Consider the following 72,089-nt stretch of genomic DNA (forward strand, 5'->3'; position numbering starts at 1 on the left):
AACATAATCCCCAGGGAATAAAAGTTGACTCTCATTTCAAAGGTCAGACAGACAATGCTGAGGAAACATTGTATGGTTTCCAAAGATAAACACAAACGACTTCTGCTTCATCCTTGGGAATCAATTCCCTTTGTGATTTTCTATCTGGGACAATCACTCACAGAGGACTGGGAAAACTTTAGCAAAAGCAAAACTCAACACCTCAGCAGATGACTTAGCAACCTGAATGTTTTTAGCTGAGTCTACTTTCCTGTCCCATTTGGAATATGGTTTTGAAATTGAGGCTATATTTTTCTTCCAGGTGTGGGCATGATTTGTCATAGTATGGCATATTTGAAAATAAGCCATGTAAGAAAATAGTAACTAATATGAATTTTATAAGTCATTTATTTTCAATAAGAAAATATAAAGTTTCCTAAGTAACTTTTTTTAAAATTCATACCAGTAATCCAAAATAATGGATCCATGTAGTATTTAAACAATAGGTGACAATTCATTGCACCAATTGTGCTGACTACATGTATATATGTAGCTGTGGATTAAATTTTCTTAATTTTTTTGAGTCCTGGGACTTAAACTCAGGGCCTACACTCTATCCCTGAGCTTCTTCTGAAGGCTAGCACTCTACCACTTGAACCACAGAACCATTTCTGGTTCTTTTTGGTTATGTGGTACTGAGGAATCAAACTTAGGGCTTCATGCATGCTACGTAAGCACTGTACCACTAAGCCACATTCCCAACCCTTGTAAATTATACTTGAAGTTAGCTTTTATGTTTATGTGAAATGGAGGTGTGGCTCAATTGGTAGAGCTTCAGTGTTGGGCAAAAATCCTAGCTAGAACATGGAAGCATGAGTTTAAGCTCCAGTACTGGCACAAAAATAAAAGAAATTTATGCTGGATACCAGTAGCCCATACTCATATTCCTTGCTATTCAGGAGGCTGAGAATTGAGTATTGCAGTTCAAAGCCAGCCTGGCAGGCAAATTTGAGAGACTCTTATCTGTAAATAACTCTTGAAATGTTGGATAAAATCATGCTAGCTTTTAACAAAACATGTTGAGCAAGAGCAGAGACAATAGAAAATTATGAGTTATATGATTGGCATTTAAGAAGATTATAACAAGCCTACTTTTAAGCAGCATTTGCTCAGGAGCACAGTCCAGAAATATGACTCAGTGACTCAGGCCAGTCAAATAGCAACAAGTCAAGAAATGTCAACTCAGCAATACATTTTACAAGAATAGGCACAAAAATCATATCTTTTTAAAATATTTTAGTAAAAACATCCCAAGTATAAAACTCAACAAATTTTCAAATATGCAAACTTGGATCAACACAGAATATATTTCCAGAAAGCTGTCCTTTGCCCTCTCCTAGTTAGTACACTCTGGGAGGTAACTTCAACTTTAAATTTTACTGTTATAGAAACTTTTTCATTGGTTTTTTAACATCCTAGAAAAGAAATTCCCTCACAGCTGTCCATCTTGTCAATTTGGCTGTCTATCAACCCTCTACCTATATCCACAATAGATTGACTCTAAGACCCTGTGAAGATACTACAATGCTCATCTGCTTATAGAATCAATATATTCAGAATTAAGTGTTCAATCTCATATTTATTTTAGAATTATACAAAAAAGATTTAAAATCAAGCTAAATGATCCTCAATGGAAAATGGGTGAGTAATATATGGTAGATATATACAATGGAATATGATACAGTCTTTAAAAATATGGAAATCCAACCATTTATAACAATATAGATACATCTGGTAGGCATTATGCTAAAATATGCCAAGCAAAAACACATACTATAGGATGTCATTTACATATGGAATCTAATAAAATTGTATTCATAGAAGTAGAAAGTAAATGATGCTTGCAAGAATCTAAGGAATATGAAGAGGGACAGAATAAAGAAGCATTTGTCAAAGGGGACAATGTTCCATATAAATGAGGGGATGTTTATCTCTGTGTGTGTGCACATGCACTGTAATTGAAACCCAGCATTTCAATCACAATAACCAAATACTTTATCCCTGAGCCACACTTTCACAGCTATATTGTACAGTAAGATGACTGTATATTTCAAATAACTAAGACAGTACATTTCAAATATTTCACCATTAAGATGGTTGGTAAGCTGAGGATGTATATACTAGTTTGATTTAATCATTCCACATTATACAGATACATAAAAACATCCCATTGCACCCCAAAAATGTATCAAATTAGTATTGGCCAATCAAAAACATTAATACTAAAGGTAGGTTTGGGTATTTTTGGTTTTGGTTTTGGGTTTTGTTTTTGTTTGTTTGTTTATTTTGGTTTGTTTTGCTGATAACAAGACTTGAACTTAGGCCCTGAAGCTCTTGCTTCATTTTCTTGTTCATAGCAACTTGAGCCACTTCCCCATTTATGACAATGAAGATGTGTGGGGTGTGGGGGTGAGTGCAAGCACACGAATACGTGAGTGCTGGTCCTGGGGCTTGAACTCAGAGTCTAAGCACTGTTCTGAGCTTTTCTGCTCAAGGCTAGTGCTCTACCACTTGAGCCACAGCTCTACTTTCTGATTTTTTTTCTTTTGGTAGTTACTTGGAAATGAGAGTCTCACAGGCTTTCCTGCCTAGGAGCCACATTCCTCAGATCTCAGCCTCCTGAGTAGATAGGATTACAGGCATGAGCCACCAGCGCCCAGTTAATAATGAATTTTTAAAAACTTGACAGAAATAAAAAAACAGACTAATATAACAGTGTCACAAGTAGGTGTTAGGAAAGTACTGCACCTTCAAAACATTATCTCAGAACATTTCTAACCTGTTACTTTTTCTTTGAGGCTAATCTTGCAGTTCAGAGCCTGATGTCCTTTACAAGCAGAGATGCACATGGTAATACTGACTAATTCAGCTACATCTCAAAAGTGTCAAATGTTAGAATACTTCAAGGATTAATAGTTTAAGATTAAATTTCATAAGGCAAATCCAGTGGCCTTTGACACATAATTGTGTCATAATTTTCATCTGAATATGCATGCATAATTGTATATGGATTATTTATGCTTATCAAGATGAATGTAAATATTATAGAACTGTTTAGTGATGTGCTACAATAAGTAAATATCTAAAAAGCCCTTGATAGTTCATTAAGCCTCACAATCATTGGTGGCATGTAAATGACGACTCTCTACATTTCTGAAAGCAAGAGACATAGTTTAAGGTCAACTTGAGACCTAAGAGAAAGAGGGACTTGTGCTTTGCCTACCGATCAGCTGGTTGGGGTCTTTCTGCTCTACTTGGATAGGCGTTTAGCTAGGTGAGGAATAAAGCACTTTCTGGGCTCTTCAGTGCTCCAAACTCTGGGAGCCAAGGGCGTATTGATCCATACTTCAGAAGCTTGGACTTACGGCTTTAGGCACTCATGTTGGCGGCTTATTGCTTTGGGCTTTAACCATCTTGGCTCACACACTTGGCAGCTTTTATAATCCTCAGCTTTTTGGCAGCAGTAAGTAGTGGCAGCAGATACCAATAAGCAGCAGTTGGTGATGCCTTCTGGAGTTACAACTCTTGTATAGGCCTTAGGTACGGAGACTCTTAACCCTACAGCAATAAGTGTTACAGCACTCAGGATGAAGGTGTCAAAATCCTCTTCCCTTGATAACAGCTAGTGTTATAGTTCTTGAGCCTAGCATATCTAGGGTACCTTAAAAACCTTGGCCCTTAAATCTCAGTAGCTCTCTGGAAATCTTCCAGTGATCAGACCAATTCTGGCCCTTCATTGCCTTCTCTCTTTCTTTAGCTCCAGTTCTCTTCCCTTCTCTCTCTCTCTCTCTCCCCCTCCCTCTCTCTCTCTCTCTCCCTTTCTCCTTCTTTGTCCTTATCACCTTGGCAACCTGTAGTTCTATCCTACCTGGCCTCTGGAACTCTTCATCTATCTCATTGCTACTGCAGCTCCACCACTGATGTCACTGCTGTCCCTTTGGACCTTCACTACTATTGCCTTGCTGCTGCTCCTGTTTTCCTCTTCTCATGTTACCAACACAGCCTACTCTACTAATGGCGAAAAATAGACAAAAAAGATCTTGCAACAAAAGGCTTAATGCTACCATGCCAAGCAGCAGAGGATGCTCCCTAACGAGGTAAGCCTGTGAGTCAAATAACCTACTTACAAGATCAGAAAGAAGGGTGTGGCAAGGCTGTTTGTACCAATCTTGGCAGATGCTCACGCAGACGAAAGATTATGTTTGCACCAATTACAGGCCTTCTACCAGGACACGTGGTAATCCCCCTCTAGTCTAGATGGAAATGGCTGCTGTTGGAGGTCTGCAAGATTGTTAAATGCAATATAAAACACACAAAAAAATCAATTTTTTTTGGCGGCACTAGGGTTTAAACCCCAAGCCTAACATTTTCTAGGCAGGTACTCTATCATTTAAGCCATGCTTCTACCACTTTTTGCTCTGGTGCTTTTTGTGATAAGATCTTATATGTATGTCCAGAATAACCTGGGCCAAGATTCTCCTATGCACACTCCTGGGATAACAGTAACGCCTCTGAACTCAGCCTTTTCATGACTTGTCAATGTTTGCCCAGGCTGGTGTTGAACTCAAATCCTCTCCATTGAAGTTTCTTGAGTGGTTAGGAACATAAACATCAGACACCACCACACCTGGCTCATTAATCAAATTCTTGTACATTAATAGAAGACATGAAGAAAGTGATACTAAAATTAAATTATATACTATTATTCCATAGTTAAAAACTATAAATTTAATGAATTTACAGATATGCACAATGCTTATATGCCAACATTTCAAAATACTTATGAAATTAACTAAAATATATAAATGCTGATAAATATCATGCTCATAAATTAGATGACTTAATTTTTTAATTCGCAATTTGATGTGTAGTTTTAGTATATTGCTTCAAAAATCTTACAAATGTTTATATAATAAATTCACTCTAAAATTTATCTGGGAAAATTTGTTCCTCAAATAACTTCAAAAAATCTTAAAGGGATATATTAATATTGGGTGAATCACTCTATTGATATTAAATCTTAATATATAGCTACCAGAATCAAGAAATTATAGTAAAGTTGGGAGACTCAGTAGAGGAAAACTAGGAATTAATATGTGTATATTTCCTTGGTGATTTTTCTTTTTTAATGGAAAATAAATGATAAGTATATTGATAATAATGGGCTTGAACCTATACTTAACAATCAAGCTACCTAATGGCACCATGGTTAAGACTATCATCTGCTTTTTCAAGCCATCATTTTATAATTTATTAAGTAAACAGGAGTCAAATGTCTCTTATCCACTTGATGTAGTCTTTTTATACACACACAACTAGTAAGTCCCACTTAGAACAGCTGAAAATCTTTCAGCAAAAGGGTTAAAGATGAGCTCATAAATTCAGTTTAGATTTCCTTAGTTAAATTAGGTCAAATGGAAGGACCACCAGTGAGAGATTGCCTAATCAGAGCCCATTATTTTTAAGTCATCTGCGCATTCCAACCATCCCCCAACTATAAAACTCTACTTTCACTCAATTATTGAAAACTTACATATAACAAAGTAGATAGGCTAATTTAAATTCCTCAAATCTCTCAATCACATTCTCAATGAAAAGTCTATGGAGAGAATTCTTACCAAAACCAGTCTGGAAAATTAAGCCCACAGAATTATCAGCACTTACATCAATAGGTTTTGTATATATTCTAGAATAGAGCAGGACAAAATTTAGAATATAAAATACTTAAGAAACAGATTCCTTACTAGAGAATTTGCAGAGTATGAGAAAAAATTAAATTCGCCTGGCGCTGGTGGCTCACGCTTGTAATCCTAGCTACTCAGGAGGCTGAGATCTGAGGATCGCCATTCAAAGCCAGCCCGGGCAGGAGAGACCGTGAGACTCCTATCTCCAATAAACCACCAGAAAACCGGAAGTGGCACTGTAGCTCAAGTGGTAGAGCGCTCGCCTTGAGCTGAAGAGTTGAGGGACAGCGCCCAGGCCCAGAGTTCAAGCCGTATGACCGACAAAAAAAAAATTAAATTCAAGTCTTCCATCACTATTATGAAATAAAACTCTCTCTCCATATATAATTTTTTTTAAAAAATTGTGGATATTCTGCATTAGTAACCTGTGAATTTCAAGTCTTTTGGGCCATTATTAAGCTAATAAACTACAAATCATTCAAACCATGTTAAAGCAGAACAAATAATAAAAGTCCCTAACACTTGGGCTTTATCTTCAAGATATAAACCTGGGAAAGCTAATTGAGGAGACAAAAAGCTTCCCTTTACACACTGTTGTATAATGCTGAGGCTTTTAGTTATGGTTTGATGACTTGGAGTTTAAGTCCATTTTACACAGCTCACTGGCATTGTTGATACTTTGCTTTTAATACTATAAGAAAGTAAGGAATTCTGCTGGCATATTTACTGAATTCTGGCTAGCCTGGTTCCTGGCCATTTTTCTGGTTCTAGACAAGATGGATCTTTCCATCTGTCATCTTCACTGAGTTCAAGTCTTCCTCCACAGCCTCCCAATTCAAGTTCGCTTATTGATGAGAGTGAATTTCGCTTCTTTCAGAATTGACTCTTCAAGGGGGACTACTTTTACCTCATATTATTCTGTCAGCCATAATCCTCTTGCTACTTTCTTTCTGACTACCTTGTTAGCATGGAACTCTTGGAGGTAACAGCTTAGGCAGTTTGAAGTCCAAGCTGGTCAATACATTTGATTTCACAGTTTGGGTGACCGAGTTGGTTAAGAGTCAGCTATTGCACCTATAAGGCTATCTTATGAGATATGCCAAACCAACTCCTACTTGAACACCAAAAGCCCCACCAACAGCAAAAGCCAGCAGCACATTTTTGATGCTGCCTTCTAGGTCCTCTACATGGTAGAATTTCACAAGCCCACCCCAGCCTCTTTGTTTGACTAACCACTACCATTTTGACCTTACAAGAACATCTGTGATACCATAATGGTTCAATGCAACGTTTTTGGTCTCTACTCTTCAAGTGTTTGGCCACAAAGGCACCAAAAGAAATGAGAGTTACAATCCCACCCCAGGCTGTTACATGGTCACTGAAAACATGGATCATCACTTGAGGTAAGGATTTGACATGGTCTTCGTGTATGTGTGTGTGTGTGTGTGTGTGTGTGTGTGTGTGTGTGTGTGTGCTGGTCATGGGGCTTGAATGCAGGGCCTGGGAGATTTTGTGCTCAAGGCTCATGCTCTACTGCTTCAACCATAGATCCACGTCTGGCTTTTTGTTGGTTAATTGGCAACAGAGTCTCATAGATTCTCCTACACAGGCTGGCTTCAAACTGCCATCCTCAGATCTCAACATCCGAAGTAGCTAGGATTACAGGCATGAGCCACAAATGCCCAGGTTGTCTTCCTTTTCTGATGTCTAGTTAATGAAGCATGTCTTGGAAAGCTGTCGCATGGTTGCTCTGCACCCAGTCTAAGACCCACAGCGCGTCTCCAGGGTCTTCCTTGCTAGCCATCTGGGCCCCTGCCCAGTGGCTTTGCGGCCTAGGCACCTGTGGCCTGTTTCTGAAGGCAGTGACAGTTAAGAGGGAGGGGGAGGGGAGAGGGGAAGCCAGCTAGGTGATTAGCAGAAGCACAAGCCCTTAGGCCACCCTGAAGCTGGATGTCTGGAGGGTTGTCTGTCCCATGCCCATTGGCGCTGGTGTTCTGGACATCACTGTGATTCCTACAAACCTGTTACTCTTCTCACCCACTCAGCGTATGCTGGCGTCTAAGAAGATGGAGGCCAGTGCCTTTGACACCATAAGAGAAGCTAGATGGGTATGAATGAGCCAGAGCCCCTGAGGAAGTAGCTGACCAGAAGTGCATTCCCTCCCTGCTGGAGTTGGTCCACAAAAGCCAGAATTGCCCCTGCCCTGAAGGATCATTCCCTTCAAAGCTCCCCTCAGCTGAGGAGGAGGAGTTTTACCTGCAGTCCCTGGAGATTACCTGTTGCTCCCTCTGGAGATTTTTTTCTATTTAAGTCTTTTATCCATTTTTATGTACTTTTTTCTTTGCCCATTTTTAGTTATTTGTGGGATATTTTTCTAGTTGAGATGAACAAGTTCTTGATTCATTCTGGATTGTAGCCCCTTAACAAATAAACTATTTCAAAGCATCTGCTATCATTCTGTGAGGTTTTTTTGGTACTCTATTGAGGAATTTTTGACATATATATATATATATATATATATATATGAAATTTTGTATGGTTCCGTCAGCACAGTTTTTTTTTTATTATGTTAGCTATACTTTCGCTTTTTATCCAGAAAAGAATTGTGAGATCCTATGGAATTAAGTCTTCTCTTTATATTCTTTGAATACTTGTACACTTTTAGGACATACATTTGGATGTTTAATCCATTTTAAGTTAGCTCTTGTATATGGTGTAAGTAAGAGTCCAACTTCATCCTTTTACATGTGGATATCTCATTTTCCATACACCATTTGTTGATGAGATTCTCTTCTCCAGTGTTTAGTATTAACATTCTATCCATTTGTCTGCCTCCTCTGTCCCTCTGTCCGCCCTATGTCCATCAGTATAACTATCTATCTATCTACCTATCCATCTATCTACCTATCTAAGCCAATATCACATCATCTTGATTACTGTTACTTAGTAGCATGCTATGAAAACATATGAGGCTTCTCATTCTGTCATTTTCAAATTTGTGTTGGCTAAACAGTCTTTCGAGATTTCATGTGAATTTTGGAACTGTTCTTAGAATTTTTTTTGTGCTGACCTTGGGGCTGGAACTCAGAGTCTGAGCATTGTCCCTGAGTTTTTTTTGACCAAGGCTAGCACTCTACAACTTGAGCCACAGCTCCAATTTCAGCTTTTCTGGGGGTTAATTGGAGATAAGAGTCTCATAGACTTTTCTGCCCAGGCTAGTTTCAAATCTCAATCCTCAGATCTCAGCTTCCTGAGGAGCTACATTTACAGGTATGAATCACCTGAATGTGGATGTTTATACATTTTTTAAATAAAGTGATACCACGAATCATTCTTTCATATTTTCAAGAGGAAACATTTCAAAAAATGTTGACTTAATTAATGGTAAACCCTTCAGGGATAAAATCTGATATAGTCATCCAGTGTTGATTCTGCTATACTATACCTGAGATTATTTGTCTTTCTCAAATATTATGCCATTTTAACTGTCCCATTACAATTATACATATTTATTGAGTACAACGTAGTATTTCCATACAGGAATAATTGTGAAATAATCAAGATGTGAAGTGATTTCACTCATCCATCTTTATCTTTATAGTTCCTAATAATCAACAAATATATATTTTACAATGTTAATTATTAAACTAATCCCATATTGATTATGTTAATTCCTTGATAGTAAAATATACCTGAATGGGGGACTTAAAAATTGTGCTTCAGGTACTTATGAAAGGAAGTACACAACATATGAGGAACACACAGAATTCGAACTCAATACCTAGGGTGAAAAGAGGTAAAGTAATCCAAATAACTTTGCACACTGTTGTTCAAATAGGGGACAATGTTGAACGTATCAGTTGCAATTATGATAATGTCAGTTTCTAGCTATCAGTCCTAAGAATAAACTTATAAGAGAGAAACTATTTCTATCTCCATCTTTCAAATAAAAGATCTCAATACTAAAGTCACACTGATATTGAATGATAAAATCAAAATTTTAACCAGATTTTTATGTCAAAAATAATATAACCATAAAGAACGTGTTTCAAAAGGTATTGCAACAGTAATTGTGAAAAATGTATTTTTGAAAATAAAAAGGTTTTGTGATGATCAATAAATAAACTTTTCTTATTAAGGATACAAATCTAAAGATAACATAATTCCCTTATTATTTATTCCAATTCAGAATTTTAGCAAAATAAATATAGGCTATGGTCTGTCTACAGAAATTACCAAGTTCTGAGAGCTGTTCTTCCACCAAGAGCTTCTGTGTGAGCATCTGGGTTAATCTATGAACCCATGGGTCTGTCTTCTCTCTGAAAAATGTATTTCTTGTGCCTCCAACCTTTGTGTAACTTCATTGTGGCCATTCTTGTCAACAGTGATAAATGTAACACTAAACTCATTCACCTGAAAATAGAAACTCTATTGAGACTATTTAAATCCTATTTTATAGATAGGTATGTAGCTAGAAACTTGCTAGAGTTTTTATTTTAGCTACCCTTGTAAGCTTTATGTCACTTACCTATTGTGCTTACTGCTATAATTAAAACCAGGTAATGTAATAACTTAACATATGAACCCAGCACAATTCCTGTGTGTTTGAAATCACATTTTCCAAAGTATCAGTTTTGATTGAAAGTTCCCCATAGTGTTCTTGGTAGCACTAAAAGTTAGTGTATTAATGGAAAATCTCAACAAGCTCCTTGACATAAGATCTTATATATCTTAGTGTCAGTACTACAAGTTGTGACTTTATTTGGAAGTAGAGTGGAACAGGAAAAGAATGTAATCAAACATAACATGTCTTTTTTATAATTTGCTTGTATTTTATTGTAAAGGTGATACAGAGGGGTTAGTTACATAAGGAAGGTAATAAGTACATTTCTTATCAAATATTGTTACCCCCCTCCCTCATTTTTCTCCTACTTTTCTCCCTCCCTGGCTCTGCCCAAGTTATGAAGTTCATTTCCAACATAGTGTCTTGTGAATATCACTGTTGCATTGTCCTTATATGCTAGAATTATGCCTTTCTTTTTTTTTAGAATTATGCCTTTCTCAAATAGTAAATGTCAAAGTAGTTGAAACCTACAAGTTCAAAGGACTATGCAACTCCTTAGCTAAAATGTGGCCTGATGAAGATAGTTAGCAAATAATCTCAGTAAATTGTATGATATTACATAGGCCCCCATGTACATCAACAGGGCTATGTATTGTGGTGTGTGTGTGTGTGTGTGTGTGTGTTCAACAAGATGTCTGTGAAGCCCAAACTGGCCTCAAGTTCATAATCCTCTTTTCTCAGCCTGGTGAAATTTCAGGTGAGTGTCACCATGCCTACCTCATAACTGGCATTGAGCCTAAATTTTTAACCTCCTAGGTGTGCAAGTATGATTTCCATCTTTTGCTATTTTTAATGAGTGTCCACCCAAATTCATATGGTGAAATCCTATTCTCCAAAGTTATGGTATTAGAAGGCAAGACCATTAGGAGGACATTATGACATGCACACCAAGATCACAGGAATGGAATTAGTGCACTTATAAAAGAGAAGCTTCTCACTTCTTCCATAATGTACGGACACACAAAAGGTAAATAATGGTATGTGGATGTAGGGGCTGAGGTGGTATATCTTTGTATGGTAAACACAGTGAAGTATTTGAATTCACTCTACCTGAAAGATGCATCTTTGTTTTACTTTTATGTCTTCTCTGTTGTATTGGAGTAAATGAGGCAGGTTACAAAAATCTTCCATCTTCCACTAAAAATGCATATAAAATGTGCAAAGTTTAGAAGAAAAATATTATTTTTCTATTGTTCATCATGGTACCCAGGATATTTCTTTTGCTTATTTTCTTACTATTCCTCAAAATATAATGGTAGGACATCTGAAGTACTTTTAGAATCAAATAATTGCTATTGTCAAGCTCAGACAATCTTATTTTTTATGTTTTCTTTTTCAGTTGCTCCTTTCCTGTCAAATTTGGCTACTATACTCTGTATACAAGTAATATAATGAATAAAGGATAGCTAGTCTACATTGGCTTTAAAGGAATTGAATGATCCATTTATTGGATCTGAATTCTTAGAGTCAATGAAATAATCATTCAGACTTCCATCATGTGGGGTGCCATGTCTAAAATCAAATTTTTCTTTTTTTTTTTTATAAAATTTTAGAACACGTTTTAGTGTACTGACGTGTATTTTTTTGGGGGGGTCCGGCCGTGGGGCCTGAACTCTGGACCTGGGCGCTGTCCCTCAGCTCTTCAGCTCAAGGCTAGCGCTCTACCACTTGAGCCACAGCGCCACTTCCGGCTTTTTTCTTTTTGCTTATGTGGTGCTGAGGAATCGAACCCAGGGCCTCAGACATGCAAGGCAAGTGCTCTACCACTGAGCCACCTTCCCAGCCCTAAAATCAAATTTTTCTATGATGCTTCTAACACTGATAGTCATTCAGAGAAACTTCTTTCAAGTAACGGTATGATAGGTTTATAGATACTTATGATCTCCATGAGATTGAAGAACTGCCGCTGTCATTTAAAGCAATTAGCTATTATCATTCCATATGAATGTGTACCAATGATGAGTAAATCTCAGAAAGATAAATCCATTCCTATGATGCAGTTAGTGTATCATTCAAGAAGCTTTTATTTGTGGCACCACAAAGTCAGAAATATTAATATTGTGGTGGCCCATCCTATGTAAAGAATTGTGCTTCAAATCATACATACATTGTATGTGCACCCACTTATGAAGCTATATGGATATATACAAATTTGATTTTATTCACAACTATTTTATACAATCCTTAAGATTGTGGATAAGACTCAGTAATTTGAACAGTATTTTGACTATGGAGGCATCATAAGTTTAAATATAGTATGAAGTAAATTATGCCTCACAGGAAAAAAATTCATACGTTGAAATCCTAATTCCAGTACCTCAGACTGTAACTTTATTTGGAAGTAGGGCATTGCAGATATAACCAGTTAGATGAAAACATACGGGACAGGAGAGGCAAGGATATGACTCATGGCCTTATTTTTAAAAATTCTGTGTGGACCCAGGTACAGTGGTTCACACATGCAATCTCAGTGAGAAAAATAATCACGAAGGCTCCAACTTAAATAATTGGCATAGTGGCATGTCCTTATCAGGTAAATGCAAGGCTAAAATAAGGGATCAGAGTGGAGGTTAGCCACCACCACCTCCCCCCAAAATAGAAGAATATTCCTAGAAATTATCTAAAACACAAATGGCTGAGTCATGGTTCAAATGCTAGAGCTCCTGATAGGAATGTGCAAGGCCCTGAATTCAGCCCTCAGCTATACCAATAATTAAAACAAAATAAAAAAGTATATGCTATGTGAAGCAACAGAAATGCATGCCCATAAAATACCACGAAAATATTGAAATGATGTTAACACAAGCCAAGTGATTTAACAGGAGCTAGGAAAGAAATCTGGAGGAGATCCTCTCCTTGGATCTTCAAAGGGTATATGGCGCTACTGACATCTTGATCTCAGATTCCAGCTTCCAGAATTACAAGATAATACATTTCTGCTGTGTGAGTCACTCCATGATACTTGGCTACTGTAGCCCTACCTGCAGTAAGTATTTTCCCCCATTTTAATTTGAACTGGTACTGATATGAATGTAATTATAGCTAAATGGCTATTCACCTCTCCAATTACCTTATTTTATGAAATATACTTCATTACAATATTGTTTACATACAGTATATGCAATAATTTTAGGGGCAAAATTAAAGCATTTTGGAGAATACATCCCAGTTTGATAAGCCTTCTCTAATCAAAGTATAAAAATTTTTTTATTGGGGCTGGGAAGGTGGCTCAGTGGTAGAGCGCTTGCCTTGCATGCATGAGGCCCTGGGTTTGATTCCTCAGCACCACATAAGCAAAAAGAAAAAAGCCAGAAGTGGCGCTGTGGCTCAAGTGGTAGAGCGCTAGCCTTGAGCTGAAGAGCTGAGGGACAGCGCACAGGCCCAGAGTTCAGGCCCCAGGACTGGACCCAAAAAAATATAAAATTTTTTATTACCCAGAAAGTTCATTCACACTCATGATAATGAAAGCTTGTTCCTTGAACTTGATACCAATTCACAAATAACAAGAATTGAGTTTGGATGAGAAGGAAGTAAAGATGTGTTCAGGCTACAATGCTTGATAAGAAATGTACTCATTATCTTGCCCATGTAATTGTAATCCCTCTGTACAGTATTTTCACAATAAAAAATAAATAAAAATTAAAAAAATAAAAGGACTGTATGCAGCAAATTAATATCTTCCAAATTACAGTCCTCTTCTCAAGTGGAAGGATCCATTTTAAAAGAAAATCCCACTTTAAGGGGAATTCCAGGTCTACTAATCTAGTTGACTGGTCCAGTCTCTGCATATCTTGTTACAAAAATTTTCAAGTCACCTTCCCGTGTCCCAATGATAGGGATGGCCTGGCAGGTGGCTGAATGTTAATCTCAAATTCCACAGCATGGGAGAATAAAATGGGAGGTGAAAGAAAAAGAAGAAAGAAAAGAAAGAAATATTAAACTTGAGCTCTGAGGAAAGCAGGCTGGCTAGTGAAAAGATTTAATTACTGATAGATGGCAGCTAATCATGAGCAATGGGGAAATACAAAGGAAACCTAAAATGGAGGATGAGATCACAAGGTCTCAGAGAATATACTGTAATTAAACTTCTTAATTCACAAGGGACCTCATCCCTGTATGCGGGACCTAGGAACAGGAATTTCTCAAATGAAATCTCAGTAGGTTCTCAAGACTCAAAGGTTTAATGCTGTTGTTCTCAACCCTACAGACAACCCACTCACAGTCTACTGACTATATACAGCGTATTTGTAACTTGTACTTAAACTGTATTTGGTGCCAAGGATTACTAAAAACGAGAGAAGCCTGGTATCTCTTTCTCCATTTTGTACTTGTATTTCTCTTTGCTCTAAGCTATTTTCTCTATAGTCACTTTGCAATCACCTTGGTTTCCAGGATTCCAGGAAAGACGGCACAGATCAATAGCATATTTATGGCAAGGAACTGAATCTATGCCTAAGGAACAGCAGAGTCTTACAAGACAAGTCATCCCCAAGTGAGGACAATTGACTGTAATAATCAGGCTACATCCAGGAGCCAGAGATATCATCTCTTAGAAACTAGATTGCTCCATCAAGGGATGACCGTGATTACAACTCTGGAATGCAAGAGAGCCAGAACTGAGGTAATGACTAACGAGGCCATACCTGCAACCAGAAATCTTGAACTATGCATAACTTTGTCCTGGTCCCTAATTCTTCTATTTAAACCTAACACTCAGGTCTCTACTCTGAAGATGGCTGAAGATGAACTTGTCAGCTTTCTGTGGCATCATGCCATGTAAAAAAAAAACTTCTATTGTGTTTCATTCTGATTAAATTTCCTATCACTGTGAGTACATTTCACATTTTGTCTGAATTCTTTTCTCACTGGATTGCAGAGCCTGAGGTAGATAGCTGGGCTGACTTTCTAATAACCATTACTGGGCTAATACTATAGCTGTGAGCATATTTAGGCATCTGTTCCTGTTACCTTCTCTGCAATAAAGAAAACATGTGTTTTGATTTCTATAACTATATGTGATTTCTATAACTATATATTAAATATATATGCTAGCTTCTTTCAATGAATGTGTTTTTAAAATCTACTCATGTTACATATCAGTAGTTAATTTCTTTATTTGCTGAATAATTTTTCATTATATGAGTATCTTGCCTATTATCTTTATCCCCAAACCCCAAATATAAAGGCCAGAGAAAGGCAGTTTAATTAACATGTCATGAGTATGCTTCAGGAAGAGGAAGGCTATGCACTTCATCATGTCTTTCCCATACAGACAATTGCGTTAGTGTAAATACAGGAATAATCAAGGACAGGGAAGAGAAATATACGTGACTAGGAAATATTCCAATCACACATGTATCCCATTAGTCATAAGTAGTGATCGAAGATGTTCCCGTTGCTTGTTATCTCAGGATAGTTCAGGTGGGGCCTTGTTACACTAACGGTCATTGCTGACTGAGATGTGGGGGGTAGGTAACTTTCTGTTTAACCTTTGGTTCTGACCTTTTTGGATTCTACCATAGCTGTAAAGCAACTGCTGGAGAGAATGGTTCAGAGCAAAGTACACAGATCTGAAGTAGAAGCAGAGACGCCAAGCTTTGAGCTACCTTTTGGATATTTGCCAGTCCATGTGAGAAGACTCAGTGCTTTTCTTTGTTTTAAGTAAAGCACCTTGAAATTGCCTGTTACAATTAGAAAATGAAGAGAAAAAAATAAATCTCTACAGTTGATCTCAAAAGACTTGTTTTAGGATCTTCATGTCATTTAAACTGATTAAGAAGAGGTCTGCAGTTGTGGGTAAGCCTTTAGTGATTTTATCATCTCTCACCTGTTGATGTAAAGATAGAGACAAACAAAGGAAAATTTCCTTTACATTTATAAATGTATATTTCAACCTCCAGCCTTGTTTTTAGAGATCCTCCCATATCTATAGTTAATCAAAATAACCAACTCAAATTAATCTTTAATCTTACATAGTTGGGGTGGTATATTCTGATCTTCTACAGTCATATTTTGAAATGGCAGTGCATACCGACTCTATCAAAGCCAACCTGAAAAGGGTACATACTGTATGCATCCAATTTCTTGGAAATTAAAATGATTAGGGGCCTGAAGGCAGAGAGGACTGGACTGAATAGGTAAATATGCAAATTCATAAAAATGCTTCATATTTTAAAACCAGTATGCTACTGGCACAAAAACAAACATGAAGACCAATAAACATATGAAGAAATGCTCAACATCCCAGGTCATGAAGGAGATCCAAATTAAAACAACACTGAGATTCTATCTCACCTCAGTAAGAATAAAATTATCAGGAATATAAACAACAACAAATGTTGACCAGGATGAGCGTTAAAGAAAAACCTTTATCCACCGTTGGTGGGAATGTAAGCCAGTACAATCCCTACAGAAATCAGTGTAGACATTCCCCTCAAATAAAAGTAGAGGTATCATACTATCCATCATTACCAGTCTTGGCCACTTATCCAAAGGAATCTGAGTCAGGATATTGATACCTGAACACTCATGTTCATTGCACTACTATGCTCAATAGCCAAACTATATAAACAGCTCAGATGCCGTACAACTGATGAACAGATTAAGAAAATGTGGTATATCTGCATATATCTATCACATTTAATTTTATATACAGTTAATGTACAGTGCATTAAGGTATATTGTATGCATGCGTGAAACATTATAGTGAATCCCCTTTGAACAAGTAACATGTACTTTAACAAAATAAATGTTAGAAAGTTGAAACACATCCTATTTTGGGAGTCTGTACTTGGAAGGAGGGAAAATGGAGGAGGGAGAGAGGGTTAATATGGTTATGATACTTTATATTCATGTTTGAAAATGGACCAATAAAGCTTATTGAGATTATTGGGGAAAGGGAAAGAAGAGAAGGGAATGAGTTTGAACAAGATACATTGTATGCATACATAGACAGGTCAAATGAAACCATCTTGCACATGTAATGATAATAAATACACTTTCTTTTTTGGGTCTGGTTGTGGGGCCTGAACTCTGGGCCTGGGTGCTGTCCCTCAGCTCTTCAGCTCAAGGCTAGCGCTCTACCACTTGAGCCACAGCGCCACTTCTGGCTTTTTTCTTTTTGCTTATGTGGTGCTGAGGAATCGAACCCAGGGCCTCAGGCATGCAAGGCAAGCGCTCTACCATTGAGCCACCTTCTCAGACCCAATATAAATACATTTTAAATGTGTGATTACTGAAAATTTTTAGAAAAATATTTTTAGTCATTAATAAACTTTGAGCAAATATAGACCAAGTATAAGCTATTCCACCAAGGAACTCAAAATGCTGTAGAATAAAAATATATCTGTATGATGATCTAACAATCCAAAATATAATCAGAATTGATATCAGAAAAATATAAATGATACAGAGTGTATGAATGGAATTCAGGCTGAAGAATGCTGCCCAGAGAAGAAAAGGAGTTTGTTCCTGTGCTTCAGATTAATTGTATTCTGAAGACATGAGTGAATTTTTATTTGTATGTATGTATATGTATGTTTAGATAAGCATGCATATATATATATATATGCAATATGAGTTTGTGTATTGATAGAACGGAGGTTGTGTTTGACTAAGGAATTAAAATATTCAGCTCAACAATGTGCTTGCTTTAAAGAAGTTGCTACAAAATGCATAGCACATTACCATCCTCATCATGTATGTAAGTTTGTGGCTATTACCAATAATATGGTCTGAACCACGCTCTGCTAACTACTTCTCCCTCTTCGTAGAAGTTGTACCTGAATAATCCACTAAGAGATGTCAACAGAGTAGAACAAAATGTCACTCTGGTTTTATGGATCTGTAAATCATCTTTCCCTATATAGCAGGCCAAAACAGCATTCTTCATACTCATCAATGATTGAGCATTAAAATAACTGTTGAGAGGAATTAGATAGAAATCAGGACTAATTGTATTTGGCATGGAAACTTGATAATTTTTATATATTTATTGTTTTAATGATTTCTAGGAAGATAAATTTCTTAAATATGGACTCATAACCTCAGTACTGAGAGAATGAAACTAGGATATTGCTAGATCCATCTATCTAGTATTTGTTTTTCACTTGAGAAATGTGTATTAAGAACATTTGTGTTTAGACAAAATTATAAAAGATTCTCTCATTCCCCACCATTGAAGAAGCACTGATAAAAGTATAAAATCTTAAAAATTGGGGAAAAAAAGGAGTATGCACACAGGCTTGTTTCAGGAACATCTGGTCTTAAAGCCTGGCTCTGGGTCCAAAGGCTTGGCAGCATTCAGATAAAACAATTGAATATAAAAAGAAATGAGAAAATGAGTTGATTTGCAGTTTTAACTAAAACCGGGAGAAAGAAATTCTCAGTCTCCACCTTGCCCATAACAATGTCATAGCTCATAGAAAAGACAAGCAAAAGTCAGGAATTATGCAAAAGAAAGAGACTTTCTTTTGGCTTCAGGTTTCCTACAGGTGGCCTGTCCTCACTCCCAGTGGGAAATTTTCTAGAAGAATCCTAATCCCTAGGGTCCTTGTTTATAGGCTCACCAGCATATGCCATCTGTTTTTGTGAAAGTTCTTTCTGACTGTGGGGATGATATTTTTTCCCTTCTACACAGCAGGCACACTTCGTTCTTAGAAATAATATTGTTTAGAATGTCATTGTCAAGTGTAACTATCTCCATGATTAAACAGCATTATTCTTCCTTGGATTTTAAATGTTTGCAGGTGTCTTGTTGGCTGTGACCATTCTGTTTGGTTTCAGTTCTTTATGTTAATTGTATTGATACTTAAAGAGCTAGTGCAGCTGTTTCATTCCTTGCTTGCCTCTGAGAGAGGAAGGCTTCATCTGTGGATATTGATTTGCCAAAGGACCCCAGGGTAATGCAATTCTATGCCTCATTGAAGTATCGTTTAGATTTTGCTTCTAAAATATGGATCCATCCACATTGCCAATTCTGTTTTTCATCAGATCATACAAAGGTACAAGATGCCAAAGGCAATTTTAGACTGATACTCTGAATTAATATTGCTGGTCTGGTTTTTATATTGTTTGTAAGCATCTGTAGACAGGGATAGAATACGCTGATAAAAGCAAGAGTGCAGTTTTCACAACTTTCTCCTTTACCACGCATTCAACTATACTTACATATTCAATAGAAAGATTAAATAACTCCAGAGTGGCAAATAGGAAACTAAAAACAATCCCATATGTTTTGCAAACATGATTATGGTTCCTATTCTATCCATTCTCTCATTAATATACCAAATTCAATCGGCAATCAGAACCAGCATACATATAAACCAGGGCTCAATCATGTGATCGGTGATATTATAAATACTTTCATTTTGTTTTCACCAATTCAATTTTCTCAAACCTGTTTAGATATCCTTTATTACAAGAGGGTAAAAATAAGCACAGAAAAATCTCTAGATCTTTGGAAGGCTTTTATACATATACGATTTGAGACTGTGTCTGATGACATGGTTTGAACCTTACCAAAATAAAATCAGAGGCTTATTGAAGCTAAAATGAAAACCAAAATATTAAGATATTATTTAAATTAGGATAAATAAGATTTAAATTATGGATTAATTTAACATCAGCTAACGTGATAACTTTTAAACTACATGCCAATTTTTCTCCTAGGGAGATTCAATTCCAATGTATGAAACAGATTATTGGTGGAAATGCAAACTGAAATCACCTAATAGCACCAATGATGGTTGAGTATGAAGTATGTAACTAAAAAGATAAAAGTGTGACTTCTGAAAAGCTTAAATTGGAATAGCCACTGGACATTAGTTCGATGATCTTTGGTAGGTAAGTTAAACATCCTACCATGTCTTGGTTTTCATATCTGAAAACTATAATCAGTAGCCAGGAGCTGGTGGATGACAACTGTAATACTAGCTATTCAGGAGGCTGTGATCTGGAGGATTGTAGTCCAAAACCAGCCTACACAAAAAAGTCCCCCAAGACTCCATTTTCAAAATAGCTACTAAAAAGCAGAGCTGGAGGTGTGTGACTCAAGGGGTAGACTAACAATTGCACAAGCAAAACCCCAATAACAGTTTAAAAAATCAATATGGCCTAACATCTATCATGTTACATGTCTAGAGGATTAAATGAGTCATTACATGTAAAGAATTTGCAGCCTTTAAAATGTCCTAGATTTTTTTTTACTACTTTGGTGGTGTCAATACTGTGCCCACTAAAATTCAAACAAATTTTGAGATGACTTTCAAATTCCCACTGTGATATATATTTCTGATTTTTAATGTTAAAAGGAACATAAAAGACGAGATAAAATAATCATGCTAGGCAATCTTAAGGAAAATTTTGTCTGAAAATTGCTTTGAGATCCAATGAGTTATGAAAAGAAATAAAATGTAGACATTTATTCACAGATTTGTTTGTAAGTGGGACAGACTACACAAATGAGGTAAGTAATAATACTGCCTTACTAATACCTGAGCATGAAAAAATTTACTTGTACTGATTGTTCATTCACCTTAACAAAATTACCATTTCTTTCTTAATTCTGTACTGATTTGCTACTTCCATTGCTAAATGTCCACCCTACCAGTAGTAAGAACAAATACTGAAAATCCAACATAGCATTATTTTGAGAGAGATGCCAATGTAATCCATAAGAATCGTGATTTGTCTTCATAAGGATACACTGCATACACATTTTCTTTTCTTATTCAGATGCTTATGTCAGTACCATTATTTAGGAACTCAAAAAATTCCCTTATTCATCATCACAGAACACACACACACACACACACACACACACACACACACACACACACACACACACACACATTTCAAAATCCTGTCTTGCAGCAAGAGAAATCTCTCCTGCTCACTAGATTTACTGGTCTTACTATTTACCATAGCAAAAAAAAATGGGCTAGTTAAATTTTTAAAATATCCCAATGAAGATCCAGTTTATAGTATCATTGCATGATAACATACTGTGAGCCTGAGACTCTTAGCTGAAAAGGTATGTTCCAAACCAATGAGTAATACAGGGTGCCATCTGTTTCTGTTTGATAGAATACACAAGGTAATAAACGAAAGAGTGGAAATGGAAGTGCCCATGCTAATTACCACAAATGGTAACACATGTATAGTGTTTTGTTTCTAGGCCCAGTGACTTTAGGCTGTTCTGGTTCAGAGTGTCAGTAGCAAAAGAGAAATATTTCCACCAGAACCATAGTCCTTATGCCAATGATGTGAACACTGAAATTTCCAAAGGATCCATTTATATTCAACATACCAATTAACTAACAGACACAATATTACTCTATTTTCTTTGTTAGGCAATAGTGATTACCAAGATAAAGTAAGGTGATTGCTTCACTTTGAGATCAAGATGGCTGACTATACATTGGGTAGGGAATTCAAATGATTTCTTAGAGGACTTTTTTTTGTCAGTTGTGGGGCTTGAACTCTGGGCCTGGGCGCTGTCCCTGCACTCTTCAGCTCAAGGCTAGTGCTCTACCACTTGAGCCACAGTGCCACTTCTGGCTTTTCTCTTTATGTGGTGCTGAGGAATTGAACCCAGGGCCTCATGCATATGAGGCAAGCAATCTACCACTGAGCCACCTTCCCAGCCCTGACCCCCTCCTGAGGACTATCTTTTTATTTACTACTTAACTAAGTAGTAAAAATTGATGGAAGTCTAGGCACTATTCATTTATATATGTAATTCAAGCTACTTAGGAAGCAGATCTGAGGCTCAAGTTTTGAAGCCAGCACAGATAGGAAAGTCTGAGAGACTCTAACCCCAGCTAAGGAGGAAAATGTTGGACTGGAGGCATGGCTCAACTATAGAGCACTAGCAATGAACAACAAAAAAAAACCCACAAAACACCAAAAAAAAAGCAAAAAAAACAAGGTGTGAAGCCCTGAGTTTGCATTTCAGTACTGGGCACAAAAAATATTTTTTGATGGAATGTATAGCAATCCAATGCAGACAGTTAAGGACTCAGAGATATTAACATAAAGGTAACTCAATGATGTTCAGAAACTGGCTAGGCAGTGGAGGAATTATGGCATTATGACCATATTATGTAGAATGAACATCTGAAATTTGAAGCACTTTCTCATTTTGTCATATATTTGTCTATATTAACCAATTTATGTTCCCATCTACTCAAAGAGGTTAATTGTATAATTTAATTTGAATATTATAAAGCATCAAAAGGTTAGGACTAAGAAAAAAGGAAATAAATATGATTTAAAAATGCAGAAAGGAGTGTTGGGAGTTTTGAGTTATATTTTGGGCTAGAAAGTAAGGGTGCCTAATTTATATCATAGATAGATCCATCCTGTCTGGTGAAAGCAGAGTTTTATCCCTCTATTTGTCATTTGACAGTTAAATACTGGCAAAAGGGTGTGGCTCAATTGTGAGTCATCACAGGTATAGAATGTGTAATATTGTGTCAAACTAACATAAAATGGGCCTTGATTTATATTCATTTCTAAATCACAGTGGAGAAGATTTAGAACTGTATTTTTGAGATTCCAGTGCAAACAGAATTCTGGGTTTGATTTTGCCAACAAAAAAAGACCTACATTAGATTTTTAAATGTCAGCGTGAACTAGAAGCTCTTATTATCTAAGAGCACTATGGACATGCTCTTGGGAAATTGCAAGCATGAGTTTGCAGCAGAGGTAGAGCCCAAGCTACTTGCTTTACAAGTACAAGCAGCTGAGGTGGTCACTGGTGGCTGGGCTTGATTGGTGTACTTCCAGATTTTCTGAAAAGCAGCATGTTATTTCTCTGAGTTTTATAATACTTTCGATCTTTGTTTAATACTCTAACTCTCTATATTAAATTCCTTTGTACTTGAGATGTTCAGAGAGAAAATCTGATGGGCTGATTTCTGTTGGGTTCATGGATTCATATTAATATGTGAAATAACAAATGTTTGGAAAGTTGGGAACACAAGTCAATATGTACTGTACAAATGAAGCTTGAAAAGTCCAAAGGAAAAGAATACATTCACACTATGCCTGGCTTTGCCAACTAGCTTTAGACACCTTATTATATGAAAAACATATATTTAAACAGTAGAATTACATAAAAATAGGTTTTTATGGCAGATGCTCTTGAGAGGACCAGCCAAATGTATAGCAGATTCACAGTTCCTATGTTATTTTCCCTCTTGAATTGATGTTCACTGCAATGATAGAATGAATTTCACATTGTTTGAAGATGTATATTCTGTTTCCTAATTCTCAACTTTTGTTTATTCTTTATTAAATATTTTCCAAAAAATACTTTAGAGTCCTACCTTCCACACAGCTTCTTTACAACCTTTTAGTTTTTGAGACAGAATTTTAAGAACCCTTATAAAGCCAAGAAGTATTTATTACTCCTCAGTGCACCCAAAACCAGTGTTGATTTCAATTCCTTCTATAGCCTTTGCTTCTCCCTATAATTTTGTCTTCTGGCTCAGTGATAAAGTGGCTGTGGAGACTCATATTAGGGGATAATTTGTGGAGGGGAAGGGAAAAAACAAATCATTTAACTAGGGATACAGGTGGACCTATTGCAACAATGAGATGTACAAGTCATTATGTCAAAAAAATGAACTTTACAACTTTGGTGGGGGGTGGAGGGAGGATCCGGTGGGGGGAGGGGAGGAGTATGGGAAGGGATGGGAAGGGGAAACAAAGAGGAAGCAACAATGCTTGATAAGAAATGTACTCGTTATCTAGTCCATGTAATTGTAACTCCTCTGTATGGTATTCTCAAAATAAAAAAAAAGAAAAGGATAAAAATAAAAGGAGGAAACAAAGGGTAAGTCTGGGCACATGGATGCAGAAAAGAGTGAGGAACACCACCTCCACATTCCTGTATTTTTTCTTTTAAAAAGAAACAACAAGAACAAAAAAAAAGGCAAGGGTATGTTTAGTTGGAAGAATAGAGAAAAAAACCCTAGAACCTGCCCATGTAATTGTAACCCCTCTGTACAGTATGTTCACAAATAAAATTTTAAAAAAGTTGAGCCAATGTGAAATTCTGTTATTTGATCTTACAAACCTCATTGTCAGTGCTTAACAAAGTCTCATAATCTGAATTTTACTGTTTATGTTCACACATATATATGTTGAGGAAACTATTGTTCAGATTTTGTTAGCTTTCTTTAAAAATTAAAAGCAATAATTTATTGTGGTTGAAAAAAAAAAAGAACTATTCTATAAGCTCCAGAGGTGGATGTTGGGAACAGTCCCTAGGGAGGCTATGGGGGTTTGGGGGAGGGGACGGAGCAGGGAAGGTCAGGGCAGTGCTTGAAGCATCAAGTTCCTCCAGACTTTCTGTCAACCCACAGCCTATAGTCACCCCACAGCCCACCACATCCACATTCACCAGCAGCTTGATGACTTCAAGGCCCACAGCTTACTTGAGGGAGTCTGTGAAGACGACACCGTTCTATGCCTCTAGTAATGAACCATTGATGCAGTCAGAGAGCTTGATGTCACAGATGATGGAGTTCAGGTCCCAGGACTTGATGATGGTGTGGGTCTGGTTAAAGCGCTCACACTGGTATTCCAGTGGGTGCTGCTTGTCAGAGAAGACATCACCCTGCAGAGCATTCTCGTACTGGCAATATTTCACCCGAACCTGCAGTCTGATGTCACACAGCTGCTTTTTGTTCCCCCCTTGGGATCTGACATCAGTCACAGACTTCCTGTATTTTCTAGGGCTCTTAAGTATAGCTCTCCCTGCCTTGCTGCTTACTACACATCTGAATACCAGAAGTGGGAGAGCACACTACAGGATATTGGAGAAGCATTGTTTTAAAGGGTTGGGGAGACATCAGTTCTGGATTGCTGAGGGCTGTAGGGGTCATGTAAGTTGATGTCTCCTCCAGCTACTTGTCTACAATATCATGGCACACTGTGGGGGAAAGAGTCAGTCAAGAAAAAAATATACCCCTTCTCCCAAAGGGTCTCATAACTTATTCTCCTAGGTACTCACCAAGGTCAGAGCCTCCTCCCTCTGAGACTCTTATGCTGCTCATTCCTGCCTCTCACAACTCTTTGCCAATTCAATTCTCCAGCCCCCAATAAACCCTCACCAGCTTGCCTCCTCTTAAAGAGTGACATAGACCCACCATACTGAGAGCTGAGGGACAAAATGTTTTCCAGAATCCCTACTCAGCAGCTGCAATCCCCAGGGTATCTCTGCTGAAGGGCTTGGCACTTCCATGTTGGATCCATCTTTGCAGATCTCTTGGGCTCCAGACTCTGCCACAGCCCCAGCCCCAGCCCCAACCACAGCTGCAGCGTGGGGCTCTATTACTTTCTCTTAAAAATATGAGTTGATTTTAACATGATTTATGTCCACTAAGTTCCTTTTCTATTTATCCACATGAATCAGGATGTCAGTATGAGCATAGTAAAACCTAGACCTTAAAAAATTCAAGTCTTCGGAGGATAAAATCTAATTTTTATTATCTTTAAGTAATTGTAAAAGGAGTTGCCATTCAACAAAGCAGTTTTGAATACATTGCATCTTGATCAATGTCCTGTGTCATCATTCTCTCCTATCCCTCCCAACCCTACCCATTCACTCAAGTTTCTTATTTTTGTAGGATATACATTAAATTATATGAGTGCATTCTCCCCCGTATTCCTCTCTTCAGTTTTCTACGTCCCTTCCCTTTGTTCTACCCACCCCCCTTTCAAGTACTCATTTACTGATGCTTATTTTATTGTAGTTTCTTTAAAGTTTAATTTAATTTAATTGTAAGGGTGATGTACAGACGGGTTACAGTTACATACATAAGGTAATGAGTACAATTCTTGTTCAACATTGTTACTGGCTCCATTTTCTCCCACTTTCGCTCCCCCCCCCCAGTTTTAAAGTTCTCTATTGCTTGGTTCACCTTTTGTCCTTTGTCTCACCATTTTTGTTATTCCCCTTCCTTTCTCCAAATCAGATAAATGTATATACAAGACACGGGGCACCCAAATCAAAAACAGTTACAACAGGGGACATGATGTTTATTTTGTTGTAGGGTGAGCTAGCCTACAATGTGTCTTTTATTCTCAGCCTGAAAATTACATTCAAGAAACAAATGATCCAACATTTGTTTTAAGTAAATCAACAATAGAACTATATATGAGATGTGGAATGCTTGATGAGTAAGTAATTTTTAAACCACAGGGATATAATTTAAAGAGCCAACTGTTTCTTACTATTTTCTTTACATTTGTACCACAGACTCAATATCCCATGTAAGAATGAAGAATTCAGAATTTTCCCTTCTTGGAAATTAGTAAATTGATCTGTTTAGAAAACACAAAATTCCTGTTTGAGAGATAAATGAAATTATTGGTAAACATAAGCCGCATTGTAAGCATCAAAATATTTTAATCCTTTGGCATTGTCCCAGATTTCACAAGAACAAAAGATGGGCCTGGAATGTTTTTAAAAATAGTGTGAAGGAAGTGATAGTAGGAGCAAAAGGAAATGTTCTCATTATCTGACTTATGTAACTGTGACCCCTCTGTACAGCATCTTTTTAATAAAATAATTTTTTAAAAAAATAGTGTGACTGAAGTTCAGAAGAGCTCAGTTATTATATTATGTAATTTAATAGGCTGTAAACAGTCTGAAGCTTTGGTTCAGAGGAAGATATGGTGTTTATTGTATTGTATGATAAGTGAATCTGTTTTTTTTTGTCTCACAGAGTGATACAAACTTTATTTTCCAAAGCTATTGATCATGCATACATTTTGAAAGCATCACTGAAAACAAACACACTTAGAGTTTGCTCATCCACGGTACAAAAACATGAAAGACCCAATGAAAAATTAATTCCTATGAGACTTTCTTAAAAATCTACAGTTGATCTGTTCATTTTGATGTATTTTTCTACCCCTACCTTCCTATCTTCTGGGGAAATGTAATACAGTATTTCCTAGAGTGTTTTGAACTTGGAGGTTTTATGTCTAGCAGGAAGCACAGAAGGAAAGAGACACCTTGTTTGAAATAATGTGAACTCTCACGTAATAAATACAATAAGCACTAATTCTGATATTCACTACACTGACACTAAACTGAAATGGAGTAAATATATAAAGATTCGCCTTCTCCTGAGAGACAAAACCAAAAATTCTCCTTGGACTAAAAATGCAGGTTATAGCCTGTAAAATAGCTCAATCTCAAGGACAACCTCTGTTTCTTGATAAGTAAAGTTGGGTTGAGAAAGAGACTACTTTCTAATTTCAACCAGGTTTAGAAATAAAATAAAAAAGAAATAAAATGGAAGAAATGTGTTCTTGTTTTTCACAGAACTGCAAGCTGTCTTAGTGTTCCAGCTGAGCCTAACATCCCAGGTATTCACAGGAAGCAGACATCTTAGATGTCCCCAGCCACTAGGTAGCTGTAACAGCAAGAGATGTCTCAAATTGAACCAGTAAAAGAACTAAGCCCAGTCAGACTACAGAACTGAGAATTATTAAAATGATCTTCTCTTAAGCCACTAAACTTTATAATGATTTGTTATGCCATTATAGATGACCAAAACAGAGATTAAAATGCTCTATCAAATTTTACTTGTAGTCCATCTGGCCCTAGTATTATTCTGTAGCAAGCAATATATATTAAAAAGCTTCATTATCATATCCTCATAAATAAATGATATATTAGCATCCATAATTCCCGCATTGTAGTACTGTGATTAACATTTTTATCTTACCCATGCTCAACTCTCTTTATATTTTCTATCTGGAACTTTTGAGACAAGAATGTCTAACATGAGGGGAGTTGGCATATATGGCTTCAGTAGTTTCAATGTTTTTCCTACAATTTTTGAAAACATTTTATATGTGAAATACAATTTTCTGGTTTTTGCCTTATAAGAAAGCCAAGATTCTCCAAAAGAAAAAAAGAGACTGACAAATCTGAGTGCCAATAGCACATGCCAGTACTCTTAGCTACTGAGAATAGGAAGATGGAAAGTTGAGGCTAAGACTGGCAAAAACGTTTGTGAGATTCCTCACCTCACAGCTAGGTGTATACCTGTCATCTAAAGGTAGGTGAAAGACTGACATTGGAAGTATCACTGCTATAGGCAAGCCCAGGTAGAAGAGTCCATGAGACTCCATCTCCACACAAGGGAAGCTGGACATTGTGGCACCTGCCAGTGATCCCACCAATGACAAAAAGACTACAGTAGGCAGATCTCAGCTCAGGCTGCCTCTGGTGAGTGGGGGGCAAGATCCTAATTTAAAAATGACCAGTGAAAACTAGTGCTGGATGTGTAGCTCAGTGATATCATGCCAATCTTGCATGCACAAAACCTTGAGTTCAAACCCTCAGTACTGCCACTAAAAAAGAGAATGATTAACAGACTATTAAATGATGTATCTACATAGCATGTCACTAAAATCTATCGTAATTTGCATGTGAAGCCTGAGCTTTGGAGAACTACTGGTGTAGTTTCCTGGTCTGAAGACCAGGAATGTGAATAGCATAAGATGGACATCTCAGCTCAGTTGTCAGGCAGAGGGAGTTCATATGCAGTCGATTTATTCTCTTTAGATCTTCAGAGGATTAGATGATACCACCCACATTTGGGATGACCATTTGTTTCCCTCTATCTGGTCATTTAATTGATAATCACTTCCCAAAACACCCTCACAGACACACACAGAAATAATGTTTAACCAGCTCTCTGAGCACTCTGACTAAACCAAGTGGGCAGATAAAATTAACCATCTCAATAGTTATGCTCCGTGAGTACAGGTAAGGTGCACCAGGGAAGAATGAAGAGAGGGGTAACAAGATCCATTGTGTTTATTCTGAACCTGAAATGGTTTGAGTTCAGGGAAGTTAGCAATGAAAACTGGTCTACATGCACAAGTGAACCCTTGAGGAGGGCGGAGGAGGCCAGAAACCTGTAATGCAGCCAGGGAATGAATGAATGAATGAAGAAGAAGAAGAAGAAGAAGAAGAAGAAGAAGAAGAAGAAGAAGAAGAAGAAGAAGAAGAAGAAGAAGAAGAAGAAGAAGAAGAAGAAGAAGGAAGAGGAGGAGGAGGAGGAGGAGGAGGAAGAAGAAGAAGAAGAAGAAAAGAAGCAGTGAGTCAAACACTAAATCTGTCTCTGTTTAGATGTTGGTGAGTGAATGATAAAGGAACAGTCCATGATCAAAGGTGGAGGCCTTGAGATCAGTGAAAACCAAAAGGAGGAAATAAACCTCCCATATGGTAATTTAAATCAAAAGAAAATACTCTTAGTTGCAAAGCAAGTGCTTTTAGGAATACTCGCCTGTGGCGCGGGGAGGGGGAGGGGTAATACTATCCCTTTAAAGGACTACTAAAGCTCTTCTTCAAAGTGTTTTCTGTTGTTCTTTGTTTCAGAAAATGCTAGTTAGAAACTAAGAAGGAATGAGCCAAATTCACCATATCACTCTGGTTCACTCTTTTTAGGTGACTTAGGATAAATTTTGATCATTAGAATACTAGCTCCTCCTTCTACCATTTGTGAACATGGTGGGTCATATCAAACTGAGTGATGTTAAGTGATGTGCCTGCCTCGACATGTGTTCACATGTCTTTCCTATATGTGTGTCTTCCATTGAGCTGTGGCTCAAGTGACAGGGCATTAACCTTGAGCACAAAATCTCAGGGACAGCATCCAGGCCCTGAGTACAAGTCCTAGGACAACACACACACACACACACACACACACACACACACACATTCACCCAAAGCAATGGAGAATACTGCTAGCAGATAAAGTACTATAGCACTGTCATGGACTCACTTGCTCTCCCTGCTCAGACTCAATGCAAGAAACTAACGTATGTTCATTCAAAAGAAAGAATATATACTTCATACTCCATCCACAGTGAAAACTAAATCAGAGCAGGAAAGCATCACTCCATCATCCAGGGCATGTTCTATGATCAGGGCTCAATACACTCCTTTCAAAAAATGAGAAATCTACATTTTTATCAACTGAGGTCAGTGTGGTGAGGAGAACTTTTCTTAGTCTTTAGCACACAGCTTGGTTGAAAAACTAAATTTCTCCAAGGAGCCGCACATGTGGAAGAAGGGAATACATATATAATGTGTTTGAAGTGAGTTTAGATGGTTACTATGACAACTTCTAGTCAAAAGAAATATTCAATATTCTGTGGTATGGGCAAGGAAATGTAATTAAACACCACAAGAATGCAGTTATCTCAGTCATATGGCTGAGTGGACCTAAAGCAACTTGAGTTCATTTATTTCAATTGCAAAACTCGTTTATCTCAGTCTTCCAATTACTGTCAAAAGCACCGAGCCCACTGGCAGTTACTATACAAATCCTTGTGCAGGAAATCTTATCTTATTTTTCTTCCAGCTGCAGATAAACATGTAAAGTATGGTTTTGTGGAAATCAGAATAATTAGGAGAAAATATATAACGTATTAGTTCAAAACCATCTCCCATTTCTCCCTCAAAAGTATTTTGGCCCAACATTCTGTCATTTCCTTCTTAAGGAACGCTTTGAGAATCATGTTTCTGTGCCACTGCCTTGCTTAACAAAGAGTAAACAGTCAAAGTTTATTCAGATATTGAAGTGAAGGAGGGAAGGAGGAAGGGAGATGGGGAAGGAGAGAAAGAGAGGGAGATAGGAAGAAGAGAGGAAGAGAGGAGAAAATCAATAGTATAGATGTTAAACTCTAGTGGGTGAATTAAAATTCCTTAAGTCCAATTCCCTAAAAACTCATATACAAAATATACTGTATGATAACGAATTTTGAATACTACATAGAGAGTTCACAATCATGAACGAATTATTGCTATTTTCCTGTAAGAACAGTCTTCTCTTTGGGCTTTCAAATATCTACATACTTATCCATTATATGTGCACTTGCAAATTTCACATCTCTCAGATAATTTTCTGATACTGGATACTGGTATATCCCCTGCCATTTCCCCTCTCTGTCTGTCTGTCTGTCTGTCTGTCAGTCTGTCTGTCTATCTACCTATGGGTGTGGACATTATTCATATGTTAGTTTGTGTATGTGTCTGTGTGTGGTATAATCTTTCAAAATCTTTCAGTAAAGTTTCTTTTATAATCTCTTCTGACCATTTCTTGGGTAACATACAATTTCAGCTGAGTAGAAAAATAACTAGGCATGCTTTTTGATAGATGGATCCAACATAACCTATCGAATTATCATCTCACCTCATGCATAGACTTTCCTCTACTTTATTGTAAAATAGTGAGATATTACATAATCTGGGATAGAAGTGGTAACCTTATATTGCTGTTACAATTATTACCAAAAAAAGAAGCTTGGTTCTAGAAGTATTGAAGGAGTAGTAGAAACAAGAGTGATTGATATCCTGCATGGGATGTTGAATATTTGTCAATAGACTAAACAAAAAAGTAGAGTTAAGGCTTAGAATAAGAGATGCCAGGGAAATGCAATAAATAAAAACTGGCCTTTCATGAACTCTGTAATCAGTTGACAATAGGAAGTGATAGGACTAGTAAGAAGGATATTTGTTAATAGTTAGAGAAGCTGAGTGAGAACTCACTGGCCTGTAATGGACAGAATAATTCACAAGGCTAACAGATAAGTCTAATACATAGAAACCTTTAAAGCAAAGCCAAAATCAACCAGCTGCAATCCACACTATTTTATAGTAACTACAAAGGCTGAAACACTTTAATATTAGGCTGATTGATACTAATCAAGGCAGGACGTTTTACTTCAAAAGAATGAATTACTAACAATGTGCTTTACTTGTAGATGAAAATGACATAAAAAGAGAGGGTCCTCTCTTAAATTGGTTATTTTAATTATATCTACCCATTCTGTGATTTGCAAAATTCCTTTAGTTAATTTCTACTATTCATTATAAATTTTAAACAGCTCCTGGTAAGCTTGAGTGGAAATTATAGGGAACAGAGCCAATTACAAATGGTTGATTAAGAAAACATCAGGACCTACAATGTTGTTTGAGAATTGTCTATATTATTTAATGGCCTGGTAAGTGACAATACCTATGGCATTCATTGGTCAGACACTGATTCCATTTCTCTGTAACTTCATTGTTTGCTTATGGTGCTATCCTTTAATGGATTTGAAAGATCTGAATGGATTTAAATAATTTTGTCTCTAACATCTGTATATGTAGATAATATCTTTTCATCTGAATTCTAAAACCCTTCATCATCTAACCTCAGCCTCCACTCACAATAATCATCATTAATGTTATCATTAATCACTAATATTTTTAATATTTAGTATTCATAAGATTCTTTAAATTATCTCTCTAGCCATTACAACAAACCCATAAAACAGATTACATTATTGTATTCCTTTTACCAGTAGGGTTTAATAACATTCATATAAAAATTCTTCTTCCCAAGCTCCACCCCATATAGAAGAATCGAATTCTAAAAGTCTTACTAAAAATGCATTGAAATTACATGGAAGAGCTTTCCAACACATTTCTAGTTCTAGTCACTTTTTAAAGCAATAAGAACAAAGAAAGGTCAAAGAAAATTAATCTTTAAAATGTGAAGGAAATATGTGTAACTCTATATCCTGATGTAGAATTAATCCTGCACGAGGATAGCAGGAATCTGGAAAATGAAAGAGACTTGTTTTCAAGGTCAGTAATATCAAAAAAATGCTCTTTCATGCTGTGTGTGGTCGTAATTAAAATTCTCAGAATCCCAGTGGTCTCTGATCAGCAAATTAGGTTTTCAAAAATAAATTAATTTGGGGCCTCATCTCTTTTGTGTGACATCAAGACAAATAGTCTTCACTAGCTGATAACAGATATGCCTGACAGTTCCTACCATTATATTCTCTCATCCTTGTACATTTTCTTCTCAGGTCTACCTTTCACTTGATTCTCTCTTAAAAATGATTCCTTTGTCTAAATGTACACTTTCTATCATATTGTTTATGTGTCCTCGTTACAGACACTCTCGGCCTTTTAATAGGCTTTATTCCCAGTGACAATACTTTCAGGCACTTCCTACACTTTCCATTTATAAATTTGGTGTAGAATTCCCTTCAGTTGGCCTTCTTAAGACTGGTAGCTTGAGTAAACAAAACCACAGAACTCTTTGCCCTTTAGGAATTCATAGTCATGTCCCTTTTACTTGGCTCTTTTTCTGAGCTGCTTGCTGAGTACAAAATATGCAGGCCCCCTTCTTGCCCTTTCTTCATTGGAATCAAGCTTAGAGCTCAATTTCAGTTGACATTTCTTGGGGCTGATTCCCTGAGTGCACATAAACAGGACACTTTCCATCTTCTTAAGAGTCTAAATTACGGTGTTTTGCTTAAGACTCCATGGGAGACTTCTCCTGAGAGCACACATGCAACTGCCTTCCCCATTTTGGGTCTTATTAACCAGCATATGTCACCATCCATTTCGTTTTTTCTTAAGACTGATTCTTGAATGCAATATTCAGGTCTCTTTCTGCTCTTCATTTTAGTAATTTTGAATGGGATACTCTTCTGCCATACCTTGTGTGGGCCATGATGTTTTCAATACACATGAGCTGTGTTTTAGGGATTTAGCATCAGACACTATCTTATGTGTCCTTAAAGGGTCTGATTCATTGAATGCTTGTATGTGGGCTCAAGCACTTTCTTCTTTTGAATTCTGTCCAGGACTTTATTTTACTTGGCCCCATTTGGGACTCCTTTCCCAAATATACACGTACAGGACCCTTCCTGATCTTTATTTTAAAATGCTACCTAGGGATCTCTTTATTCTCTCAGGGCTCATTTGAGAAAAAAAACGTGGCTGGGATTAATCTCTGTGGCATAGATGGAAAAGACACATACTAGGGGCTGGGAAGGTGGCTCAGTGGTAGAGCGCTTGCCTTGCATGCCTTAGGCCCTGGGTTCGATTCCTCAGCACCACATAAGCAAAAAAGAAAAAAGCTGGAAGTGCCGTTGTGGCTCAAGTGGTAGAGCACTAGCCTTGAGCTGAAGAGCTGAGGGACAGCACCCAGGCCCAAGTTCAGGCCCCACGACCGGACCCAAAAAAAAAAAGATTTAAAAAAAGACACAAACTAGAATATAATTCTTGCTCTCTTGGTTTGTAGTAAACTAGAATTAATTGCAAAGTAACTAACAGTGGCTCCTTGCACAAGGGTAAGTTAAGCTTTTTCATTCCTAATAGTAGTTTGGATTTTTTTTTGTTTTTTTGTTTTTGGGTTTTTTTTTCTCTTAGTTTGGATATTTGACAAAAAAAATGTTGTCAGTCATGGGGCTTGAGGTCTGAGCCTGGGCGCTGTCCCTCAGCTCTTCAGCTCAAGGCTAGCACTCTGCTACTTGAGTTACAGCACCACTTCTGGTTTTCTGGTGGTGAATTGGAGATAAGAGTCTCATGGACTTTCCTGCTCAGGTGGGCTTTGAACCATGATCCTCAGGTCTCAGCCTCCTCAGTACAGGCATGAGACACTAGCGCCTGGCTAAGATTATTTTTCATTCTTAAAAGCAACTCATTTTACCCACAGGGTCTTGGATCTCAAGATTTCAGGGCCGCTTCTCTTTGTTCTTTAAATGAAATACCAACTAACATCTCATACTGAGAATCTGACATGTGAATCTCCCTTTGCTTGATTAAGCACTCATCTTTTTCCTTTACCTGTCTTCTAAAACACAGAACTAGATGTCAAGAACTCCAATTCTAGGTCACATTTCTGAGTTCTAAATGATCTCCAATGTGTACATGATCAAAACAGGGGATTCTTTTGAGCATGGACAGATGTGAGAACATAGGGTTTTGTGCTATTGCTATAGAGGCTTTCATGTCCCAAGGTCAATGATTTGTAATTTGAGCTTGATTATAAATTGAATATTACATTATGTTATATTTGAATATCAGCATTGACAGTCTGTAAGTCACATTCTTATTTGTGCATAATCAAAACCTCTTGATAGTACAGCATCTTGTAATGACTATGGAAAAACACAAGTAGAAGATTTAAGAAAAAGGTAAGTAGGATACACAAATAATCATTAACTTTGACTATGTTTTCCTAGGAGATTATTGGGTCTCTACTTTTTCTAAGATATTGTCCTGGCAACCATGAGAGACAATTAAAACATGAAAGTCTGGCCTGGAAAAATGTGTGAATTACAAACTGTGGTATTTGTAAACTTAAGCCTTTTTGATTCAGGGTATTAATTTTTTTTTCTGTTCCACAATGGATTTTTGAAGCAAATAAATAGCTTGTATCAATAGGAAATGTGATCATTACTTTGCTGGCTGATGGCAATGTTCAAGGTCAGTTTGTCTTTGAGTGAAGGGAAATCAGCTTCAGTAGAGATGTGGGTGCTGCTTCAGAGGCTTCATAAGTTATGGAAGAATCACAGCCCTGTCAAGCAGACGTGCAAACTATGGAAGTGCACAACTCCATCTCTTGAGGGATAAAATTGAATCTTATTTTGTAAAGATTAATTTTCCCTTATGTAGATGACAGGCATATAAGCTTCTGAATTCTAGCTCTAAAAGGAAAAATTCTCCTCACATGCTAGGGATGTGAATAAGGTTATATAGCATTGTAATAGTCAGTTAAGCATAGCTCAGTCTCGTGATCAGCACTCTAAGACCATGTGTCCCTTCCCACACATACACCCATCACCACTCCTGGCACAATGGTGGGAGAATACTTTCTTGAATCCTGTGTGCTGTGGGACTTTCTAAGGCCTTGTAGCATAACCAGAAGTTGAGCAATTCTGCATCCATCACTGGAAGAGATCAAGTAGCTCACATTGCAGCCAGAGATTGATACCTGTGGAAAAGAGTCTAGGAAGACAATTCTCAAACATCTACTGCCCCACCAGGATGATTCACCATAAACAGAACATAGGATACTAGTTTTAACTCAGTGAAAATGGATAGGGTAGTGTACCTGTGGCTCACTGGTGCTCTAGCAATCCTACCTATTTAGGAGGCTGAGCTCTGAGGATTGTGGTTTTAAAGCCAGTCCAGGCGGGAAAGTTCATGAGACTCTTATCTCCAATTAATTAAGCACAATAATATCAGAAGTGGAGCTGTGGTTTACATGGTAGAATGCCAGACTCAAGTGCAAATGCCAAGTAAGATCATCAGGCAGAGAGGGAACTAGTGAGCAAGCGAGAAAGAGAGAGAGAGAGAGAGAGAGAGAGAGAGAGAGAGAGAGAGAGAGGAGAGAGAGAGGTTACTTTTCTTTTCCTAGCTATAATTGAGAAGAACAAAAGAGATAACAAATGGGTAAGTAGAATTGAGAAATATTCTAGAAGCAAATAGAAGTTAGCCTAAAAGCAGAAATGTGATATTGTGGTAAATAAGTGTGAAGTCATATTCTCTACTTGTATTTACTTATTTGAAATCCATAATGATCCTATTTTTACTCCTATTTTACATCTGAAGAAGCCTAGTGAAAGCAGGATTAATTTTAACAAAGAAAAAGGTATGTGTTGTTTCCAGAGACTGAGTCTAATAATTGCAGTAGCACGCTGACTGCCTTATCTATGCCAACTATTGATGAGTCTAAGGCATTTATTTTCAATGTGGAGATCTTTAGATATAAATGATCATTCATTTTTTCAAGTTGAAAAGATAATTACTTCACATCCTATTTTGTTATTGTAATTGTAAGGACAGGTGGCTAGAAGTGTATTTTTGTTCTGATCTCTTGTTCAGATGTTTCCTAGGAAACATTCTCTGGAGTGTGTGTGTGTGTGTGTGTGTGTGTGTGTGTGTGCATGCGCGTCGCATGCTACAATACAATTCTTTTTTTTGGGGGGGGGTCCGGTTGTGGGGCCTGAACTCTGGGCTTGGGCACTGTCCCTCAGCTCTTCAGCTCAAGGCTAGCGCTCTACCACTTGAGCCACAGCGCCACTTCCGGCTTTTTCCTTTTTGCTTATGTGGTGCTGAGGAATCGAACTCAGGGCCTCAGGCATGCAAGGCAAGCGCTCTACCACTGAGCCACCTTCCCAGCCCTACAATACAATTCTTATTTTCTTTGGTTTTGTTTGATTTCATAGCTAAACATTGTGTTCCATGAGGTCAAGAACTGTTTCTTCTATTTACTTTCAATCTTTTAAAATCAGGACATATTATGAATTCCATAGAAAGCACATAGCCAATATTGAGATTTTCCTATCCAATACTGATATTTTATTACCACTGATAATTATCTTCAACTTTCCTTAAAACATCTTGGTCTATTGCATGATAAGAAAGGAAATAAAAATATAATTCTTCTGCCATCAAGGAACTCATGGTATAATATAAAAAGGTATATATAAACAGATAATGTAACAAGGATCCATAGATTCATTATTAATATTGAATAAATATTTGATAAGTAAATCTAGAGTTTCAAGGTGATGGAGTGATCTAAGCCTTGTTTTTATAAGCAATACTTGACTCACCTGGAACTAAAATAAACTTGTAGAGATCATTTTGCTCTAATTCCTAATTTTATAAATGAGGAATTGACATAATGTAATACTGAGGAGTAGTTTCCACATTAGTCCAGGCTTGATAGTGAACATACACACAATTGGTAAGCAAAAAGAAAATGAAAAATAAATGTACTTATTTCCACAAGGACTTTTGTAGAAACAACCACTTCTTGAAGAAATACAGAATCAACTGTACTCTCACTACTTATCTTGCTAGCTCTGAACTGGTAGAGATCTCAAAACAGGAAAGAGTGTCATGCTTAACAGTTTTAGATCATTCAAGGTACCAAAAATAAAGGCTATTTGCTTCCCCTTCCAAGATCCCCTTCCCTCCTAAATCCAACTGGTGAAATTGATGATGAATCATATATTTTGGTCAAGTTTGCAAGGAAGGCACATGGAATCTCTTTTCCTGGTTCCTTATCTGGATGATCTGGTGCCACTGCCCAAGGATGAACGCATATAAAGTTATAGGAGTGGTAGTTTGACAAACAACCTCTGAAATTTGATGGAATAATGAACAGAAAGGCTGATCTCAGATTCATATGCAACAGATATAATTAGATCAAATCAGTGATGGATATGGGGCTGTGAAAGGAAATACTTACACACAAACATCTCTATATTCTAGACTTTCTCCCTGTACCAGACTTTGAGAAGCTGCATGGAGGAGATGGAGACAGAGGTAAAATTCCAGACCCAGACTATACCAATATATGTGCCCCCCAACTCATGCTCTCTCTCTCACTCTCTCTCTCTTTCACACACACACACACACGCACACACACACACACACACACACACACACAGCTAATAAGAACAGGAACAGATTACAATCTCTCCCATTCTAGTCTTCGGAAGTTTGGTGACATAGTGAGTAGAAAGGTTGATGCCAATTTCTGATCTAGGGCTGTCTGACAGCAGTTAAGGATAGCTCAACCACAATGATAGAAGCCAACAAGAGTTCAAGCAATCATACTAGAGTAGAGCTAGGGAAAAAAATATGGAGATAATTGTACACAATTCCAATTTTCCATACTCCTTGGAGAAAGGACATTATCCACAAAATCCAACACTCAGTACAAGATTTTTAAAATAATACACATGATATTAAAGTTTTAAACAGAACAAACTTTTAGGATAAAAATATAAATCTTTTTTTTTCATTTACCATATTACCATTTTCATTTACCATATTAGAGAACAAGACAGTGAAAATTTTGAGTTTCAAGATCATCAATAAAAGAATCACCATTTCTCATTATTTATCATCTAACCAGTGCTCAGAAGCATACATAGGAAGGAGGTGTGTGGTGAGAGGCATATGGATGCATTTTTATTCTTACCAACAAATCTTTTCACCATTGACATTGTTCAAAAATTTAAATCACATTGTGATAGTAAAAATAATACAGACCTTTATTTGCCTCTATTATTGTTTTCAATATATCTAGACACAGTGACTGGTGGCTCTAGGTACAGCCCCTACCAGAGCTCCCCATAACAGGACTGCCAAACTGAGACTCCCTCCAAAGTATCCATACTGGCTTAATGGTTTTCCCAAAGACCTATTTTCTTTTTCTAAAGGAAGACTATTTGTGAGGAAGAGAGAATTTTCAGACATTTTATCATTTCTGGCCTTCATTTAAATCATTAGTATTTTAATTTAGGGTAGTATTTGTTGTGCTTGGGTTAGTGGGGTCTTCTAGAAAGCAGCCATTCAGGCAGAGTGATGAATAAAAGAAGCTTACTGTGAGATAATTCCCAAGATAGAGAATCTCCATCTATGATACAGATCCAATTATTTCTCAGTTAATCAGAAGGGAACTGGCAGCTAAGACTGCTTCTTAGAGAACCCCCACATGAGCTCTTCCTTTACAAATGTGATAAGTGTTTTGTGTTGCCTAGGTAAATACTCATCAACCACTTTCACATAGTGAAATAGCATTTGAATAACTAGGATAGTCAATTGTTCATAAGAGCCAATTTAGTACACATACTGACTGCTATAGACATCGTGTGATGCCACTCGATTCTGAGTCACATCCCAGCTTCATTTTCTTAATAGGAAGTGTAGATTACCTGGCAACGGGGAAAATCTTCTATTATTATTTAAATAATAATAGAGTACAGAGCCTTGTAGGACATCTGGCTGTCCAGGAAGACTACAGGAAGTTGTTATGGGTAATAGAATGACAATTAAAAATAGTTTATTCTTCTCTTCTTATGTCAATATAAATAGCTTTTGTGTAATTTGCTTTTCCTGGTGATTCTGACTCTCATTTCAAAATCAATTCATTGGTTTATTTTCTTCTTTAAGAAAGAAAGAATAAAATCCATAGTTGTAGGGAATAATACAAATCAAACAATACTAAGCTAAAGAAATATTATATTTTAAAAAGTGGACCAAATGACCATTTTCTGTTACATATTTCTCCAGTGACATCTCCAGAAAAAAAACCTACTGTGCAGCATACCACAGTAATGATCAGAGGTAAGGTAGATTATAGACCTAAAGAGTCAAGAATTCATACTCTAACCATAAAATGAGTAACAGCGATTGATTCTTCAAAATAAACAATTAATTTGAGAATAGTATCAAGTTAAAATCTGGGATATAAATGTTGTGTTGCACCATAGGTACATTCAAAGGAGAAGCAAAAGGATAAGTCCATGTAAGCTGCCTTAAAACAAATCCTTGGTAACAGAAACTTGTTTTAGGAGGTAATGTTAAATTATTGGTAGAGACCATCGTTGTTATGCTTATATCTTTGTCAAGCAGTTTATCTGGAGTATAAAAATTCTGAGGAATTACTTGAACAATACACACACACACACACACACACACACACACACACACCCTCCTCTTCCATAGGTTTCTGCTCCATTTTCGTTTTCTTTCATTTCTCTATTCCTTTTTCTTTCTTCCTTCCTTTCTTTCTTTCCTTCCTTCTTTTTCTTTCTTCCCTTCTGTCTTTCTCTCTTTTTCATTTTTAAGATACGGTGTTTAATTTAATTTAATGTTTTACTGTAGTGAGGTCAGAACTTGAAGCCCCGGACTTTCTAGCTAGGCTCTCTACTGCTACGGCTCCATTTTCTGAAGGTCTGACATTAGTGGTTTCATTTTGATAGTGATAACTTTCATAATACGTTTATAAGAAGCTTGTTTCCAGGATCAGGATATGCAAATATCCTGAGAAGGACCAGCTGGAAGCTGGAAAGAAACAAAAGTGCATCAGCTATCCTCTAAGTTACAAAAATAATGGAGCAAATGCTCAGTCAGTCTATACCATTCCCTAGTGGTCACTTAGAGATTATGTCTGGTAAGTCAGGAGCCTGACATCAAACCAAAATAATGAATAAGGTCCAGTTTTTTTCAAAGGGTATGGCCTTATGTACAAAGGATGCTTGTTGGTGCTTGGAGCCAAATCATTTCCTCCTGACTTCCTACAGGTATCTGTGGAGAACTGCAAGTGGTAAAGCTCAAAGCAAAGGCTCAGGAGGACTTCTTAGAAATATCTTTGATAAACTGATTGTGATGCTCTGTTGGATAATTTTCTTGCTTCAAGCACATGATTAATGGAATTATTATTCATAATTAGGCAATGCCCAGAGAGCAAAAACATAAACAATGTTCTGACTGGCTGTCAGTAATTATCAGGCTCACATTAATAATGCCCAGTAAATGAAAAGGTTCTGGCATTTTCTTTTAATTTTATTTAGGAATACAATTTCCTAAGAGCATTTGTGTGCTGTGGGCACTGTATATCCTGTGGATTATGTCACCTTGAAGTGCCATTTCTCATGACATCCCTTGCAGAGTACACGGAGGAGGCCACTCAGGTGGCATTGTTTAATTAATTGGGGCCTTTTCTACTAGGAGCCTTTGTAAATGAGATCCTCCTACTTTCTTCTGCTTTCCCACTTCTACCTGAAATAATATGTGCTGCACCATAGGGGAGCCATTTTTCGATGTCACCAAAGAAAACTTCACAGTTGGCTACATGAGCAGCAGATCACAACGAATCACAATGAGAGTCAAACAGTGTCAGAGGATGCTGGGCCTCCAGAGTCTTGGCCTGATGGGAATAATTTCAGAGGGGAAACAATATCATAGGAAAGAAACAGAGTGGCATTAATGGCTTGAAGACTTTCACTCAAAGGACTCACTGAATTCTCTTGAGTGGATAGCTAATTAGCTTTAACTTCTCTGAGAAGTCACAATGCCCAGTACACCAAGGAGAGCATGTGATCAGTTCTAAGTGCCTCTTGACTCTCCCTGGGGCATAGATTTTTACGGAAACCAAGGCAGAATGTTCCACAGAAAGTCTTTGCACTTTCTTTAACTTCAAGACTGTGAGGCCTAGGGTGTATTTCCTTCACCGGAGAAACGATTTTGTTTTTATGTACATGCCTCTAAACTTATCACAAATGAGAGAATATGAAAATCAGTATCATTAATGACATTGGTTTATGAGTTAAATGTTATACTTCATTTCAAAATGTTCTATTCCTCTATCACCAAACATATATATATATATATATATATATATGTGTGTGTGTGTGTGTGTGTGTGTAGAGAGAGAGAGAGAGAGAGAGAGAGAGAGAAGTGTTTTTGACAAGGAGAGAAATGCATTTCCCCCTGATAATAAGCATATGATACTTCCCATACCAAACACTACCTCTCCATCTCATGCTGTGTTGTAATTCCTGATATAAAAGTGAAAACTGGACTAAAGAGAGTGATATGAAGGAACTTGCTATATGAACAGACAAAATCAAAAAAAGAATGTGGGGTCTTACCTTTGGGTAAGTGAAGTAAGTCAGGCCCAAAGAAACAAAGGTCTTATGGTTTCCCTTATTTGTAGTAACTAGTATATGTCTGGGACAAGCAGAAAAGGTCAAAAGCTATGAACATATGACTAGATAGGATGATGTTAAGCGAAATGAACCCCAAGATAGGGACACACTTTTTTTTCTTTCTTGCTATTGTTTCTAACGTATTTATAACGTACCATGTGATTTTTTTGTTTCTTTGTATGTTCCTCCCCCATGAAATAACCCTGTTCTCACCATATTTGATGTCGGTAACTTGTTCTTGGTGTTTTGCTAGTGCTTATGTTGGTATAGATAAGAGTGAGGAATAGGAAAGATCTGGTAAGTTTTATTCTGGCATTTTATCATGGCTCCTAATTCTGAGCTAGTATTCTGTCTCTAACAGAAATGTATGCTATAATAGTAGGGCGCTGGTGGCTCATACCTGTAATCCTAGCTGCTCAGGAGGCTGAGATCTGAGGATCACAGTGAGACTCTTATCTGTAAATAGCTATGAAAAAGTCACAAGTGGAGGTATGGCTCAAAGTGGTAGACCACTAGGCTTGAGCAAATAAATAGCTCAGACACAGAACCCAGATCTTGAGTTCAAGACCCAAGATACTCTGTCTGTCTTTCTGTTTGCCTGTTTACCTGTGTATTTGCCTGTCTGTCTGTCTGTCTGTCTTTCTGTTTGCCTACCTGCATGCCTGCCTGCCTGCCTGTCTGTCTGTCTGTCTATCTGTCTGTCTGCTGTCTGCTGTCTGCTGTCTCTCTCTCTCTCTCTCATACACACACACACACACACACACACACACACACACACACACACACACACATACACACCTGGGAAATCCAACAGTGGTGGCTCATGCCTGTAATCCAAACTACTCAAGAGATTAAAATTAAAATGAAAGCCAACCCAGACAGAAGAAATCTGTGAGATTTGATCTCCACTTAACCGGTAAAGAGCTGAAAGTAGAAGTGTGGTTCAGAATGCCAGCCTTGAGCAAAGAAAACCTAGTGAGAATGCAAGGCCCTGAGTTCAAGATAAAGTACTGGTATCAATCATTTAAAAACTGAACTATTGGGAATACAGAATAAAAAAACCAGTTTTTCTTCTGCAATGTAAAGTACAGCTAAGAGGGCTAGAGCTATTAAGTTTGCATGCACTGAGCATTTATTGAATATGCGCCAACTGGATGTAAAACATTTTAACACAAAAATAATATCAGCACTTGTCACATTCTATAACTCTATGTTGACATTGTCAATTACAAACACCTCCATAGAGAAATTTTAAATCCCATATATTATTCTGTGACATTAAAGATAAGCATTTCCCCAAGCTCAGTATATTAGGAAACATTGTTTTGACAGGAACCAAGTTTAATTCACTTGTCTCTGGTTCTCAGATTCCACAACTCAAATGTGAAAATATCAGGTAACATTTTCTGTATGTTTTTTCTTTCAATCTTAAATTGTGTTTTCTTATTGTTTACTGTTTACTAGATAGACAATACCTCTTAGGTTAAATATTTCTTCATATAGTCACATATGTTTAAAGAATGGAACGGGCTATTTTTTTTCTTTTTCATTTTTTTGTCAGTCCTGGGGCTTGAACCCAGGGCCTGGGTACTGTCCCTGAGCTTCTTTTGCTCAAGGATAGTACTCTACTACTTGAGCCACAGTGCCACTTCTGGCTTTTTCTGTTTATGTGGTACTTAGAAATCGAACTCAGGGCTTCATGAATGGTAGGCACGCACTCTACCACTAAGCCACATTCCCTATTTTTCTTAAAACACCAAGATGCTAGTCTTTTAAAGCATGACTAAATCCTATACAAATCACTGCTGCTATTTCGTAACATTGAAGATAAACATTCTATTGAAATGTTTACTTTCATGCTTATGATCATCAGGAGCTTAATGTGGTAGTTCACACCTCAGGAGGTGGAGGCAGGAGTATGTGAAGGTCAAGAGTAACCTGGGTTACATAGTAAAGTTATGAATTGAAAATAAGACAGCATCTGAACATATTATTTGAAGTAATAGCACTTATGAATCGCACTATTTTAAAAGTGTTGTTTTATTACTCTAATTTAAAATTAAAATTTATTAAAATAAGCCATAAAAACTAGTAAAAAGCAATGGAAGTATAATGAGCTTTCATAATCTAATAGGAAAGGAAGAATATCAAGAAACAATTACACATGCTACGGAATTGTGAGAAAGACAACAAATCTTTTCTATTGTCACACTCTACCTCAGTAAATGTTTATCTTAAGTTGAATTGAAAATAAGTTAGCATCAAGCTTCCCGTGTTAGAAATGGAATCAATGCAGCTGTCTATATTTTCAATAAAGTGGACATCTGTTTCTAGGTTTCCTAGAGACCCCATTTACTTCACTTTTCTAATGGTTGAGAAAGATTTAGTGCTTTTTATTGTTCAGGAAAGGAATAGATGAACTCTCAATAAAAATAAGTTCATAATAAGTTTACAAAAGTCTATGAGGAATCAGATGATAAGTTTCAAAGAAATGATCATTTTTGTTGCATTTTTTATTCTCAGTGGTTCAATGAATATGTATTGTTTACCATGTAGACAGAGAATGGTCATACTTTGAGACAAAACTACAGATGAAATATTTTCTCTAGAAGTCCCCGAAAAACATGAATTCTATAGATAAATAGCTGTGGAAAACTGTAATGGTAGTTGATAAAGAAGCAATTGTAAATTAATCCTTTCTAAACAGAATTTAAACTCCTCTGTTATTTGCCCACATCCTTGGAGGTCCTCCTCTGCTTTGCCCCTTCTCTCCTCTCCTCTTTCTCTCTCTCCCCACACACATTCTCTTTCTCTCTCCCCCCCTCTCATGCCTTCCCTTCCCCTCTCTCTCTTGCTTTCTGGACACAAGGTAAGCAATTTCTCTCTATTATCCACTCCCTGCCAGGATGTGCTGCTGCTCACCTAAGGCTCAAAGCAATGTTGCCAAGCAGTCACAGAATAGAACTTCCAAAACTGTGAAGCAAATTGTGGGCCAAAAAAATGCTTCATCTTTAAGCAGTTTGTTATAATATTGAAAAGCTGATTAAATACATTAGGGGATAGAGAAGTAAGAGAAGAAAGGGAAGAAACTATAGAAGGTATATTAATAAAGTAGTCATTACTATAGATCCCTGGTGAATAGAGCAATTATCACTTAGTTCACTAGAGACTGATAGTCTCCTTACCATTATTTGAGAGTTATTTCTTTTTTTAAAATTTTATTGTCAATGTGATGTACAATGGAGATACAGTAACATAAGCGAGTTAGTGAGTACATTTCTTCTTGAACTCGTTACCCACTCCCTCACTGTCCCTCACCCCCAACCCCCAAGTTGTGCAGATCATTTGCAACATATTGTCTTGTGAGTATTGCTGTTGCATTGGTTTGCCCTTTGTCCTTTATCTCACCATTTTGTTGTTCTTCTTCCCTTCCCTAATTCAGCTAAACATATATACAATACCTAGGGTACCAAAATCAAATACAGTGACAACAAGGGATAAACCATAGGGGGGGGACACAAAAGAAAAAAATCTCATAGTACATTAAAAACAACAACAACAAGGAAAAATCTCTTGTGTCCTTTTCTTAGAGTTCGTTTCACTTAGCATCATCTTATATGGTCATATGTACATAGCTATTGAGCTATTCTCTCATCTTCTTAGGATTATCCTAAATGTATACTAATTATTACAAATGAGTAAAACCATGAGACCTATGTTGCTTTGGATCTGGCTTAATTCACTTAATATGATTTTTTTCCAAGTCTTTACGTTTCTTGAAGTACTAACTCTCTTAGACACTTTACCATGCCCACTATGGAGACAAAGTACTTCAAAACTAAGCCTTCAATCCAAACATCTGTTTCCACTAAATTTGATTTTTGGTACATTAAGATAAATGATAAGGGGTAGGGTAGCAACACCATCCCAAAAGGTGTTCAAACAAAAGTTAAGAGTATGAAACCCCTGGGCATGGTGGCATATAACTATAATGCCAACACTTCAGAGGCTGAAGCAAGAGTATTGTGATTTTGTGACCAAGCTGAGCTATATAGCAAGACCTTGTTTCAAAAATTGATAAGTCTATGAAGAAACTATAGTGTATACACACACACACACACACACACACACACACACACACACAATGGAGATTTACTCATTCATATAGGATGAAATGTTTCCAGGAAAATGGATAGAACTACAGATTATCATGTTAAGCAAGATAAATCGACTCAGAAAGACAAATCCTACCTTTTCTCTCATATGTGGAAGCTAGGAAATAATAAAATAAGCCAGGCACCAGTGGTTCTTGCCTGTAATTCTCGCTACTCAGGAGGCTGAGATCTGAGGATTGTGGTTTGAAGCCAACCCATGCAGGAAAGTCCCTGACACTCTTACCTTCAATTAACCACTAAAAAGGCAGATAGAAAGCTGTGGCTCTCATAGTAAAGCATTAGAATTGAGCAAAAATGCTCAAGGACAGCATCCAGGCCTCGAGTTCAAGCCCCAGGACTGATGTGTGTGTGTACACACGTGCACACACACACACACACACACACACACACACACACATGTAAATTTTGATAAAAACCTAAATGTGACTATACTTTAGTTGTAAAATGATTGAGAAGCCAAAAACATAGTTGAAGTCAATAAATATTCAAAATATCATGCAACTGGCTAATTGCCCTTGCCTCTTCAGGGTTATATTCAAAAGTATGTTTGAATGCTGGCTTAGAGACAGGTATGTAAAGAATAATTCCCAAAGTTTCCTTTAAGGCCCAATCAAGTTTAATAGTTCTCTGTAATCAGTACACACAAACAAATGTCTATAATTTCTTTATCGTAGTTTCTCAGATTTCATTATGGATCTGAACTAAGGGTTTATTAAAATGTAGCTTCCTGAGTCCTCAATCCAGTATTTCTAATTTAGTGCTTCTGAAGCAGTGCTAAAAGTCTGAAATTCTAAAAAGTCTCCTGTAGATAATGATGCTACCAATATAGGGACTAAGTGCTGCAAGAGAGATACTGTATATACATCAAAGATATAATTTGAAGATAGATCTATGATTGTAAGAAATTCTGTTACTGAATGTCCTAATGAGACTGTTGGAAGAATGAATTTACTGTTTAGTGTGAAGACTTTCCTGGTGAGAGTTAAATTGGATTGCTAAAAAAAATCATTTCCCACTTAGCTTCTTTCAACATTTAAAAGTTAAAAAATTTAAATTGGTTTTTCATAAATAACTAGCAATGACATCATTATTCTGTATGTAATTAGATCCATCCTGTAGCAGTTTTTCTACTATATAAGCATAAATTAAACCTTTCTAGAGAACAATCTGGACAGATTAGCTGAGCTATCTTTTGACTTCTTTCTCTTATGTAAAGAAAAAAATCACTGACGTGTATTTACTTACCTTCTTTTTTTCTTAAGACAAATCAGATGCCCTCAAGCATGTCTCTGTATATCTGCTGTTAAGACTTAATGAGGCATATTTAAAATGCTGTTAGAAATAATCAACTCAAAGTAAGAATAGGCTTATTCTAGTATAGGGTTTGTCTTAAAATACAGGCTACACAGGTTATAAAATAAATGTCAAGAAAGTTGGGTAGGGATGGATTAGAGCAATATCTGGTATCTTAGCTATACATTAGAACTTTAAAAAAAACTCTAACATCCTGGCCTCAGTCCAGATCAATTAAGTCAGTCTGAGGGTGAGACTCAAGGCATGAGTGTTTTTAAAGCTCCCCATGTGATTCTTTTGAGCAGACAGATGGAGAATCAGTGGTCTATATAGAAAACAAGTCATTTTTTCCCACAAAAAGAATTATAAAGTCTGTTTCTAGCAGCACCATACTGCCATTTTCCATGAAATAAAGCAGTCTTTGACTCTTTCGGAAATAAAATGTGTTTTCATTTAAATGGAGATATTTTCACTGAATTTATTAAGACCCTTGAATATGTTGGAAATATATCTCTCAAAAATGACACTGGTGATAGAATATGATCAAAGACAATACAACATTCCAAAATAAAGAAAGGCAAATAATATCCTTCGAATGTTAAAAAGCCTCTACCCATATAAACTGGAAAGATGTTTGCATAGTTGGAATTTGGAACTGGTGAGAGGGACCCAAGTCACATATTGAGGCTTACTGAAATTGCTAGTGATTGAAGTAGAATTCCTAAGGAATGGAAAGAAGGAAGGTCAATGGAAAAGATAGATCAGTGGAGCCTTAAAGCAGAAGCAGGAAGACTCTTGAACAGTTAATTCAGTTGGAAATAAGTGACTATGTACACAACTGGATTAACTGTTCAAAGCCTTCCTGCTCTTTCTACATTGTTGAATTATAATTGAAAGTTGTGGTTGAGTCACTAACTATCCAACATGGACTCTCAAGGCATTTTGCATTTGCTGAAACCTGGAATTGAGCAAATATTTGAAGATGATCCTTTTCACAATGGCCATAGCTCCACTTAAGAACCCTCAAGCAAAAGTAGCATGCGAATGTTCATACCTTAGTTATCATGTGATCCATGCTCATATTTCTTGTTAGAAATGTTCCCATATTCTCATCAAAATCTTTCAGAAACCTATTGACCCAGAAAGATAAAATGGATTTTGACCTTAACTGAGAAATTATAGAAGAAAGTACTTAGAATCTTTACTATAGATCCCTTATGACACAGACACATGAAGGCATGCTGAGCATTCCCAGAAACCAGTAAAAATCAAAGTGCTATACTTCTTATTCATCATTTATAATCTCTCCGTATTACAAAGAAATATCTTAAGTGAATTATTATCTAGAGAATAGAAATTTCCTGAGTGAAAGAGAATAATCATTCTTTAAAAAGAAAATTCTGGTGCTAGGAGATTAAACACAGGGTCTGATGCTTGATAGGCAAGTGCTCTACAACTTGCGTATAGTATATAGTCTTCCATGACACCAGTCTATAGTTTGTTTTGTAGATAAGTGCACCCACTTACTTTATCCAAGCTGGCTAAAATCTTGATCTTGGTGTCTGTCCCTGCTTTCTGAGTAGCTAGAATTACTTATGTGTACCATCACATCTAGTCTTCAATATTTTCCTTCCTTCTTTTTAATTATTTCTTTACTTCCTTCCTCCTACCTTCCTTCCTTCCTTCATTCATTCTCTCTCTTTCTCTCTCCTCCTTTCTTTTGTTGTGCCGGTTTGAATTGAGCTCACTAGGCTTTTTCCACTCACAGTTGGCATTGCCTATAGTCTAGCTTTTTTTTTTTTTTTTTGGTTAATTGAAGATAGATTCTCAATTTTTTCTCTGCTCAAAATGGCTTTGAACCTCCATTGGTAGAGTGGCTAAGATCAAAGATGTGAGCCACCTGTGCCTGAATCAATATACTCTTAATCCAAAAGTCAAACTGTCTCCAAAACATGGGATGGCAACTGAGGAATGGCAGTGTTGGGAAATCTAGGATGTGCAGATGACTGGGGCCAGAATAGCTGCTGAGGCTGCCTAGAGGAATCTATGCAGTCCCACAGCTGGTAATGTGACTGGTTTCCAGAAATAAAGATGATTAATAGTATAAAGGACACAATTCTGTGGGAGTCCTACCATTTTAGGCAGTGCTGTGCCCTCCTCACTTTTTCTTCATAGAAAACCGTGATTCAAATAAAAAACTGTCTCTAAAGAGTACATACATTCCCATGGATGTCATAAAATTATAAATATGAGCTTGATTTGTTTAAAATCAATTCAAAAATTGTCAATGTGCATTATAAATAAATTTTGAGAGGAAAAAAGTTTCCTGAATTATATCATCACCACATAGAAAGTTGTGTGCTTTATTAAACAAACATTAGGTTTTTTTGGTTTTGGGGGTTTTATTTGTCAATCATGGGGCTTGGAGGCTGTCCCTCAGCTCTGCAGCTCAAGGCTAGCACTCTACCACTTCAGCCACAGCACCACTTCCGGCTTTTTTTGCTTATGTGGTGCTAAGGAACCGAACCCAGGGCCTCATGCAGGCAAAACAAGCACTCTACCACTGAGCCACCTTCCCAGCCCCTGTTTTATGCAATGAATCATGTCTCCATTATTTTGTGCAGAAAGTATGACAGAGAGGGCAAATAGAAAAAATGAACTTGAAAAACTAGCACAAGGTCTATTAAATACAGTAAGAGATAGAAAAAGAAGTTTTAAGGAAAACATGCATCACATTTGTACACAGCACAAGAAAAATGTACAGGCTAATATAATACTAGATCACAGAAAAATACCCCTTGTTTTCATGTAGTTTAGCATCAAGGACAATGCTATTTTTTAAGAGAAAACTCAAAAGGAAGGCTATGTGCTAAGGAGAACTCCCAGGCTATTGCTGAATCATTTCTAGGCGTAAGTTCCTAGTTAAGAGGAATATGTTCTTTTTTCAAGTTTAATGATATGCTTTAACACCGCACATTGTATATATTATTTCTGTACATAATCTAATATAAAATGTCTATAATGAGATATTTTGTGTCAAGTCTTCTGAACTCAGGGTGCACCTTATACAGAATATCTCTATTCAGAATTAGCCATGTTCACGCATCCAGTGGCTATATATGGCTAATAGCCATGCTAGTTAAGTGCAGATGGAGAGTGACCCTTGATGAGGACAAAGACAATGTCACCTCTGAGAAGAAATATATTCTTAAATGTACTGATAGTTCTTTCCCACTATAATCTCTTTGATGTGAAGTGACATCTGGATGAGCACTATGCCTTTTCTTTTCCTAATGGTCTAGACCAAATTGGTAATTTAAATAAAACTACAGATTTTAAAATAGGGAAGTCACTTCTGAAATAAAATTTGCATATAAAAGTTCACTGTACATAGTAAATAGTTTTAAAGACAGAAAGATCTGGAACTTTTCCAAAAATCTGAACACATACACATGTATTTCCAATTTTCCGTTTCGGAAAGAGAATAAATTATATGATCTAAAGTCTTAGTAGACCAATATCATTAAAGACCCAGTAGGCATTATGGGTTATTAATAGGATTTTCAGCATTGCATTTTTAAAAGAGCCCTAGTCACAAGAATCTTGCATATGTTCGTGAAAAAAAATTGTAAAAGATCAAATTTATTTGTTTTATTGAAGAATGACTAGACTAATGGAATGTAGAATATATCTAAGTTCAGTATCTAAATTGAAACATCTAGATTTCAAGAAAAATATTAGAAAGCCCTAACATGCTCCTAGGGAAAAAAAGAATAGGAAATATATAGTTAAATAATGATGTATTTAGGTGATTTTGTAACTGGTTCATTCATCCTAACTGAAATGCTAAGATTCAATTAATATATGGTAATAAACGTGTGTGAAGAAAAAAAAAACATGGCCAAGGGCTGGTGGCATATATCCCTAAATATCAACACTCAGGAAGTCAAGGCAGAAGGATCACAAATTTGAGGTCAGCATGTCCTCTGAAAACAAACAAAACAGGGCTCCAAGAAGCCACCATGAACCATGGCCTCATGCGCCCACTAGAGTCAGGCTGGAGCTGTGTCTCTTAGGAGCTGGAGGTGAAAGCAGGTGGCAGAGCCTCAGACGCACTTTGCGGCCTACTCTGAGGCACCTCCAGGGTAGGAGGGCCAAAGGTGCTCCCAGGCCACCAAGTCAACTGCCAGGATGAGGGCCACCTGGGCTGCAGCCTGGCTAGGACCTGCAGCCTGCGCTGAGCTGCAGTGGGCTCTTGACCCGCACAGCATTGGGAACTAGCCTGGGACCGCCATGATGCTGATCAGATTGATTCCCTTTGAAGCTGTAAGTATAGGGTTTCCCCTTGGGTGAAACAAGTTTCACTAAAGAAGCTCCTGACCCCCAGTGCCTGGTGAGGAGGGAGACTTGGTGTCCACAGACCTGAGGCCTGTCAGCAACATTTTCTTCTCTGAAAAAGGTTACAGCATCAAAGATGATAGTTGTACAGTTATCCCAAGACACTCAGATCTGGATCTGGGGTATGAGACTGTGGGCCTCCCCCCCACCCCACACCATACTTGAGGTGAACAGAGTCACTGCAGTCCTTACTGGATAACCAGGATTTGATCAGCCTGTTCAGGACTTTTCTGAAGTAGAAGGGCTATGCTGAACTACTGGATTTCTAGTTTGCCTGCAGTGGCTTTAGGAAGATTGAGCTCTGCGATACAAATGAGGAAAAGGGGCTAAAATTTGCCAGAGCCATCTACCAGAAGTACATCCTGGACATCAAGCTAACCCAGCCATCAAGAGCTTAATAAATGCATGTGCTATGAAGGAGTACATTGATCCTGCCATGTTTCACTAGGCCCAAATAGAAATCCAATCTGCCATGGAAGAGAACACCTATCCTTCCTTCCTCAATGCTGTCATTTATTTGGAATACACAAGGACAGGCTCACAGAGCCCAAAGGTCTACTGTGATCGGAGCTCAGGGTCAGGAACAGGAGACAGGTCCTGGAGACAGCTGCTCCAAAGTCCTCAAGTAGACACAAAAGTGAGTGCAAAGAGTTCCATGTTAACATTTTGTCTCCCGTTAAATGGAGACAATAGTCTTGTAGATATTTTTCTGCCCAGGATGGCCACAAACCACAATCCTCAGATCTCAGCCTCCTGAGTAGCTAGAAGTATAAGCATGATGCTCACTGTAGGAGCTCTAGTGTCTGTGAATGGACAGCATCAGAGCATCCATGGCCCTGTCATCTGTGAACAGACAGTATCAGAACATCCATGATGCTGTCTGTTCACGGATGACAGCACCATGGATGCTCTGATGCTCTCTGTTTGTGGATGACAGAATGATGGTGTTGTCATCCCCCAAAGGGAACAGACAGCATCAGAGCATCCATGCGCTGCCAACTGTGAATGGACAGCCTCTGAACATTCATGGCGCTGTCACCCATGAACAGACAGCATCTGAGCATCCATAATGCTGTCATTCCTGAGTGGACAGTGTCTGAGTATCCACAGTGCTGTTGTTCACGAATGGATGGTATCAGAGCATTAGTGGCGCTTTGGCCATGGATGGACAGTATGTGAATGCCGATGGCTCTGAACACTGTCTGTGAACCAACAGTGTCAGAGCATGGATGTGATGCTGTCATCCATGAACAGACGGCATCAGAGCATAGATGGTATGTTCATGAATTGACAGTATCAGAACACTGACGACACTGCCATTCCATACATGGACAGCACCAGAACACTTACTAAACACAAGGGATGACACATTATTATCCCTGCCATTTCCTATGTGTGAGTTGGGTGTTAGTAAGGTGCTTTTAAAAGTTTTCTTGTCTTGGTATGTCAGGGCCCTGGGCTATAGTACCTAAAGCTGTGGCAGAGTTTGCTTACCTAATCTCTGGGGCAGAGCCCAGCTGGGCCTTTATATAGTATGGTTGGGGTGTGTTCCTATCACTAGGTCTCAGGGATAAGAATGCTGAACCTGGGAAGGAAGCTGTGCTCATTCTCTCTGGGGCATGTTCTTGTCTGCTTATTGTGCTCTTCTTGTGGAAGGATGCAGTTTGATTCTTTGTGGTGGAATCAGCTGAATTTAGTCTTTTACCTGCTCAGGCAAGAGCTAGTCTATACAATGAGGCACCAGGAAGGGACCAGGCACAATGATGTACAGGCAATGGGCTTAGTCAGTCCCCTGGATGTACCTGCTTTCTAGCACCTCTTCTGCATATTGCTTTCATACTAACTAAACACCATCCTCACTGCTGCTCTATCAACTGCAGAAAGCTGAAGGATGCTTTTGGTCAGTAGTTTCGTGTACACAGTTGTCCCATCAGTATTGGGACTCTGGGACTGAGGTGACTGAGGACCCAGGGCCAAATGTCCTGAGGGACACAGACAGTCTATCTCTTTAAGTTCTCATAGTTACCTGCTAAGGTTAATATGTCACTCTTACCTCTAAGTGAATTAGCTTCTAAGCACCAGGGTAAGGACTTATGCCAGCCTGAGCAAGCTATGGGTCATGGTTGCTGCACACTTACAGGATCTTACTGGCAGGATACACCAATGGCAGAGCCCAGGTTGGAGCTCCTGGTAGAACAGTTTGAAGAACCTCTACTTCTTAAAATAATCATCTCCCAACATACCCAAACTAATGAGCCAGACAGCCTCCTCCTATGGGTCCTCCTCTCAGCAGGAGGACTTACTGCATTCAGAGGTGACTAGCCTGTGATCAAGTGATCACTCAGCAGCCCAATGAAAAAAGTCCCAATGCTTTCCTGGCTTTAAGCCATGCTGAGCTAGGGTTCAACATTGAGCCACACCCCAGCCCTACAGGCTGTATGTTCAGGGGGCAGGTAGTTCATGCCTGAAATCCTAGCTACTGAGGAGGCTGAAATCTGAGGATTGTCGTTTGAAGCCAGCTTATGCAGGAATGTCTGCGAGATTCTTATCTCCAGTTAGTCATCAAAAAGCTGAAGGATGAACTGTGGCTGAAGTAGTAGAGCACTAGCCTTGAGCCCAAAAACTCAGGGACAGTACCCTGGCCCTAAGTTCCAGCCACAGGACTGGAACAAACAAACAAACAAAATAAAAATTATTGTGTGTGAATTTTTCAGGATGTAGACAGTAAGTGAATGAATTTGCCAAGTATTTTCAAGGTGACTAATTTTTGTTCACTTGTGAGAGCAAGTCACATGGGAAGATCCAAATAAGGTGTGCAAAGTGGAGATGATTTTAAAAAGCCCACTATTGAATGAGTTGTGTGTACTGTTATATGTACGACTCTCACAGGGGCCAAAGCACCAGCTGATGTCTGTGCAATGGTGGGGTGGGGAAGAGGGGAGCACTGGGTGCTACTGACACTAGAGTGAGCTGCCTGGACATGTGTGCTGAATAAAAGTCATTTGTATGGGATAATAGTATGGGGTCTCTGGGTCTTGGAGGTGGTAGTGGCAGATAGAGGTTGAAAATGCCCAGTGACTATGGAGAAGATCGATTTTGAATAAAGTGTGAGATGCAGGTTGAGTTTTACTTTTTGGCCTGTGCATGTTCTAGCCCTTGAGAGCAGCACATAGTGTTATTCAACGCCATCATTAGAGAGAAGAGAACCTGCCACAGCACCCTGAGGAGAGGTAGCAGCTAGAGGTCAGTCCAGTCAGAGTAGAGGTAGATTCATGCATGATGTGGCCAAGAATGGAATTTAGAGTTATGGATTATTCAGTTTTTAGTGCTCACAGCTATTTTTGAAAAGACTTCTCTCCATTGAATTGCTTTTGCACTTTTGTCAAAAATCATTTGGAAAGAGGGTGAATACTGTTCACTCTCTCTGGAGCATGATTGCATCTATGCAAATGGAACACTGAAACCTGTTACAATTGCTTTGGGAAGTGGGGGGAGGGTGATGTGGGTGGGGGTCAGATTGACTGGAATATATTGTAAACATGTGTTGAAATGAAGCAATTAAATCCCCCTGTATAAATAATGTAATCTAATATTTAAAAAACAAACAAACAAACAAAGAGCCGGGCGCTGGTGGCTCACGCATGTAATCCTAGCTACTCAGGAGGCTGAGATCTGAGGATCAGATCGAGGTTCAAAGCCAGCCCGGGCAGGAGAGACCATGAGACTCCTATCTCCAATAAACCACCAGAAAACCGGAAATGGCGCGGTAGCTCAAGTGGTAGAGCGCTCGCCTTGAGCTGAAGACTGAGGGACAGCGCCCAGGCCCAGAGTTTAAGCCCCACGGCCGACCAAAAAAACAAAACAAAACAAAAAAAACAAAGAATCATGGCTAAACCACTTGGTGACATTTCCAGGGGCCATTGTCAGAAGTCAGAAAAGTTGTCCAAGAAACCATATCAGTGCTGGACAAGGATATGTTAAGAATCCACAGCTCCACCATTGCTCAGCTCAGTAAATCAAAGACATGTCCCACCTTATTCGACTCATATTCTTCTGCATATTCAGAAGAGTGATACCTTTGTGAGAGAGAACTGGTCTTCAAAATGGTACTGTTACTGTTACAAAGGGAAGATTGAAACATTTTTTTTTTCAGCAAGGATATAGTAGATTTTATTTGGTGTTACATCTTAAGGAAGTCAGGACCTCAGAGTTGCCATAACAACAGAGAAAAGCTGCTTAGAAATTCATTTCCTGTGTATTGATAAGCACTTCTTTCTAGTTTTAGCTGGGAAGATATCTGGTAACTTGTTATGATGTGTCTGTTATCAATACTGCTAGTTCTATTTAGATCTATATCTGATGTTTTATTTTTCATAGACCTATTTAGACCTGAATCTGACTTCTCTTTTTCTCTTCATTCTTTAAAAATAGTTAACCATATTACAGAAAATTAGGGAAAAAATAATCCATAGTCCTTGAAACCAGCATCCCTGAAATTTGTTTATTTTAATTAATAAGCTATAATTCACATAAAATAAGATCTATCATTTTAAACTTCATATATGTTTAGAGTATCTACAAGGTTGTGGAATGATCAGCAAAATCTAATTGCAGAATATTCTGACCATACCAAGGGGAAACTCCACACTAATTAGAAATGACTCCCCATTCCTAACTTCCTGTAGCTCCCTACCATTAGAATCTATTTTGGGGTCTACATATTTGTCTAGAATAGACCTTCTCATAAATGGAATCAGATTGCATGTAGTCTTTTGTGAGTGGCTTTATTTCCATTAGCAGAATGTTTTGAAGGTTCATCCATGTGTAGTACTTCATTTCTTTTAATTGCCAAACAACATGGCTATACCACATTTTGTTTATTCATGCTTGTAGCTAGTGGAAATTTGGATTCTGTTATTTATTCTGTTGTTTACTTTTCAGGGACCAATTCTGATAACACCAACAACTAGAACTTTGGCATTAGAAAAAAATCTTAGCATTTATGAGAAAAAAGTCAATTCTTGATGATGCTGATCCTTATTTTAGAAACAATTCATTTTTGATCTTATCTTTTGAGGAATAAAAAAATAAAATAAAGCTTGCAAAGAGTCTGGTGCTTACCAGCTTTCTAGCAATATTTATGTCTTCCCATACTGTTCCTGATTTTTCTGTACAATGTTGCCTCCCTTGCCCCCCCTAGTGAGCATACTGGGCAGTACATTACAAAAGTTTACTTTTAAGTAAATAATATAAAACCAATAGGAAAACAATTAGAAGCAAGTTGAAATTCTCTCCATGTCGATTACTTGAAGCCTCTCTTCCACCTCTCTGCTGTGTTAGTACTTAGGACAAAAGACATCTCTTTCTTAGGAGTCAACACATAACCTGAAAATCATAGGCTAGTCTCACTTGTGCTGTACTTAGAATCATCATTTCCCAGAAACTGTTTAGATACTTAAGAATCACATGTCTTCTGCTCTGTAATAGACCTCCTCCAAAACTCTAGAAGCTAGGATCTCTGTGTTGTCTTTTATCATATATGTGATTTCTGTCTTTAATCACATGTCTATAAAATGCAAATAATAATGAGCATTAAGCTTATAATTATAAAAAATAAGTGAAATCATATAAGAAGTATTTTGCACCACAGCAGGTAAACTGTGCGATAAAGACCTTGATCTTCAAAATAGAGCTGAAAGAAAATTTTACTAGTTTTCTTTTACTATCCATCCTTGTTTTTTCTTCAATTTGAGGCTATTTGGCTTATTTCTAGCCTACCTTATTTTCTGTAGTGCTGGGATACAATCCAAGACCTTGTACATGCCAGAAAAGCACTTTACCACTGAGCCACATCTTCAGCCTTTTTTTGAGGAAAGGAAATTTTCCTGCTGAGACCTTTGGACTATTCTCCAATTCTCAGTGTTAGAGCCATTTTCTATTTTGTACTGTCTTTACCACTAGAAATGCATTCATGTGTGAGCACCCACATGTCTTACTTGGTATCACATGTGATGTTTTCCTTTAAAAATGGTTGTACACTAAGAAAGTTTATTTTGATTCATTATCATTTAGCCAAACACCTATTGTTACATATTTAGTATACATTTTTTTCTTTTTTCTTTTTGCCAGTACTGGGGCTTGAACTCTGGACTTGGGTGCTATCTCTGAGCTTTTTGCTCAAGGCTAGCACTCTGCCAGTTTTACCACAGCTCCACTTCTTTTTTTGTGGTTAGTTGGAAATAAGAGACTCACAGACTTTCCTGTCTAGGCTGGCTTTGAACTATGATCCTCAGACTCAGCCTTCTGATTAGCTAGGACTGTAGGTATGAGCCACTAATACCCGGCTAGTTTGTAAACATTTTATTTACTAATATTAAACAAGTTTGTAGTTTAAGTTTAATGCATTTAATTTGAGAAAATACCCAGATTTTATGTTTCTGAGTCAAAGAGCATGTATATTTTTATGCTTTTTTGTCACATATTACTCAATTGCCTTTCAGAGAGTTTGCATCTAGTTCCATTATCACCCACCAAAATGGAAGAATATGTGATCATTTCATAAGAAAAAAATGATCTAATAAGTATACATACTTATGGGATAATCTATGAATTAAAATTAAATATATCTAATCTTTATATTACTCATTAGAGCTCTGTAACTAAGATTGTACTTCATTTGCTGACTGGATATTTGCCTTTATTTTATTCAGAAATTGATTTTCTGTTTTTCTTTGTTGTTATTGTGTTAAAAAAATCCACAGGACATTAAATTTACCAAATTATTTTTGAGTGCATAAGGAAGTACTGTTATGTACATTCACATGGTGATACAATACATGTCTATTACAGTTAAAGTTTTTAAAGTACAACTTTGCACCCACTAAACACTTCTTCCTCCTTGATCCTCCACTCAGTCCATAGTAAGCAACTATTTGACTACTGTCTTCAGATGAGAGTGCATCCTTATCCTCTTCTGATTGCGTTATTTCACTTAGTATAGTTTATCTATGTTGCAGCTTCAAAAATAATTCTTTGTTTTATTAATTGTACACATTTATATGATACAGTGCAATGTTTTGATATATGTATACATTGTGTAATGATCAAATGAAAATAATTAGCACATCTGTAGTCTTAAGCATTTGTAATTTGTTGTAAGAATATTTAAACCTTTTTTTACTGATTTTAAATATATAACACATCACTGCTAGCTGTACTCACCTTGCCATAGAACACCAGAACTAATTCCACCTACCTAAAGTCTTCCCTGTCCAGCAATTTCTCTTCATTTTCCTCCCAAGACTGCTCTCCCTATTCTTGATAACCACCACTGTACTCTCAGCTTCTATGAGATAAATGTTTTTAGATTACACATACAAGTGAGATCATGCCACTGTTAAATATACACAAAATGTTATTTGCCAATTTTAAGTGCACAATTCAGTTGCACTGGATACTTTTACAAAGTATGCAATCATTATCACTAGTTATTTCTTAAATTATTTCATCACCCAAAGCAAAGAGGCATGTAAGAGCTAAGAATTAAGTACCTTCTTCCTCCTTGAAGTACTCAGTAATGAATAATATTTTTTTAACTCCTACACTTATTGAGACAGAAAAGGAAAGGGGTAGACAAATACTACAGGCCCATCCAATGAGGGTGTGGAAGTTTCAACTCACCACTCACTTAACATAGCATGTATTCATTTATAAATGCTGAACAACAAAAGATAGGAAGAGTAGGAAAGAGTCCATACACAGTAAGGAAGCTGTAGCCCTTCTAGGCTCAGAGGCCAAGTCATTTAATGTACTGGCACAACTCCCTTAGGGATAAAGAAGCTGAAGGAGGGCTAGATTCCATTTTTCAGATATTATGCAGATAGGAAAGAAGAGAGAAGTTTTGAAGAATTCCATATACATATTTGGCAGAGTAGACTTCACCTTACAAATAGAAAGAATTGCTGTTTAGCAGGCCAGAAAAAATACTTCTGGAATGGTCTTGTTCATGGACAAGCTCATTCCTAGCTTACAGCAGGGAAAGGAAAAGATCCTAGGGTACCAGCGCCTCCACACCATCCCATATGCAATGGAGCAAATCCTCGCCTACTATGGCGATGGCATGCAGAATTCCCCATGCTGAAAGCTCAAATGGTCAGGTCATGCAATAGTGTGTTCAAGGACAGTTCGAACTGCACTACGGGGTGGAGGCAGAAAAACAAAGATTAGAGGTGTGACTATGAACAAAGTACTTTATATACACTTATGAAAACAAAATAATAGCGCTTAAAATTTATATAAAAATAAATAAAGGAAAGAGCAATAGCTGAATTATATTCATGCTAAAAATATCACAATGAAGCTCCTTTGATAATTAATGTACACTAATAAAAAGGTACAAAGTTGGGGCTGGGAAGGTGGCTCAGTGGTAGAGCGCTTGCCTTGCAAGCATGAGGCCCTGAGTTCGATTCCTCAGCACCACATAAGCAAAAAGAAAAAAGCCAGAAGTGGAGCTGTGGCTCAAGTGGTAGAGCGCTAGCCTTGAGCTGAACTCTGCGCCCAGGCCCAGAGTTCAGGCCCCACTACCGGACCCCCCGCCAAAAAAAAAAAGGTACAAAGTAAATATTGGAAGAAAAAAGTAAATATTGGAAGCTCTAAACTAATAATCTGTTAACCTCTTAACCTCTGTTAAGCTATGAATGCTATGTACACAATTCTACCTCCATAGCACAAATGGCATTTAGTACGTGTTCAATGTTTTATATGGTAAATGATTAAATTGAACATTAATCCTTGTTTCTCACCTGTGCTTTTCATGATGCTTGAACTCAGGGCCTGAGCATTGTCTCTGAGCTTTTGTGCTCAGCGTTAGCTCTCCCTCTTTAGTCACAAATCCACTCCTAGCTGTTTTGTGTGTGTGTGTCTGTGTGTTCATGTGTGTGTGTATGTGTACACGCAAGTGTGTGTACTTAATTTAAGAGTCTCACAGACTATCTTGCCTGAGTTGTCTTTGAACCACTATTTTCAGATCTCAGCCTTCTGAGTAGCTAAGATTATAGATGTGAGTTACAGCACCTGGCAACTCAAACATTAATACTGAAAGTTAGTTTTTCTTACCATAAATTTATTTTAAGGAGTTAGAACTTTGTAGATATGGTATAGTATCCATTTTTACAGAGATGAATACATAACATATGTATGTAGATTATCTAAAAACAATTCAACTATGTCTCCTGTACATGTGGACTAATATGCCAGCTTTTCTTCTCTGTTATTGAATTCATCAGTAAATCTTTGACTTTTACCAGGGAAGATATCTGTATAAAACAATACCACAAAGCTTTAGTTGGCTCTCCTAATTTTCCTACAAAATTCAGCTCATTGTAATTTGTTAATGAAAGTACTTACTTTCAGTTTATGAAATCACTTACTGAGGGACAATTTAACTTTTTTTTTTGGTCGGTTGTGGGGCTTGAACTCTGGGCTTGGGCACTGTCCCTCAGCTCTTCGAGCTCTACCATTTGAGCCACAGCATCACTTTCAGTTTTCTAGTGGTTTATTGGAGATAAGAGTCTCACGGACTTTCCTTGCCCTGGCTGGCTTTGAACCGTGATCCTCAGATCTCAGCCTCCTGAGTAGCTAGGATTACAGGCGTGAGCCACCAGTGCCCGGTAAAATTTAACTTTTGTATTCCATAATTGTGTGAACACAAGTCAGGTAAGGTGAGATATGCCAGTATCATTTCAAAAAAAAACAATCTGAGAAGAGTATTTTCTACTATCTTACTTAAAAAAATATTGTCTTAAATGAAGAGAAGCACTTTAATTTTTGATGATGAAGAGAAACTGAAATTATGTTGTCTATAATTGGCTCCTTGTCATTTCTGCAGGCCACCTCGTGTCTGTATGATAAAGACTATGAATTCACTGGTGTTTAAGCTTTGAGGCTGTTAACTTTCAAAACCTCTCCCTTAGCAGACAAGTTCAATCAGTACAGGAAGCACAATGAGGCAGGAAATTGTTATGTTCCATTATGCAGCCATATAATTTATTCACTGAAACACCTAAAAATGAACAAATAAATTTCTGGGGCAGCAGGATATGTATTCTACACAGTAGGCTAAGATTAATTTAGCATGACTAATAAAGTTTCAAAATTATACTGGACAAGTCAGTATGTTTCAATGTCTTGGGCATAAATTTTAAAACATTATCAAGCAATAGAGAGTACTATACAAAAGGTAATAAAAATAGACAGTAATCAAAGAGGAAAGACAGGAAAATTAAAATGTCACTGTGAAGATTATGAAAATGAGAGACAGGGTATGAGATCTGATCTAGAAAATACACCAGTTTATGCTACTAAAGTAATGAAGATCCCTTATATTTTCAGGACACAGAAACGTTCCAAAGTGGTCTGCGAAGGTGGCTCAGTGGTAGAGCGCTTGCCTTGCATGCATGAGGCCCTGGGTTCTATTCCTCAGCACCACATAAACAGAAAAAGCCAGAAGTGGCACTGTGGCTCACGTGGTAGAGTGTTAGCTTTGAGCTGAAGAGCTGAGGGACATTGCCCAGGCCTAGAGTTCAAGCCCCACAACTGATTAAAAAAAAAAGTTCCAAGCCATTCCATTTCCTAACAAATGGGGCAATGTCATTGTTTCTGATGGAGGCATAGAATTCCATTGTGTATATATACCACATTTTCCTGATCCATTCGAAGTAAGCCAAGCCCAAAGAAACATAGGCCCCATGGTTTCCCTTATTTGCAATATCTAGTATATGTATGAGTCAAGCAGAAAAGGTCAGATAATGTGATGTTAGGAAAATGAACCCTTAGATATGTATTCAAATGTTTTTTTTCTTTCATGCATTTGTTTCTAAAGCATTTATAAGATTATTTCTTTGTTGCTTTGTATTTCCTTCCCCCACAGTATAACCCCTGCTTTCACTGTATTTGATGTCGGTATAATTTGTGGAAGAGATGGGGAAAAACAAGTCATTTAAGGATACTGGTGGACCCGTTGCAACAATGAGAAGTACAATTTGTCATGTCGAAAACGAACTTTACAACTTTGGTGCTGGGGGGGAGGAGGATTGGGTGTTGTGTCGGGGGGAGGTTGGGAAGGGATGGGAAGGGGAAACAAAGGAGGAGGTTGCAATGCTTGATAAGAAATGTACTCATTATCTTGCCCATGTAATTGTAACCCCTCTGTACAGTATGTTCACAAAAAATAAAAATAAAAAAATTTAAAAAAGTGATAGATAAATAGCTCAGTGGTAGAGCACTTGCCTAGTATGTGCAGGGCCCTGGGTTCAATTTCTAGCACCACAAAATGTTATGAAATTATTAACCTTTTATTTTTTTCTGTCTGTACAAAGAAAATTTTGCCATTTCAAATATAAACATACACTTCCAGTACAGTACATTTTAAATTATTGGTTTAAAAAATAAGTGAATTGTAAAAATTCATCAAGACTCCTCCTAGGCTCCTTCTTAAAAAAGACACAAACTGTATTTCTTTGTTGGGTAAATGTTTCAAAAATTAACAGTATTAGTCATTGTCATTTTAGTGCATGGGATTCTTTCCCACTATTACCATCTCATCTATAATTAGGGCTACTTTAATGACATTTTGATTCCTTCCCACCATCTCTCATGCACAGAACCATGTAATTAGCATTTTTGCTTAATAATCCATGTTTTCAAAATGTGGAGTATGGAAACATTTTACATAATATGCTCCTGCCTAGTTTCCAAATGATGTCTACCCAACTCCTTACCAATGGAAGAAAAATAAAGCAAAGATAATAAGTCATTTTTTTTGTATTCGATAAGCTAGAATGTATACTATGAAATGCAATTTGGGGGTCTTAAGAGGAACATAGTTGAAGCCAATAAAAATGAGAAGAAAGGGCTGGGAAGGTGGCTCAGTGGTAGAGCTCTTCCCTTGCATGCCTGAGGCCCTGGGTTCAATTCCTCAGCACCACATAGGCAAAAAAAAAAAGCCAGAAGTGGTGCTGTGGCTGAAGTGGTAGAGCGCTAGCCTTGAGCTGAAGAGCTGAGGAACAGTGCCCAGGCCCAGAGTTCAGGCCCCACGACTGGACCCCCCCAAAAAATGAGAAGAAAGGAGGGAGAGAATATTAACAAGGAGTATTTGTTTCAGAAAGTACTGACAATGGAGTTAGGTGCTGGTGAGTCATGCCTGTAATCCTAGCTAATCAAGAGGTTGAGATCTGAGGATCAAGGTTCAAAACCAGCCCAGACAGAAGAGAGGAATTTTTTTTTAAATCTCCAATTAACCTGCAAATCCAGAAGTGGAGGAGTGGTTCAAAAGGTAGAGCCAAGTGAGACCACTAGGCTCTTAGTTCAAGCTTCAGCATTGGAACAGAAAGTAAGAAAAGAGAGAAAGAAAGAAAGAAAGAAAGAAAGAAAGAAAGAAAGAAAGAAAGAAAGAAAGAAAGAAAGAAAGAAAGAAAGAAAGAAAGAAAGAAAGAAAGAAAGAAAGAAAGAAAGAAAGAAAGAAAGAAAGGAAGGAAGGAAGGAAAGAAAGAGAGAGAGAGAAAGGAAGGAAGGAAGGAAGGGAGAGAGAAAGAGAGAAAAAGAGAAAGAGTGAGAAAAAGACAGAGGAAGAAAGAGGGAAAGAGAAGGAAAGAGGAAGAGAGAAAAAGAAATAAGAGAAAAAAACAGAGAGAAGGGAAGGAAGGAGGGAAGGAGGGAAAAAAGAAGGGAGGAAGAAGGACCTGACAATGATCTCTGATGCTCAAGCTTTTAATGCAGCACCCTTAGCATGAGAGTCTCCAAGGATATGCAATAGGAAATAAAGAGGTTTATACTACAAGCAAAGGTGATTTGAGAATGAGTTAGGAAAGAGGTAATTGCATCTGAGCATGACAAGCAACAGCTACAGTTGCTAATGTGAAAATTCAGAGACAGCATGCCAAGTCAGCTTCTCTAGGACATGAAATAGCAGCTCAGGGGATTCATCCAAACTCCAGCCTTTAAGGTCTGTCTTGATGCCTAATCTTAGATTTAAACAAGTTGCTACAGTTCCATCTTTCCCTCTGGAATTACTTCCACTGCATTAAAACACAATCACACTTGATATTGGGCCAACATTAAGCAAGCTACATCTAGCTTCTTGCTGCAAAGCTGAAGCTGAGTTTATTTCTCATCAACTTACTTGAGTTGACAGGTCCAAACGAGCCGCTGATTTAAAGAGACCTGTCTGTGAAATTCATGATGGAGCCTCTGAGGTTTGTCCTTTCACCTTTCAATATCAAAGCAAATCATGCTTCCCTAGACTTAGGAGTGCCACATAAAACCACCCAAAAGACTGTGTCTGGTACTATGTGAAAGAATTATAAGGAATTCTATAGTTAAGGGGAAATAAACTATATTTAGAATATTATCATACATAAAAGGGATCTGAAGTATTTTTCCTACGGAGAATTGTCATTTACACAGATGATTTTATACTTGCGCGCTCTTCTCTTATTCTACCCTACCTCCTGAGAATAAGTGTGGATTTTTTGCAAATAGTAGTCTGTTCTTTATCCCTCATCAATTATTTTTACAACATTTGAGTCAAGATATTTTGAATCATGTATTTGATTATCACCCAGCTTAAAAATTCACAGAACCATTAATATTTAAAAATCTAACAAGTCTCCGTAAGATTCTAAATGTTTCTTCTTTGGTTTTTAATTCCCTAGCCTAATATTACTATTACTACTACTACTAATAATAATAATACCTATTCAAATGAGAACCACAGAAATTACAAAAATATTAGAAGTATAAACATGACATAATTAAATGTACATATTTATATATTTAGTATGTATACATGTATGTACAAATTATATAAATATTAAATCGATTTGCTAGTTATCCTAGATAAAAGTAAAGCACATGACAAATATACTTTTTTGGAGGAGTTTTAAATTTATCTCAGAATGTACATAAACAATTGAAAATTATTTTATAGGGCAGTATGAAAGATAACATTTATTATTACTAGAATACTGCACATTTTTCTTTATATACTGCCCATACTTATTCATACTGCCAGGGAATTATTGTAACAGTCTACTTTCTTGGAGAGCAATTACTATAAATATTTTTTGAGTTATTTCTCTCTTTGTCAGTCATGTGACTTGAACTCTGGGCCTGGACACTGTCCCTGAGCTCTTCAGCTCAAGGCTAGCACTCTGCCACTTGAGCCACAGCATCACTTCCAGGTTTCTAGTGGTTTATTGGAGATAAGAGTCTCACGGTCTTTCCTGCCACGGCTGGCTTTGAACCGAGATACTCAGAGCTCAGCCTCCTGTGTAGCTAGGATTACAGACATGAGCCACTGACACCCGGCTCATTGTTTATTTTTTAAATATAGTTTTTATTGTAAAGATACTGTACAAAGGGGTTAGAGTTACATAAGTAAGGTAATAAGTACATTTCCTATCGAGCATTGTTACACCCTTCTTTGTTTTTCCCCTACCATCCCTTCCCTCCCCACCTCCCCAAGTCTTCCCTCCACCCACAAAGTTGTAAATTTCATTTTCAACACAGTGTCTTGTACATGTCATTGTTACAATTGCTCAACCTGTATCCTTATTTCAGCTTTTTATTTCCCTTCCCCTCCCCAAATTAGAAAAATTTATATATAAGATGCAAGGCACTGGAATTAAATACAGTGAACACAGGGTATACCATGGGAGAAGAACATATAAAAGAAACAAAATATCATATCATACATTATAAATATATTAAAAACAACAGCAACAAAGATAAAATCTCTTGTGTCCCTATCTTGTGGCTCATTTTACTTAGCATCATCTTAAATGGTCATATGTACATAGCTTTTGAACTTTTTGGCTTGTCCTAGACATATACTAGTTATTGCAAATAATGGAAACCATGGGATGTATATTTCTTTGGGCCTGGCTTACTTCACTTAATATAATTTTTCCAAGTCTTTCCATTTCATAATAAATGGGGCTGATGGAGGAATGGAATTCATGTGTGTGTGTGTGTGTGTGTGTGTGTGTGTGTGTGTGTGTGTGTGTGTGTGTATCACAATTTCTTTTTTTCTTTTCTTTTATTGTGAAAATAATGTACAGAGGAGTTACAATTACATGGGCAAGATAATGAGTACATTTCTGATCAAGCATTGTTGCCTCCTCCTTTGTCTCCCCTTCATATCCCTTCCCATCTCCCCCCCTTCTCCCCTCCCTCCCCTCATCCAAAGTTGTAAAGTTCGTTCATTTATCTACTGAGGGGCATCTGGGTTGGTTCCATATCTTACCTATGTGAATAATGCTGAGATAAACATAGTTGTGCTAGGAAATTTCATATGGCCTTGTTTGTGATTGTTTGGGTAAATGCCCAAAAGTGGGATTGCTGGGTGATAGGGGAGCTCAATAGGTAGTCTTTTGAGGAAACTCCATACTGCTTTCCAGAGTGGTTGAACAAGTTTACACTCTCACCAACAATGTAGTAGGGTTCCCTTTTGGCAACATCTCCAGCATCTGTTATTATTAGATTTCTTGATTATAGCCATTCTAAAAGGGGTGAGGTGGAATCTCAGTGTTTTGATTTGCATTTCTTTTATGGCAATAGAAGTTGAGCATTTTTATATGTCTATTGGCCATTATTAATTCCTCTTCAGAGAAATTTCTCTTTAAGTCTTTAGCCCACTTATTAATTGGGCAGTTGTTTTTTGAGGATTTGTTGTTGGGGGATTTATTTTTTTGAGTTCTAAGTATATTTTAGATATGAGGCCCTTGTCAAATGTATAGCTAGAGAAGGTCTTCTCCCAGTCCGTAGGCTTTCTATTGATCTTGCTAGCTATGTCCTTTGCCATGCAGCAGCTCTGCAGTTTCATGCAATCCCATTTCTTTGATTTGTTGTGTTTCTGGGTCTCTATTAGGAAAATTTTGGCTTGTGCCAAGGAGCCTTGGAGTTTCTCCTATTCCGTCCTGTAATGTTTTCAGGCTGTCTGCTTTGACTCCGAGGTCTTTGATTCTGGTACAGGGTGATAGATAAGGATCTAGCTTTAGTTTTCTACAAGTAGTTAACCAATTTTGCCAGCACCATTTACTGAAGAGGCTGTCTTTCCTCCATTTTAATTTTTTTAGCTCCCTTATCAAAGATTAGGTGGCTATAGGTCTATGGATTCATTTCTGGGTCTTCGGTTCTATTCCATTGGTCCTCAGGTCTGTTCTTGTGCCCATATCAAGCTGTTTTGATTACTATGGCTTTGAAGTAAAGTTTGAAGTTTAGTATTGATATTCTTCCAGCACTGTTCTTTCTGCTAAGGATTGCTTTTGCTATTTGGGGTCTTTTGTTGTTCCATATGAATTTTTGCATTACTTCTATTTCATTGAAGAATGAGGTTGGGTTATTGATAGGTATCGCAATAATTTGCAAATAGCCTTTGGCAGTATTTCCATTTACACAATGTTAATACTTCCAATCAAGGAGCATGGGAAGTGTGTCCACTTCCTTAGTTCTGCTTCAATTTTCTTTTTCAGGTTTTTAAAGTTTTCATCATAGAAGTCCTTCACTTCTTTAGTTAACTCCTACATATTTTATTTTCTGTGGGGCTTTTTCAAAAGCAGTTGCTTTTCTATTTTCAACTGCACTCCTCTCATTGTTGACATACAGAATAGCCATTGATTTTTGAGTATTAATTTTATACCCTGCTACTTTGCCAAAGTTTTGAATGAGCTCAGGCAACTTGGGAGTAGAGTCCATGGAGTTCTTTAAATACAAGGTCATATCATCTACAAAGAGGGAGAGTTTTATTTCATCTTTTCCTATTTGTATCACGTTTATGTTGCAGCTTGTCTTATTGCTCTAGCTAGGCATTCCAATACTAAATTGAAGAGAAGTGGAGAGAGTGGACATCCATGTCTTGTTCCTGAATTTAGAGGAAATGGCTTTAGCTTTTCACCAGTAAGTATAATGCTGGCTATAGGTTTTCCATACACAGACTTTATTATTATATTGAGAAATGTTTCATGGATTCCTAGTTTTTCCAGAGCTTTCATCATAAAGGATCTTCTCAAATGTTTTTCTGCATCTGTTGAGATAATCATGTGGTTCTTGTCCTTGCTCTTGTTGATGCGATGAATTATATTAATTGATTTGCATGTATGGAACCAGCTTTGCATCCCTGAAATGAATCCTGTTTGATCATGGTGTATGATTTTTTTTGTTTTTTTATTGGAAAGATACTGTACAGTGTCTGAGATAATACATGGCATAATTTCAATGTTTTTGAATTTGGACAAATTTTCATTGTGACCTAAAATATGGTCTATTTTGGAGAATGTTCCGTGTGTTGCTGAGAAAAGCCTGAATTCTGATGCTGCTGGGTGAAATGTTCGGTGGATGTCTGTTAAGTCTAGTTGATCTGTGCAGTTGTTTAGATCTGAGGTTTCTCTGTTGAGTTCACTGGGTTGATCTATCCAGTGGGAATAGTGGTGTGTTGAAGTCCCCAACATTTAATGTCTTTGGATATATGTGAGATTTTAGGGAAAGTAGTGTTTCTTGGATAAACTTGGGTGCTCCGTTATTTGATTAATAGATATTTAGAATTGTAATATCCACTGAAGGAGAGATCCCTTAATTAGTATGTAATAACCTTCCCTATCTCTTCTCACTAATTTTAATTTGAAGTCTATTTTATCTGATATTAGGATTGCACCCCCTGCCTGTTTATGGGGGATGTTTTCTTGGTAGATTTTATTCCAGCCTTTCACTTTCATAATATATGTGTTTTAGTGGGCAAGGTGTGTCTCCTGAAGGCAGCAGATAGAAGGATCTTGCTTTTTGATACAACTAGACAATCTCTGTCACTTAATTGGAGAGTTCAGCCCATTAATATTGAGAGTTAGGACTGAGAGGTGTTTGATAGTTCCTGCCATGTTATTCACCTTCTTGAGGGCTATGCCAACTGGGTTCTTCCTATGATTCTTGGATTCTCCATTTGTTAACTGTTTCTTGGCCTTTATCATGCTTTTGTTGGTTTTCTATGTGTAGGACATCTTTAAGTATGTTTTGTAGGGCCAATTTGGTGGAGATATATTGTTTCAGTTTTTCTTTGCTATAGAAGTTTTTTTATTTGTCCTTCCATTATGAAGGAGAGTTTTGCTTGGTACAGTATTTTTGGTTGATAGCTGTTTGTCTTTAAGCTGTGGCATCCATCATTCCAGGCTCTTCTTGCTTTCATTGTCTCTGCTTAGAAATCTGAAGTTTTTCTGATTGTTTTCTCCTTATAGGTCATTGATCTTTTCTCCCTGACAGCTTTAAGGATCTTTTCCTTGGTCTCAATTGATTGTGTGGATTACAAAGTGACAGTGGGATGTCCTGTTCTGCTGTTGTCTATTTGGGTATCTGAAGACTTCTTGTATCTGAATGAGCCTATCTTTTTACATGTTTGGGGAGTTCTCTGCTAGGATCCTGTTAAATAAATTTCTTAGACCTTTCACTTCCTCTCTAGGCCCTCTTCTACACCCATTTGACTTAAATTAGGCCTTCTGATGGTGTCTTCTAAACATTGAATAGATCTCTCCTATTTCTTGGATTGTCTGGAATACTTGTCTGTTCCTTCTCTCTAATATCTAGGCTGTCTTCAATCCCAGAGATTCGATCATCTTCACTGTCTAACCTACTTTCAAGACTTTCCACTTTTTTATTTCCTTTCCTTCTAATTGGTCAATTTGATGGCTTCAGATTCGTTGTTGGAGCTTTGTTTTAGATCTTGTATGGACTGCTTTACCTCCTTAGTTTGGTTTTCCATTCTCAAATCCCTTAGCTGATTGGTTATAGTTTCATTGGACTCCCTTTCCTTCTGTTGGGCTTCATTCACATTCCCCTTGTGGCATCCATGGATTCCTCCAGCTTTCTCTTTGTGGATTCCATGAATGCCTCTATTAATCTTTGTTTATTCTCAGCCTGCTCACACAATTCCTCTATAATCTTTGATTAGCCTCCTCATGCTTGAGAAATGTTTGTATTAATCTTTGGTTAGCCTCATCACACTCATGCATTTCCCTATCTTGCTCACAGAGCCCTTTGCAGGCTTTCAATCTTTTCATTCAGCATGTTTACAAGTAGTGTTTGTAGAGCATTTAGGGAACTCTCCTCTGGATTATTCATTATCTGCTCTGTTGCCTGATTATCATGAGTGGGAGTTCAGATACCTGTACTTGCCATTTTTCTTGTGTTTCTCCAGTTTTTTCCTGCGCATTTGGGTATGAAAACCAACCCAATTCTGTACAAGAACACTATTTTAAGGCAAGCATCAATAGTTACACAGATAGTTTGACACAGTCAAAATGAGTACAAATACAATCTAGTTCAACATATACAGTCTAGTTCAACAATAAACAATTAGGGATCAGTGGACTAAGAAAATCAAAGAAGGAGTCAGCAGACCAGAAATTAATAGGTTTAGGGAGAATTGTGAAGAGAAAATAAGATTAGAGGAATGTCAGGAGGGAAAGGGAGAAAAGGAATATAACCAAGACCCAA

At 37.4% G+C, this 72,089-nt stretch overlaps 1 pseudogene; it reads right to left on the reverse strand.

The window, feature by feature from the left end:
* Positions 1–24,580: 24,580 nt before the first annotated feature.
* Positions 24,581–52,426, reverse strand: LOC105993454 (annotated as a pseudogene).
* Between the last annotated feature and the right edge of the window lie 19,663 nt (positions 52,427–72,089).

Source organism: Dipodomys ordii, unplaced genomic scaffold, assembly GCF_000151885.1.
Source record: "Dipodomys ordii isolate 6190 unplaced genomic scaffold, Dord_2.0 Scaffold96, whole genome shotgun sequence".
In the NCBI taxonomy this organism is placed as follows: Eukaryota; Metazoa; Chordata; class Mammalia; order Rodentia; family Heteromyidae; genus Dipodomys; species Dipodomys ordii.